Genomic DNA, 60,948 nt, shown 5'->3' with positions numbered 1-60,948 from the left:
TGAATAGATCGAAGGGACAAGAGAGAGAGAGAGAGAGAGAGAGAGAGAGAGAGAAAGAATAACTGCAAGATGGAAATGAAGCCAGAACGAGCAAATACAGTACTTATGTTCTTTATGAGAAGTCTTCTCATCACAACCCACCGAGTATTCTTAGCTTTCGTAGGCCTTAAATACGTCTTCTCCTAGTCTGGTTTGCGGACTGAAAAACCCGAGTTTCCGGGAGGCAAAAACTCTTCCACACTTAACAGAACAGTCGTAGGTTCTCGTCCCAGACAGGATTCGTACGCAGGTGTTCCAAATCAAAAGGCTTCGTCGAAACCGACTACCCTACGCAGGCTCTGTCTGAACTTTCATTTGGGACTCAAATTTTTGCTTCACCTCACTCTGTCTCAGCGTCACAGTTTAAGCTTTCTATTTCCCATTTACTTGGCATTTATTTTGCATACTATTTTAAAAGTATCTATGAATAAGAAGGTGCCTACACACAGGAAGCCTAGATTCTCCGTCTAAGCCAAAAGATGGGGGAGGGAAGGGAAATGCTGATGTTCATGATTTCAGTTTTCTTAATTTTATTCTGTGTTTATTTTTAAAAATTGAATCTGGGGTTCTACTTTAAGTTAGAATCCCCGTGTACTTCAAGATAATTAATACTGTTTGCAAAATGTTTTCCGCAGTTATAAGTATTCGACTGAAAGTTATGTCACTATTAAATCTCCCTACAGGTTTTAGTCCTCTGACTTTCGGGATAGGAATAATATTGTGAAGTGCGCAGTAGTCGCTTTGTCTCTTTTTTTTTTTTTTTGCGTCAAAATACGAAATATAAAACTCTCTTCGGTGTAATGTTTGCCTTCCTTAGAGTCATTGCGAAAGAGGACAAGAATAAAATATTTTAACGTATCTTTCGAAATACTCAAGGCGATTTTATAATAGATCTTTTGAACTATTCAGCTCTGAGTTCTTTGGATTTTACCATTTCCCGTAAGAAATTCCCTTGCTGTCATTGTTCCATTAGACTGCTCAGGAATGTACTACAAGAGGGAAGGAGGCGGAGAACTATGAATAACCGTGTGAAAGGTTCGCTCTCCCTCCCTCCGACTTCCTCCCCAACCTGCTTTCAACGGTCACGGTTGTCGAATATATGCCTATCAATCCCTCGGCGAAAGCAAGTATCATCACTGCTTAACGTGAAGCAGTACAAAACACCGCTTAACCGCTGCGGAGGGAATCTGCGCACTAGATGGCGCTGTCGACCGGCTTAACATCCAATCATCGACAAGGACGCTTTCCGATCGGAGGAGAAGCCAGACGAGACTGGCCTCCACTGGATGTGGCGGTCAGTGTGTCAGTTGTCCATTCATACGTTGGCCAGCCCCCATCTCTGGGAGGGTGCTGTACGCTTGAACTGTTTCCGTTGATCTAGAGGTTGCCGGCTTTTAGCGGCAATGGTGCTGACGGATGTGGGGATTGACAGGCAGACGAGGTTTCAGTATATCCTTAGGGAAAGGTGCTCGGACATGCTTGGACGTGCTGTGACGGGAGTCAAAGGCGCCGAGAGCAGTGCTATCTTCTCGGTTACATCCCAACCTCGTATGGAGACCATCAGGGAGAGGTTGTCGCTAAGCAACAGAGATCAGAGTGCTGCGGTAAAAAGAGAGTCATTTCCATCGGTTGCACATCATCATCCTCACGCGCCATTTCGCCATCCAGACATGGCAGTACATCACACAGCTGCCGAGAGAGGACTGCAACGAAGTAGCGCCGTTTTGCATCCCCCCGTTGTGACATGGACGGAAACAGAGATATCGAGAAACAGAGGGGCGGCAAGGATGAGAGAAAGTCATCCTCCTCCACCGGTGGTTGAACCTATGAGCCAACGATTGGAAAATATCAGAATCAACAGGCACGTATGTCGAAATTATCCTCCTGGTGTGTCTTTAGCCTCCGTGCACAGCGGTCTGGATAAACGTGGCGGAGAAAAAGTTCAGGTGGGAGCATCTGGTTTTCAGCATGAAAACGTGAGAAGGTTGGAAAGGTTAGGAAATGCTGGTGACGTGTGCATAACTCCCAGAAGGACCACGCGAGAAAACGTCGAAGAAAGAAGATCTTTGAATCCAGTATGTCGGCCGGAGACTTCTACAAGTGTAACTCGGACTCAGGGTCTTCCAGACATCCTCCACTCGCACATTCCTCCTCCGTACAATTCAGTTCCCAACAGACCAGTTTTTCCTGGTCTTTGCCCTCATCTGAATCGAAGACCGTCTTCCCGAAGTCCGAGAAGATCGAGTAAACAATGCTGTTGGATGATGACACCCCCGAATATTGGCATCAGAGGACTAGTGGCAACTCTTGCAGGTCTCGGACTAGGATCTGCTGCTGTAGGAGCCGTTTTAGGGGTACTGCAGATAACGGGTTCGGACTTACTTACGGTGTCATTGCTAATGATCGGTGAGTATTCTTGGTGAATTTATATGCTCTCATAAATTTACCTTAGAAGTAGGCCAGTACAAGTTTCATAATTCTTATATTTATTGAAGATTTTTCAAATTTTAATCTTGTGGAAATGAAATTTCATTGTAGTTAGCTGTCACCTAAAATATTGTAAAATTTTTTCAACTGAAAACGAGAATCTTTTCACTTGCTTACTTCTTATTTAATTTAGATATTAGAGAATACAGTATAATAAAATTTAAATGGACATTTTGAGTACAAATATCTATTAATTCTAATATCCCTTGATTCATAATTATAAGATGCTCCAGTGAAGGTATTTGATTTTATATGTGGTAACATATCGTTGCATTTATTTATTTTGAACTATCAGTATTTATTAATATATTAAGAAATTTGTTTTATATAATATTTCTCTGATTAGAAGCTGTTTTTGTTTGATATCACATGACTTACATAATTTCGGATTATTCTGTCATGAAAATTCGATATATATTTTATATTTAAATTTAATACATTAAATTAATATGCGTTGTGGAAATGAGAATTGTCAGCAAATAAATCTCGGAATAAAATGACAAATTAAAACATTTCTTTTTTTTTTTTTTAACAAAAAAAAAAAAAGAAAAAAAGTCAGCCACCTGGCCAATTAGCTTTATTTTCGCATGCCAGGTACTGCTTAGAGTAGAAGCCTGTTTATCCATTTTCCATTTCTAGTAATAGCAAAAGTAATTAATTATTTATGTACTGCTACTACTAATGCGAATAATAATAATAACAACTGTCATAAAATGAGTAGAGCTACTTATGCATTGACTGTTTTTATTCTCTTAAACTTATGCTAAAAATGCATAAAAACATATATCGAAAAATATAATTGTACATCATCATAATAATCTCTCTCGCTCTCAGGCAACTCCAAACTGCTTTGCAGGGTATGGAGTAAATTTGAGTTTATGCTTTTTTTAAAAAAACTCGAATTGGATTGCTACTACGGAAAATTTACTGCAAATTGCATGGTAGTTAACTATAAATGCATTTTGTAATGATAAAGTAGGACAACTATAATTTTAGCTTTACATATGATACCATCTGTCGTTACGAGCTTCCCAAGAAGCAATGCCCCCCCCCTCCCCTCTCTAAGGAAAATTCCTACATTAAACGAAACAAGGTATTTATGAGGCAACTTAAAATATAAAGCACTTACTCAGTGATACTTTGAATCATTTAAGCAGTTCTTAAAAACATCAACTGACTTCATATTAATCCGTGACCTTCAAGAGGTCCATTGTACACATAACATACAATGCACATCGTTTTTAGTGAATATTTTCTATTAAATTAATATTGATACATTTTCATTTGTATTAAATCCATATAATAATAATAATAAATTTTAAGTTTACCAAAGCTAATCACATGAAACGTTTGCTGAAAGTAAATAAATTTACTTGACGAACGATGTCAGTTCAGCAGAAGAAAACGTTTGCGCCATGTTTTGAATATTACATCATCACGAAGGTTATTTGAATACATAATTCAAATTACATAATCATTTGAAAATAATTTAATATTATCAGCTGATTGCTAACATATTTGATTTAATAAAATTTAACTGGGATGTACATACTACAAACAAGCGTAGTAACAATATTTTGTAATACGAAACTAGTTTTCGTACCTATTATGTCGTATTAATATATATTAATTTCGTCAGTATTATATCATTCGTTTTCATGTGTGACATATGGAGATGATGATTTCTAATACTGCATTTAATAAAATATATTTTATACAATAATATATCAAGATACCATTTTAGATAAAATATCGATTTTATCTAAAATGTTCGTATCAGATAAATTTGCATTTTATACATTTATCTAAAATCTTAACTTATATTATTCCCGCACACAAGAGGGAGCAGTAGGCAACTTAAAAATAGCCATTAATAAATAACACTAAACAATCTTTTCCACGAAAAAAATAAAATAAAATAAAATAAAAGTGCTGTTAACTGTATGATTTAAAAGTATCGAAATTTTTAAACTAATTTTGTCCATGGAATAGTACTTTAAAAAAGAAATAACATCGTTAGCCATTTTTAGTACCCTTTCGGACACTCAACACTACGATAAAGTACATACAACAGATCTTAATTAAGATTCATTAAATTATACAAGAGAAAATTAATTGCAGTGGATGGGTAATTTAGCCGTGTGTGGCATGCAATGCTCATCTAAAGCTGGCATTAATAATACGATATACGAAGTAGTGTTTATTTATTCGCTATGCACGTAATGCTTAGTTGGCGTAATATTTGTCCACTTCTCCCAATTGGTTTTCTGTTGTAATTCAAAGGCGCATAATAATTTTTAAGACCTCTGAAAAGATTCTAGGTGGGTATTACCGAATAGCAAAATGCGTAAGGATTGTGCAGCAAGGTTCACAGAGCAACTCGAAGGCCAAGATCGTGAGAGTGCTGCACACGCAAAACCATTCGTCACCTGAGGGTTAATAACGAATTCTTTTCTTTAATACTGAGTACGCAAACTGGAACGCTTCCTGTACTAAATCTCCCCATTCATCTTGTAGCTGAACATTCTCATAACAAGATCTGCTGATAGAAATAAAGCCAGGTGACGTATTTAATTGGATATTATTGCAAAAACTTATAAAGTAATAAACTTTAGGCACATTCTTATTATCGAAAGAAATAGAAATATAACAAGACATTTCGATTAAAGTCCTCATCAACAACCTTTCGAGATGGAAATTAATATTGGAGAAATAACGTGGCCTTTATTCATACTTTATTATTGAGTTTTGTAGCAATCCGCTCGCATTGATGTGCCTAGATAATAAAAGTTGATATGTGCTATCGATTACACGCCGAATTCTAGTTTCGCAAATAAATGCTGTGTACCGAGAAGCAAAACATGTCTAAAGGTGCTGGACAGCACATTTGTTTCCTCTTCCTCCTATCCAAAACCAAATTATCTTTCTTTTCACACCCATAGCATTAAAAACGCATATTTGCTGTTATTAATTAAGTCATCAAAATTCTTAACTGGTCGATGGACTGCTTGAGAAGATATTTATCAAATATTCATTATAAAAAGCAAACGCCATCGAGGAATTCTTATTACAACTCAAAAAAATATATATATATCTATGGTAATTCCCCCAGTAATTTTTTTTCTGTTGTAGATCTGTAGACTTGTTGTTGACAGAAATATCTAGAGGACATCCATCTGTTCACCATGATGGTGGGGGAGTATTTCTATTATATTTAATTAAATTTGCCAATTCCTGAAAGGTCAAATCCACCAAACATTACAGTAAATGTTAGGGGGTGGGTAATTTTCCTTTAACTGTTTCCGATTAAAAGCAACACACCCATGTCCCGAGAACCAGAGAATTTGACAATTCTAGTGATCACTTCAATTTGAGAAATGTCTTTGTTATTTCATTTGCAAATCAGTTACCCAGAGTCAGCTATCCTCATTGCAAGCACATTTATTTAAAATAAACAACGAAGAATTTTGTAATTCTAGACGAAGCAAAAACATTGACTTCTTTAACTATTCACAGTGATTAGCATTATGCGTGGAACTATATTTGTAATATTATACGAGGTATGTGGATATCACAGTTGTCTTCATTACTCGGCTCTATTATTTATTTGTTTTTATTCGTCTCAAAGGAACTCGTGGTAACTGATATTATCCGTCCCGCATGATTCAAAGGTTCTTGTCCTCTTCTAACAGTAAAGGGCGGCAGTCTTTTACTTTTTTTCTGTGCTAGACAGCAAAACTCTCCTTAGAAATGAGATTATATTTTCATTCCTCAGAATGAAACTGTCTTGCACAACCAATAGGCTGTTTAAAAATGTTCACGCATAAGTTGAGGTTTCTGGCAATGAAAGACCATACGGAAACATAAAAGAACAAGAGAGGGAGCGGGGGGAGTTTCACATAGGTTAATACCCACTAATATGTCGTGCAGAAAACAGTATCATACCTTAATGGTAAAAAAAAAAAAAAAAGTGACAGAGTGGTCGAGGAACAGGAAGTTTTTTTTTTTATTATTATTATTACTTCCTTCGTTTTGTGATTTTTTTCCGGTTTCTTGAACTTTTCAAACATTACTCCACCCATTTTAAATTTACAAAAATTACAAATACAGAGAAGAGTTTTGAAAGATTTCAGGAATTTAATATAATTAAAATATAACGATTCAAAGTCAAAGGTGATCTTGAGTGCGTTGTTGTAGGTTGATATATCACATGGTAATATTTCTTTGCACTTTTGTGTATGAACGATATCACCAAAACCTTCAACTAATCTATGTATATGAAATTTACTCTTCATACTTTTATTGTTTTGATGGGTTGGCCTGAGATGACCCCAATCGTCTTGTGCTTCGCAGTTATATTTTTATTCATTATAAGAATTAATTCTGTGCCTAAATGGAAACACATTTTTATCACCGAATTATAGTCCTGTTATGCCTTATTCGATCGTTTCTTGTTGATTAAATTATAGGCCGAACATCAGCAGTCAACTTTTTGAGCTGCCTTGAAACCAGAATTTGTCCCGTTGATGTTATATTGTTTGGAAAGGCAACATTTTGCATGTAAGATCACCATAACAACTCTTTTATGATTATTTTCATCAATAGTAAAAATCCATCTGCAATAAAAAGCAGTTATTTGATAATTATCTACCGCGTATGACCTTAATATTTAAATTCAAAATATTTTAAACTTAAATATCAGTAACTTCACTGTTGTCTTTTCTGCGATGAAATTTTTTTGCTTTTCAAAAGCATTTGTATGTTAACGAACCTTCTTCGAGTTCTTAGCAAATAAGTAAATAAATTAGCCTGGCGCAACCATATTAATTGATTACCTTTTCATCCATAATTCAGATTATCCGGTATCCAGGGGCGAGTCTAATGCGTGCATTCTTGCATAGTGGATATTATTGATTATTTTTGCATAGCACTGCGATATTGAATACTTGAAGGAAGATTACAACATCATTTCCATCCCTTAATGGTTATCGCCGACCTATTTCGTGAACTATTCAGAAGGATTCGTTTAAATGGATTCACCCAGAAATTCTTTTCATCACCTTCTAAGACGCATCAAGCTTATTTCGAAATTCATACTTGCAAAAAGAAAACATGCAGTTGAATATTGACATTAATGGTAAAGAAAGGTGCGTTTCTTGTAAAATCTGTAAAATATCTTCTGCCTCCCCACCCCCTTCATCTTTTGATAACGTCCCATTCGCTATCACCATGGTGTAGCCTGGCGTTCAAGGATTAGGTCTAAGTTAGGATGGTGCCGTAGCTTGTATGTATTATCGACCCGCGAAAGGCTATGTAGTGGAAAGAGATGTACCACTTTAGCAGCGGAGTGCAACCAGATGACTACACAAGATTTGCGGAAATTCTCTTATTAAGAGGTTTGTGCAACAGGCAACAAACATGGCTGTAATTAGAATAATAAATTTTTAAAAGATAGCTTAAAACTCAAATTTTAGTATTTGATGCTCCACAAATAACCAAGAAACAAAAGGAATGTAAGCGGGGTAAGATGCTTGCAGATATTTCATTAACAATCTGTACTTAGAGTTTATGAAGAACACAAATGTTTTAATGAAATATAGGAAATAAATAAAATTAATATTTTTTTCTTGTTTACAACTTGCATACATCTGGTTGAGTTTAATCCACAAATAATTAAAACGCTAGATCGTCTGCTAAAGCGAGTTACTTATAATACGATATACGAGGATATTTACCGTTTCTTTGCTGTTGTCTCTGATATTTTTAAAAAGTATGCTGACATTAGTAAAAAATCAAATTATAAATCGTTTTAGACTATATAGTAAGGAAAATAATCAACGATTTTTTTAATGCTTTCAAATCTTTGTTGTATTTAATGAAATATAGGAAATAAATAAAAATATTTTTTTCTTGTTTACGACTTGCATACATCTGGTGAGTTTAATCCACAAATAATTAAAACGCTAGATCGTCTGCTAAAGCGAGTTACTTATAATACGATATACGAGGATATTTACCGTTTCTTTGCTGTTGTCTCTGATATTTTTTAAAAGTATGCTGACATTAGCAAAAAATTAAATTATAAATCGTTTTAGACTATATAGTAAGGAAAATAATCAACGATTTTTTAATGCTTTCAAATCTTTGTTGTATTTAATGAAATATAGGAAATAAATAAAAATATTTTTTTTCTTGTTTACGACTTGCATACATCTGGTGAGTTTAATCCACAAATAATTAAAACGCTAGATCGTCTGCTAAAGCGAGTTACTTATAATATGATATACGAGGATATTTACCGTTTCTTTGCTGTTGTCTCTGATATTTTTTAAAAGTATGCTGACATTAGTTAAAAATGAAATTATAAATCGTTTCAGACTACATAATAAAGAAAATAATCTACGATTTTTTCCCCCTATTACTTTTTCCCTTTGTTGTATTGCAGAGATATGTGTCGCAATAACGACACTCGCAATGAATAATAATAAACAAGTTTTTTTATTATTATTTGACTGTTTCATTAATCACAAGAGAATATTATAACTGCATTTCAGAATTCAATACATAACTATATTTTTGTTGTTTCTTAAGGATAACATGAATTACTAAATTAACTTAAAGTAATTGAGGCTTGAATACTTTGCATCATAAAGTAGTTCATATAATTTCATTAATTCTACTTAACGTCACTATAATCATTTCCAAAGGAATGATTTTGGTGACTTCTCGTTTTATTGATTTAGGCTTGTCCAAAGAGCAACACTGTATAATAAACAATGTTTAAAATAAGCATTTCAGAATTTTTACTTCTTATTTATAGCGAAGTTTGTAGTTTCTTCTTTATTCTAAAAATTTAAATAAATCGCAAGGCTACTTGGTATTGTCGAACATATTACTTAAAGAATCAACACACGGTTTAATATTATTATTAGTAGTAGTAGCCGTAGTATTTAAACTCACTGAAGTGTGAGAATAGGTAACTCGAGATTTCAAATATATCATTTCACTTAAAAAAATATGAAATGTTATAGGACGTCCGGTGGAAAGGGTCGCGGGGGTCATGATTTTGTTTTAACCTCTGATATTCGGCAGGAAACACATAGCGTGTGAAAGACAGCCACAGTTTTTCCTCCGCCTTCCCCTTAGTGCCCTAGAGGAACGCAAGGTAGTCATCAGACGGAGAGGTAGCGGTCTGGAATGCGACCACTTTTCCCAGGCTTCATCCTCGTCGTGGGCTGGGGGATAAAGTCGGGGCTATAAGGAAGGAATGTTCGCGCTTTTCACCGGGCCGTAAGGCTCCATCTCGACCCGTAAGATTAATCTCTGTCTCGGAGCGAGAGGGACGTCTCAAATACCGCAGTTCGACCCTTGACCTTCGGCACGCAGGTTAGTGAATGAAGCGGAATTATCGCGGTCGTTTGTTCTTTGTGTCCTCGGGCAGCGCAGAACAACTCTCCCACAGACAGTTGAACCCCACCCCTCTACCACCGTCCCCTTACGCTGATCCCCCATCACGAATGACACAAACTCCAGAATGTTTACTTCTGTGAAGAAAAAGGATCGGGTCCAAGGAGGAAAAGGAGAAAGCTCTATTATAGCTTCGACTCGGTTTGTCTTCCTATCGGGGTTCTATCGCACACTGCAGGATTATCTGACTGCACGTGGTGCAGTGTGCCTACAGTTATTGTACAAGAACGCGATATCCACGCAGGGATTCGAAAACCATGTCACCGGATTTACTTCTATTGTAAGCGGTTTCCCATTGACCCCTAAGGAGACCCCCCAGTTGTTATTTCTTCATCGGCATTCATTGCCATTAACGGTTTTGTGTGACTTGGCCTCCCTCTTATCTTTAAAACGGTCACGACAGTTGTTTTCCTTTCAACTTTCGATCCACTGGACGTGTTTATTGATATCAGGCTGAGCTTTCTCTGAAACAATATCCATTGGCAGAAGCGCGGCCGAGGAGGCAGTGGGAGACCTTTTGAAACTCCCCTCTCCAAAATTCTACCGTACTAATTGTTCCCTAAACCCGTGTGAAAATGAATCATAACTGACCCTCTTTCAGGCTCCCTCGAGAACAAATTTTTTGACTATTCACGTCATTTCCTGGATTTTAATTGTCTGTTGGTACCACTAGTTGTTTCGTATTTGATATTTACGTCTCTTCACAGTGAAAACGTGCTATTGAGTATCCAATATCCGAAATAATGATTCGAGTGAACAAGGTTTGTGAAGGGCCCTGATACTTCACGTTTAGTATTGATACTCTGCTACAAAATAAACTAAATGAATACATATTTATATTTATACAACCTACATTCAATTAAGAAAAAATAGTCTGCGGCTCAAAAAGGCTGTAGAACCTACAGTAATGTGTAAAAGTCTCAGAAGCCCTTAATATGTTTGTGACGTCACTGAGCTAAAGTATGCCAGTGGCGTGTAACGGTTTCCATCACTTGCACGTGACGAAATGGCCTCAGATTGGCCATCCATTGTGGTCATACGACCGTTTCCGTTCTGTGCGAAATGCTAATTCATAATTTATTCAAATAACTTGAGTGATATAATCTTTTTTTCTTCAAAATTTGTGGATCTGTCGTATTCCCTGTCATAAAGTGACCACTATCACCCCAAATTTGGGTGAAAATCACCTTTAAAGTGCGCAGATAAATATGTATTTATTTACTTTAATTGCTATTCGTTACATTTAGGAGTAGAAAAAAGATGGCGTCTCGCATAGTAGTCTCGCATGACGGTTGTTGTTGTGAAGAATGTTTTTTGATATCAGTGGTGATTAGTGAGTTTTAGATATTGTGAATCTGCTTTGTTTACAGAATAAAAGGTAAGAATTTAACTTTTGATACAATTTTCTGGCCCTAGCCCGTTCTATACGCCATCATACCTTTCCGAAATATATCTTAATATTTCGTACACAAGAATGGAGAATGTAAACGATATCAAGGACGCCATTCAACAGCTAAACAAAGATATGTCACTTGACATTCTCAAATTCATCCTTAAGAAATTTGATACAGACTACCCTGGCTGCTTGAATCTCTTTACTCAAGTAAATGACACTGAAGATGATGATTTAGACATAGAAGAGGACATTACACCTGTTCTACCTACAAAGTCTCCCCGACAGCTCGATTGTTCTCATGAGGAACAATCTAATAAAAGACGAAGAACATCGGGAGGTGAACTGGAAGATAATGTATCAACTCAACAAAATCAGATCTCCCAAGACAGAAAAGAAAAGGTCCCTCCAGTTATCCTTCGAGACAAAAACAAATGGACCTCAGTCTCAAGATCCCTAGGAGATCATAATATCAATTTTTCCTGGGCAAGAAATACGGAAGAGGGTGTAAAGATCCACCCTACCACTGTCACCGATTATCGCTTGATGACCAAATTGTTTGACAACTCCAAACTGCCCTTCCACACCTTTGCGCTAGCAAGCGAGAAGAACTTAAAGGTAGTTCTAAGAGGAGTGGCTGAAGGCATCTCAACTGATGAGATTACAGCTGACCTCATCAATCAAGGACTGACTCCAACCAAAGTCACTAGAATGTTGAGATCAGATAAAACACCAATGCCACTGGTGTTGGTCGAAATCTCTAATACACAAAAAAGCATCTATGAATTAACGGACATCTGTAAGCTTAAAATCACAACCGAACCTCTAAGGAAGAAGGCATCGGCAGGGCAGTGCCACAGATGCCAGAGGTTCGGGCATGCCCAAAAACTGTGCAGAGCTGCATATAGATGCCTAAAATGCGGTGAGGGTCATCAAACCAACTCCTGCACCAAACCCAGGTCAACACCTGCCTGTTGTGCCAACTGTAGAGGACCACACCCCTCTAATTACAAGGGTTGCCTTTTCCATCCAAAAAACCGTGGATCATTAAGAAGTAACCACGCTCCTCCAAGAAATGACACAATGCACATCCAAGAAGTCCGCCCTCCAGAACATATTACCTCACATTCAACATCACAGGAAGGCACTAGACCATCAACCATGTCCAAATCATATGCAGAAGCGGTAAGAACCCAGACTTCTTCATCACAAGAGCGAACAAGCTCTAATCTCACTTCAGCTTTAACCTCGTCACTTGCAACAATGCTGCATGAATTCAGCAAAGCAAGCACCTCACCATCCTCCAGAAAAAGATTCTACCTAGAAACCCAATCCATACTAACAGCTCTCTATAATGTTTAAAAAATTTAAACCAAATTCTCTCATGATAACAGCATGGAATGCCAATGGCTTAACAAACAAAATTCTCGAGCTGCAAGAATTTGCAAAAAGATACAATCCAGACATAATCCTGATCAGTGAATCCCACCTCAGACCATCAAACAATCCAAAACTAAGAGGTTATATTTTATACAGGACAGACAGACTTAACTCTAGTGGAGGTGGAACAGCTATCTTTATCAAAAATTATTTAAGCCACAACTCGCTGACCAACCCCCAAACTCTAAACCTTGAGGTGACGGGTGTGGAGGTGCACACAAATAACGCTGGCAAACTCAAAATCTACGCAGCGTACAATCCTCCCAGTATTCCACTATTGACAGCAGACTTAGACTCCATCCTCGGCTCCACAGATTCCATAATCATAGCTGGAGACCTTAACTCTAAACATACGGCTTGGTTCAGTTCGTCAATCAACACCAAAGGACGTACCTTATACAACTACACATTACTCAACTCATCAATAGTAGCTGGACCCACTGACCCCACTCACTACAGCCCATCAGGAAGTTCTGATGTATTAGACATAGTTATCCTCAGAAACATCAAATATCAATACCAGCTGGAGACAGTAGAAGAGCTTAACTCAGATCATAATCCCATCCTACTCAGGTTAGGACTTCAAGACCAACTCTCTCCCCATCATTCTTTCATACCATGGGACAAGCTCTCTAAGGTTCTTCCAATCCACATCGGTCCTCCCCCTGTCATTCGTAAAAAAGAAGAAATAGATCAAGCTGTAAACAACTTAACTAGGCAAATCAACACAGCAATAGCATCAGTCACTCAAACCACTGTCTTCCACGCTTCCAAGATCCCAGAAGAGATAATGGACCTGATTAGAGCCAAAAACAAGGCCAGAAAGCGATATCACAACACCAGAGCCCCGCAGGACAAAGCAACCTTAAACACTTTGAACAGACAGGTTCGAGAAGCCCTCCAGGTCCACAGAAACTCCAAATGGGAAACCAAACTGAAAGAAATCAACCCAGAAGATAACTCCATGTGGAAGTTTGTAAAATCTCTTCGTACCAAAAGACAACCACTTCCCCCTTTAAAGACCAATCTTGGAGTTGCACACACAGATGAAGAAAAAGCAGAAGCCCTAATTGACAATCTGGAAAATCAATGCAGCCCATCTTATGCAAACTTAAATATCAATCTTATTTACAAAGTCCATCGTAAAGTTAGAAATGCACTAAGTCAGCTTAAGGATGATTCAGAAACCATCATCCCCACATCTCCAACAGAAATAATAAATATCATTTCCCATCTGAAGAATAAAAAGGCCCCCGGCCCTGACGGCATTACCAATAGAATAATAAAGCTACTCCCACGGAAAGCCATAATTCATCTAGTTAATATTACCAATTCCATCTTAAGATTCCAATACTTTCCCTCTGATTGGAAAGTCGCGGACATTATACCTCTGAAAAAACCTGGTAATAACCCACAACTTCCCCAAAGCTACAGGCCCATCAGTCTTCTTTCCTGTCTTGGCAAAGTGACAGAAAAGATCATCCTATCAAGACTGCAAACAGCAGTGGACCAACAGAAAATAATCCCAAATGAACAATTTGGGTTTCGCAAAGCTCACAACACGGTGCAACAAATTCACCGACTAACAGAACATATCACTCATGGTTTTAACTGGCACCTTCATACTGCTGCTGTATTTTTGGATGTTGCCAAGGCTTTTGATAAGGTCTGGCATCAAGGCCTTATCTTCAAACTAATTGAAAACAATATCCCAATTAAACTAGTGAAACTCATATATTCATATATCAATGAAAGATACATGCAAGTAAAACTCAACGGAATTGTTTCTTCAAGGCGCAGAATCCAGGCGGGAGTACCTCAAGGTTCTCTTCTGGCCCCAATACTTTTCACAACTTACATGGCAGATGTTCCTCTCAACCCAAAAACTACTACGGCTCTTTATGCCGACGATACCGCTATTCTGGCCAGATCGCTCAGCCCTCACCTAGCAATCACTAGACTCCAAGGAAGTATCAATGAGCTAGCAAACTGGTTCACCAACTGGAGAATTCAAGTAAACCCCCTCAAAAGCTCAGCCATGATGTTTTCAAGAAGAAAGATCTGCAACAAAGAAGACATCCTGCTCTCTGGTCAAAAGATCCCATGGCATTCAGAGACCAAATATCTTGGAGTATTGATGGATAAGAAACTCCTTTTCAACAAACACATCAATCTCGTTTGTTCCAAATCTTCCAAAGTCATAGCTCAGCTCTACCCATTGATCAACCGCAAGAGCAAATTGAACCTACATAATAAATTGCTTCTTTACCGGATGGTAATACGTCCAGTCATCACCTACGCCTCACCAGCATGGAGTCACACTTCAAGATCAAACATTTCAAAATTGCAGAGAATCCAAAATAAATGCCTTAGGATGATCCTGGATGCACCGTGGTTCGTCAGAAATTCACAGATTCACCGAGAAACCGGCATTCCATACATCTCCTCCCTTCTTCGTGATCTTGCAGAAAAATTCTTCGTGAAGTCAAGTTCACATTCAAACCCACTAATCGTGCAAGCTGTCAATTACAATGAGACTGATTACTACAAACACAAAAGACCGAAGGCTATTCTTCTCTCAACTGATCATAGCTAACACTACTGCCCTCAGAGGGCGAGCTTAATTGCTCACAAATCTCCCATTCCCAAATAACTCTCATTACAGATAAAGGGGAATATGAAAAGCACTTGTGCTTCACCCATCCTGTCAGTAACGTCAATGGTCAATGGTCGTTACATTTAGAGTCTTAAATATTTTTAATTGTAGGATTTTTGTAATACACGAAGTTGTGTGCGGAAAATTATATTTGTACAAGCCTGTTCCTTGAGTTCACAAGGCTTATATATATTATTCTAAATACTCTGATCATGTTCTGAAGAAATAAAGAAATCTAAAGAAATAGAAAAAGTCAGTGTAATAACTTACTTGGAATTAAAAATTTATAGTAATTTAAGCTGGAAACTGCATATTACCGATGTCGTAAATAATGTAAGGATTATGTTGAACAGACTTTACTACCTAAATAAATTATTAAATTTAAATATGCTAAAAATATTATATTCTGCCTGGATTCAAAGCACACTACAATAGGATAAATTAAGTTGGGGGAGGGATCTATTGTACTACGCTGAAACCTTTAGTTTCGACTCTGAATAAAGTAATTCAAATCTTAAATAGAAACAAATACAAGGATACTGCAATGCGTAATAAATACGCCATACTAAACATATTATCCCTTAGATATTTGTACGCTTATAGAGTACTATTATTCATAAAGGTTGGATTGCGAATTGTGAAAAAATCTCTAGTTTAGATCTCGCCATTTTAATCATCTTATGCTTATCCATAAAATAGTGATAATAACACGAATAATGTCTGTTGAGAGGATTACGGACCGAGTGAGCCAAAAAATTCAGAGTCCTGCATTAGTCATGGAAAAACAGCTAAATGAGACAATATTCGAGGAGGTATATAAAGAATTTATAAGACTAGGTGAACTACTTAACAACTGGCCCGGAAAAGTGAATCTTTACCACACGTTTCCCCCGGAAAGTGTCACAGACGTTGTCGCAGAGATCAGTTAGAATCGGTGCCTTCTACTCCTTCAGACTTTGTAGAAGTGCACGCACGCAAAAAGCGAAGAACAACAGAAGACCCGCACAAAGACAACGAAATGGAACAGGATGCTCAGGGTTCGGACGCAGCTGTTTCTCCCGAAGAAAATGTGCCTCCGATCATGCTTAGAGAAAAGCAGAAGTGGGCAGCTTTAAGATCCACAATGTCCAATCTGCACATTGGCTTCATTAAGGCCAAAAACATGGATGAAGGCATAAAGATACAGCCAGCAACAGTGACAGACTATAGAAGGTTGACCAAAGAACTGGACGATAGAGGCATCCAGTATCATACCTTTGCGCTCAGCTCGGAAAAAAATTAAAAAGTGATCCTTCGTGGTGTCTGTGAAGACATTGACACAGCAGAAATAGCTGCTGACCTTAATTTTCAGGATTTGCCTCCAGTCAAGGTCAGCAGAAGGTACAAAGCAGACAAGACTCCCATGCCATTAGTCCTAGAAGAGATTCATAAACTTTACAAAAATATCTACAACCTAAAAACAGTCTGTGGACTTATCGTCACACCAGAACCACTCCGGAGAAGATCATCTTCTGGGCAGTGCCACAGGTGCCAGAAGTTTGGCCATGCCCAGAATCTATGCAGAGCAGAATATAGATGTTTGAAATGTGGGGACAGCCACCCAACCAATACCTGCACAAAGCCGAGGACCACCTCGGCCAAATGTGCCAACTGCGATGGCCCTCATCCTGCGAACTACAAAGGATGTACTCAGCACCCAAAGAACAGACGGATGGAGGCAGTCAATCAGCCCTCCTCCTACAGTATAAGAACACCAGAGGCCCAGGCATCAAAACCGAAGACTCAGCAGCCACAGTCTGAGACCTCCAAAAATAGAGACACCCAAAAGCAAACAAGAAGTTATGCCGATGTGACCCGTACAAATAGACCAATACCAGAACAAAATCAACCAACAGCACCTAAAAATCTAACAGCTGTTATTACGGCCTCACTAGCAAACATGCTACAAGATTTCAGCCTACCAAACCTTACTGCAACCTCCACTAAAAGATTTCTTTGTGAAACACAGGTCATCCTCACAGCTCTCATAAACGAATGGTAACAAACTCATTCCAGCATCTCTTCAGATCATTGCATGGAATGCAAATGGCCTCAAAAACAAAATTCTGGAACTCCGAGATTTCACATATAGGTATGAACCAGATGTTATTTTAATCAGTGAAACTCATTTAAGACCCTCAGACAATCCTAAAATAAGAGGTTATCGCCTATACTAAAATGATAGATTACAGAGGCGGCGGTACTGCCATCTTCATTCAAAATTACATTAAGCACCACTCTGTGAGCAACCCTTCAACCACTAACCTTGAGATCACAGGCGTGGAAGTAGTCACTAGCTCTGCTGGCAGAAAATCTACTCAGACTGAAAATCTACTCAGCTTACAACCCTCCCCAAAAATCTCTACTACACTCTAACCTAAATGCCATCTTATGCGTCAGAGAGCCCACCATTGTAGCTGGGGATCTGAACTCTAAGCACCCTGCATGGAATTGCACAACCACCAACAAGAATGGTTGCATCCTTTCCGATTACTTAGGATCAAGCAACGCTGTTGTGGCAGGCCCCACCGAACCAACTCATCTCAGTACGTTTGGCACTGCTGACATCCTGGATACAGCTATCCTGCAGGATATTAAACTTCAATACAGCATCATATCTATGGATGAACTATCATCTGATCACAACCCAATTCTACGACAGCTGGGAAAACAAGAATACCTGTCTCCTCCTTCTCACTCCTACATAGCATGGGAAAGACTGTCAACAGCACTCAAGGATTATATTGGACCTGTTCCTCACATATGCACAAAAGAAGAAGTAGAGACTGCAGTTACAAATCTCACACAATAAATTAATTCTGCTATAACGGTAGCTACCTCCTACCTCCTAAAAATCTGCCCGCAAGCCGGATCGTTTGCCTAAAGACATCATGAACTTGATCAGAGACAAAAAAACAGAGCTAGGAAAAGATTCCGTAACACGTGTGCACTACAAGATAAAACAGCTCTAAACAGACTAAATGGGGTAGTAAGAGATGAAGTCAAAGCTCGTAGAGACCAAGTATGGGAAAAAAAGTTAGCCTCTATTTCACCTACTAATCACTCCATCTGGGGACTACTGAAAAATATCAGAAACAAAGACAGATCCCTCCCCCAATATTCTCTGACCAGGGCCTTGCTCACAGAGATATAAACAAAGCAGAAGTTACAGCAAACAATTTGGAGGAGCAATGCAGGCCTTCGTATGAAAACCTTGACTTTGATCACATATATAAAGATTCACAGCAGGGTCTGACACTCACTCAAACTTCCTGACACCAGCAATGACCATATTGAACCGACATCACCTGCTGAGATATATGACATTATTAAAAAATTAAAGAACAAAAAAGCTCCTGGGCCAGACGGCATTACTAATCGGGTGATCAAACTTCTGCCCCGAAAAGCAGTAGTGACCATAATTATAAATGCAATCCTAAGCCTTCGCTATTTTCCTCCACCTGGAAACTGGCCGATGTAATTCCTATACATAAGCCAGGCAAGGATCTTCACCTGCCTCAAAATTATCGCTCAATCAGTCTCATCTCCAACCTAGGCAAGATTACGGGGAGAAGGTCATCCTCGCACGTCTTCAAGCCTCAATAAATGAACTAGACATCCTTCCTAAAGAGCAGTTCGGTTTTCGGCAATACCACAGTACTACTCACCAAATCCACAGAATAGTGAAATACATTACTACCAGCTACAACTGGCGTCAATACACGGGAGCTGTTTTCCTTGACCTATCCAAAGCATTTGACAAAATATGGCATTTTGGATTGTTACATAAATTTATCTCAGCTGGTATCTCAATGAAATTGACACATTTAGTTAGCTGCAAAACAGGACCATGCAAGTCAAGATTAACGGCACTACCACCTCATCTCAACGACCCATCTTGGCCGGAGTGGCACAAGGATCACTACTGGCTCCATTGCTGTTCTCTGTATACATGTCTGATATCCCGCACAACCCAATGTCATCGATCATGACCCTGTATGCAGATGACACAGCATTATTAGTCAGATCTCTCCGACCACATTTCGTTACTAGAAAACTTCAAGAAAACCTTCTAAAATTAGAAAGATGGTTCTCCAAATGGAGACTGCAAGTAAATCCCCTAAAACGTTCAGCTGTTCTCTTCACAAAAAGGTCAATATCTCCTGTAGGAGGCATCTTATTATTCAACACCAAAATTCCCTGGCAGACGGAAACAAAATACTTAGGTGTTGTCCTGGACAAAAAATTAACTTTTAACCAACACATCAAGGCTACATGTATAAAGGCATCTAAAGTCATCGCTCAGATCTATCCCCTAATAAACAGAAGCAGCAAGCTAAACATCAGAATCAAACTGGTTTTATGCCAGCTGACGATTCGTCCTATAGTTACTTATGCTTCTCCAGCCTGGAGCCACACCTCCACTACAGATATTATCAAATTGCAACGGGTTCAGAACAAATGCTTGAGAATGATCCTAAACGCCCCGTGGTTCGTCAGAAATCACCAATTTCACCGAGATACGAATATTCCTTATGTATTCTCCTTTTTACAAACTTTAGCTGCAAATTATTCCTAAAGACGTCCACTCATCCCAATGATCTAGTTCAGCAAGTTGTAGCCTATGAGCCTACGGATACTTTCAAACACAAAAGACCAAAAGCCATTTTAACTTCCTTCAGTGATGTATAATCTCCATGCCCATTCTGGGCGAGCAAACATAATATTTTCTTTCCCTCACTGTGACCGTAACAGACAACGGGGAATATGAAAAGCTTTTCGCTTCACTCCTTAAGTCATATATGTCAACTGTCAATTATTCATAAAAAACGACAACGAATACGTAAATATCAAACATGATGCTTTCCTTAATAGACATAAGGGCCTAAAATATCTAGTTCCTAAAGCAAATAAAGAAGCAATACTCAAACATTATACTCATTTAGCGCCGAAAATATTCAACACATTACCTTTAATAATAAGAAATGAAACTAGCCCAAACAAATACAGAACTCGAATAAAAGAATATTTATTTTCCCACAGAAATGAGCAAGCTCTGTTCAAAATAATTGTATAAATTATTGGTTTTTAGCATATTTGTATTCAAAGATCCAGTCTCGTGTGAATTGTTCCTAATTAATGTTATGCAACTTTCTCTGTGCATATTAGCATATCTCCTGCGATTTTATTATGTTATTATATTATAATAATATATAATATGTATATTATATGAATGTACATGTGTGTGTATAATGATAATGCATTACATAACTTTTTGTAACTTTATGCATATCGTAACCTGGACGAGCTGTTGCTCTTAGGTCGCACATAGGTTGTCAAAATTTTAACTGGAATATGAAGCTTACAAAATAAAAAACAAAAAAAAATATAAAGTAAATAAAATTCCGATGAAGTTACATCCTGTTACATACACAAGAAGACTTACGTATTTATTATTATTATTATTATTATTTTTTTTTTTATTAGTAAAATTTAGGAATAAATTTCACTGATAGATATGGTAATATAACAAGATGAGCTGTGATTTCATGGAGGCCTTGGAAATAATACTATATCACAGTTTGTTCTATTTGCACGTGCACAAAATATTTATGGCGTCTTATTTCCGATACTGGATGTAAAAATTTGCCATTTACTTTTTATGTAAATATAAATATATATAACAAGACGTCCCACGCGTACCCCAGACTTTTCTAGGGAACCCTGGATACGAAATACGATGTGTGGTCGCTTCCTACGGCCAATCATCATTTCTGATTGCTATTTTACCATCGCTTATATGGTGTCATTTACTGCATAAGCTGTAAACATTGTATGACGTCATACAGATGTTAGCTCTTTTTATAGCGGATGTTATGGTCGGCACTGAGCAAAATGGTTCTAGCTGATAAATTAAGTTACCCAGTAGATTACATGTTACTGCCGAGTGTGTTTTTGTGTTATGCTTTGGATACAAACATATTGTTTTCATGAATGTATTTTAAAGATTTTTTTTAATTATCGTGGAAGTGAAAAAATATATATTAACACATGCTAACAAATTTTCTGGCCCCGATCGCTTTCCCAGTTGTGCTCAGATTTTGAGCTCCTGGACGAAGGTAATATAACATGGTAATATAACATGGCCTCTACTACTAATGACTCGCAAAAAGTTAAGCAAGTTTGAGCGCAGTTAGTAGTTGGAAGGAGAAATCGTTTGATGTTGTTGGCACACTCTTCCTCGATGAGTCTTTGGACTCCCTGGAGGTGTCACATAATAATAATAATAATAATAATAATAATAATAATAATAATATCGTCTTTAGAATTTTTCACCTTACAACATAGAAGCAAGCCTATAATCAGCCCATACAAAAAAAAAAAAAAAAAAAGAAAAAGTCAGTCATCAAAGTATCATTCCATTAATAATTAATGTCGACAACAGGAATCTTCATCAACCAAATCCAACCCAATGATCAGTGATGGATCTTCCACAACCGATCTACAGAGAATCTCAAGAGTTCGAATAGCCCATCCCTGGATATAAGCAAATGAACAGTTTGGAGAATCTGACGCCAACACCGCAGTATCCTCCTAGACGTATGTAGCGTACCCAATCTTTTTTTTTCTCCAATACAAAAATGACCTTCTTTCACTAATTCGGTCTTATTCACCATTTCACTGATGACAGTATGCTAACTAGCTTCCATCATTCCTCCACTTACTTCAAGCCCATTTACTCTTCGGTGCAATTGCAAGCATCTGTTAATATTCCAGATTCAATCCACAGAACCAATTTTTGATCGTCTTATTATCCCAGCTACTTCTATTGTCAAGAGAAGTCTTCCTTACAAGACTGCAACCTGCAGTTGGTCGAGAAAACATCAACAAATTCCATCTGCCATATTAACCTCTTGTCCATAGAACACACTTATACTTAGGTTTTTGCACCCCGTCGTGCGCAGAATTAATACATAACAGAGTAGCCAGTTTAATAAAAAAAAAAAAAAAAAAAAAGAAAGAAAGAAACAAATTTCACCAAATAGTTTATTTTTTGTTGATATTATTTTTATTTAAGCTAGTGAGAATAAATCATGGCAAGTTGTGAATGAATGTACGCTATTGCCTTAATAAATCTCGCTTAAGAGAATATAATAATTAAGTCTTCGTTTCATCTGCAGTTTAACCATATCAGTAAGTGTCCTGTCAAAGTAATTAACGACGCCATTCCACTGCCATGCTTAATTTACTGCTCCACTGCTTGATTTCCTGTGGATGCCTACGATTATTACAGCCGAGGATTATTTTTGGTGTTATGATTTGGATTAATGATTATTCTTCAATAAACGAATAATCATTTAAATTGCCAAGTCAAATTGCGAAGTATATTGGAAACTTTATGTTTATTATATAAGTGATTTAAGAATAAAAATACTGAAAATTATAAAAATAAAATAATTTTAAGTATTTATTGTAAATATTATATAATATTGTCTTGACAGTTGCCCCGATGCTCTTTCAATTCCTAGATAACATCTCCCTTCTATAAGTGCTAATATATATTCTCAAACATTATTTATTTTTACTAGTTTGTTGGGCCTTTTGTAGGCCAGTGTTTAATGAGAAAACACCGTGATGATGTAGCGGGGGAGGGGGATAAGAATCTATTTTACACAAGGCATCTGTAGTGGTAGAAAACAATGATCAACAAAAAACGATCAAATATTATGTAGGGAGAATTATATTTTTTATTATTCCTTTTTAGCACAATAAAAATGGCATAACGTATAAATCAATGGTTTAAAAGTCATTTGAAAAATAAAAAGTGGAAAGAAACTTATGATTAACATTATTATAACACTAATTACAGATACTTTTCTGCGTATTTTTCATTTTGTGTGCTGAACTCACAGAATTAAAAATAAATTAAAAAAAAAATACTGTCGTCATTTGAGGATTCCCAGAACAATCAGAATCTTTTTTTTCTTCTGATTACATCACGAAATTTCTTACTTGAATTCTTTCTAAGTACGACTTTGATTACTTTTTTCACTTTCATTTCCGCTAGCGAGCAGGGAGATCAACTTACTCGGGTACATTTTCTCCGTTAAGCAAATATCCTAGTAGAAGCGAGTTATATATTTCTCTGTTACATTTCCATGGGGGGGGGGGGGGGGTAAAAGTAAATCTTTGAATTCCCGTATTTTATGAGCTTGAAAAAATTTATCAGCCATTTCAACATAGTCAGGTGATTACTTCCTATTCTGGAATTTTCCTTTAATTTATTCAGTCTTTTTTTTTTTTTTTTTTTTTTGCTTTGTTAAATTTGCAAATGTGCTCCTCAGTAATTAATGAACAAGTTTAAAAATGGGATACACTACATTGCTTTTTTTTTCCTTTGTAAAAAAAAGAACTCTTATAACTAACTCTACTCTACTAAGATCTACTAGTTGACCTACTTACATTCGCTGATACTGAATCAATTAGCACAAAGATGTACTGACGTAGGTCCTACTAATGATTTTTATTAAAGTATCATTTTTGTTATTACTCGGGCCTTATTGCCCGAATATCACACAAATTCGCGAGTAAAATGAAAAAATCTTTTTCTTATGAACAAATCTAAAACTAGAAATATAATAACCAACTATCATCCTCTCTGTTTATTGCGAATTAGTATCCTCTGTGAAGACCCAATGTAAAAAAAAAAAAAAAAGAGTTAACTTTCGGTAGCTAAATTGGTAGCCCCTGGCATGGCGCCCATGGGGTAAACTGCTTCCTCCTTTCTACCTTCGTAACGTCAAAGTTTTATTTTGCTGAATAGGAATATCGTTTCAACTGTCATACTTTAGAGTTCTTTGGATTTCCGTTGTCCCTCAAAGATAAATTCAAAATGAGAAGTAAAATCTATCTTCCTTCCGTAAACGAGCTCAATAAAGATACTGCCTTTTGACATATAAAATAAAGAAAATTTTCTTGAATTCGTATTTCCTTACAATCCCACAAACAGTGAATTTTAGATTTGTATTTTACATTATTTATTTTACAATTCTATAAAGATAATCCCTTTGAATTATTCTGGCAAGGTCTTATATGTTCAAATACAGACCAATCGAAATTATAGTATGACCTTTAAATTTTGAAATGTAAAATCGTCAAGATTGCTATTTGATTGCTGTTTTTTTATTTTTTTTTTAAATTATTATTACTACTAAAAGACAATAATGATTGCTTTACGTGTAAATACTTGTACATTTCATCTTTTAATTAATTTAATTCACTTAATTAAACTTAATTTAATTACGCATAACACCTTTATTTTACCACACACAAGCTGTCGATTGGAGTTCTGGTGTAGCGTGAAAACGTATTCCCGTCAATTACTTAAAAAAACAATTAAAAAAAGGGTGGTAGATGATTTTCATTGGTAAATGTGACACTACCACCTTGATTAATGGACACCTTAGGGGGTTAAAAAATTTGCTTTACGGAGCAGTTTCCGGCTTACGTTTGGCCCACCCAAAGTACAGGTGTTCAGCATTTCGTGGGTGGGATTGACGTTAAAAAAAAATGTCGGCGATGAACACGTGTTACGTTTATTGTTAAGAGCAAACTCTCGAACTCTATTTTCTCCTTTTCAAATTAAAACCGGCAAAATATTTTCAATACGTCGCTTGCTTTACGCATTATGCCTTGATGCTCCTTGAAAATGAATTCAATGCTAAAATCGAATAAGTGTAAATTCTGGATAGCAGTGTATTGCATTCGTTTTCAGATGAAAACAAACAGAATTTGAATTCGAATATCGTAGTTTGAAATAATCTAAAGAAATTTTTCTTTGGAAACAACTTGACCATTATTTATAAGAAGGCTTCTTTACTTCGGAATTTTCTTAGGTTTTTTTTTTTTTTCAAATGAACAGTAATTTTCCTCAACAAATGTTAGATATTTCTTCATCTTGGAACTAAGCAAAGAATTAAATTCTTTTGACTTAGTTGATTTTGTATATTTACTGCTGAACATCCAAGTGAAGATTTTTAGTATCTAAATGTGTGATAGTGGGACCTCTCGTGATGGGTCTTTTGACTTCATGGAGATCTGATGATGATGATAATAAAACAATTTGTAATCGCATTCTTGTATAGTGATTTTATACCATTCATTATCGCAATACTTGAACATACAGCGACTTTTGGCGATATGTACTGTAGGCATAAGTTTCTTTCATATAATTTTGCCATTAAAATGACCTACTTATAGTGATTTTATATTTCCTATGCTAATACATATATGATAATAAAAATATGATCCAAAACATGACATTTAATTTGGCCAAAACAAGAGCGGAATTATTTAAAAAGAAAAAAGATTTATTAGAAAGCTTTCCACATGCCATCCTGAACTAGGAGTAGTTTAACAACAAACAATATTTTCCTATACCATATCCATTCCAAATTGATGGCTTTAGGGTTAACATATTTTAAAATTGTTTATATACAGAACATCATCATCATACTTATCAAGGATTTAGGCCTAGCATGGCCTGTTCCGGCCTTAGAAGTCATCGTTGAATCGTTTAAGAGGACGTCCTGGTTTTCTTTTCGCTAATGGCTTGTACTTTAAGGCTTGTTTTGGTAATCTTTCTGTTTTCATTCTTTGAACGTGTTCCATCCATCTATGTTTATATTTTTTAATTTTTTCAATTACTGGTTCTTGGTTTAATTCTTTCATAATTTCTTCGTTTCTTTTGTGATCAAATAGGGTATACTTTGCAGTTTTTCTCATAAACTTCATTTTTGCTGTTGTTAATCTTTGTTTGTCTTTTTGTTTTATTGTCCAGATTTCGCTTCCATACATTAAGACCGGTAAGGCTAATGTATTGTATACTTTTAGCCTGGTTTGTTTTTGAACTAGGTTTGGTTTAAATATATAGAGTTAATTACACCTGTTATTTTTAAATATTTTGCAATTTTTACGTTTATATCTTTTTCATATGTGATCATACATCCTAGGTAGTTAAATGATTCACCTGTTTTAAGATCTTGTTATCTATTACTATCTTAGTTCTTGCTGGATCTTGTCCTTTAAAGGCCATACTTTTTGATTTTTCTGGTGATATTATCATACCATAATGTTTGGCTATCTCATTTAGATCTAAAATAGCTTTCTGTATGTTATCTTCAGAATTTGTAATTTTATTTAGTCGTCGGCAAAAAGGAGAGTGTTTAAGTTCTTTAAGTTCACAGTAGGAGAAAGTTTAATACCTTGATGGAAATTTTTATTCCATTTTGTTATTATTTTATTTAGATAAATTTTAAAAAGAGTTGCTTAAAAGGGACATCTCTGTCGGACTCCTTGGTTTATCTCTTTCATATATGATAGCTCATGATTTAATGTTATTTGTATTTGATTATTTTTATATATACTTATGATAGCTTTTAGGATATTTGGTATTTGTCTTTCTTTTAATATCTTAAATTAAATGCCTCTTTTAACTCTTTATATACAAGACAATATTAAATTACTGATTACCACTGAATTTTGAACTTGAATTTTTGGTACTATAGATATATAATCTTGTTTTGCCTAATTGACCATAGCAAATTGTTTGATTTAAGCCATCCAGCTATCACAGTATATAATTTCGACAGATTTGTTTTATCGAAATTATACACTACATTATTTGCTCCGAAAATGGAACAAAAACTAGAATGGAATTCTTACGAAAATTTCAGTTTTTGTAATGATTCCAAATATATCAGATTTGAGTAAAATTCGACCTCACCAGAGTTCTGGGAATAATTTTCGTGCGTTTGGATGGACGATCTAGAACGACAAAGAAAGGTCAAATGAACAAAAAAGGAACTAAAATAACAACACACATTAATTATTTTGCCTATTAATCATGCGTTGCAAGTAAAAACACAAAATACGAACCAATAATATGAACTAGAAGAAAAATAAATTTCATGTTAACGTAATTAGGATAATATCCGTTCAGTAAACGACAAGATAAAATGTCATTTATTAGTCTGATAAACATAAATTAGCCAAACGAGCTGTCTGCAATTATTTGTTATTTATAGCTTTGCCACCTGCTGGAAAGCCAAGCCGATCTGGAAACATTTCTCACCCTTGTAATTGTATTTAAATTCTTATGCAAAGATTACAATGTTGTTATCTAGTGGTTGATTAACTGAATGTTAATTGGAACAAATTAGCTGAGGACACGTTCATTAATTGTCTTTTTTCTTCGAATAATTAAGTTGCTAACTTGTTCTTTTGTTGTTTGTGCTCCTATATACTTATAAACGCTTTTAAATGGCGTTTTATTCTGTGGAATTAAAACTGAGATGAGGCACATGTAGTTGTAATAATAATAGTTTATGATTTTCGCTAACTTTCTCTCTAGTAAATCGATTCTTCTAGTCATTTGGAAATAATAATTTTCAATGTCCAGCATCAGAGATGGGTAAAACCTATGAATGTATATGTTGTACAGCGTAACCTTCCTGTTTTATTTGTTTGTTTGTTGAAAAGTGTTCAATACAATTAATACAGAAATCAGAAAAGTTACCCTACTGATGAAGAGAAGCCGGAAGAACCTGATTAATTTCCTACTAACTTACCGGATATTGTACAAAACAAAAAAATATCTTTACTATTAACACTGTAGTAACATTATTAATATCTTTAACAGTGTGCCACAAAGTAGCGGTGCGAATCTTGATTTGCAAGCATTTTCTTTTTATCTAAAAAGACCTCGTATCCAGCACTCATATTTCAAAGACACCTTAGAATACAACCCCAGGTGACGTCTTATGTCTTCATGGCACTGACGTCACCTGGGGTATTGTATCCACAGAAACTTATATTATCTTATTCAGTGGCTTTAACAGGCCTTTAAATGCCCACACACCCTTCCAAGCATGCTTGGATTTCGTAACCGAAATACGAGGATAAGATGATCAGCATTATGCCTCTAAGTATTTATGACTGTAATCCATGTGCGTTCACGGGGTGGATTTGCCTGCTTGCGGGATGAAAAACCCCAGATAAACTGGCAGAAAAAACCCTGCTGTCAATGCCCAAGACCGGCTAACTTGGCTATGGCTGAAGAAGATCCTTAAGCTTCTTACGTCGTCGAAGGGAATCGAACCTAGGACACTCCTTCCCCAGGCATATGGTTGTGAAGCGCAAAGCCAGTAGGCTAACCGAGCGGACTGTATCCACAGAAACAGTACAAGAAAACTTGTCTTCCTGAAATTCGTGGAAGCGTCTTGCAATTTGCCCTGTCACCAATCCAGTGACGTACGATTAATATATTTTTCCTCATAGATCCTTGGATGGTTCCTCTTTCGTTCCTTCGCCATGTTAATTATCTTTTGGCTAACGGGCGCGCACGCACATACACACAACGCGTAAATCCACTCCTCTTGCTGAGCTGACCGACAATGTCAGGTACTTTATCCTGTGCGTTCACGATTGATGGATGAAAATTCCAATTTTCCGGGAGGAAAAAGCTCTGCCACGTCTGTATGAAACCAGCTGATTCACCGTGAGTTGGAAAGTCCCTGTAAGAGCTTTCTCTAGTATTATTGCGACGGGAAGCGAATCCAGGTCTTTCTAACCAAAATGCTACGAAGGCACTTTTTCATAGTAATTTCACGGGAAATGGTGTCTATAGTACACTATCTCTCAAAATCTACTAAAACATGAGTCGCAACTAGTGACTTGTTATTAGGAGAAACTTTTTTTTTTTTTCCCTTTCTGAATTTATGAAAAGGTACATTAATTTAACTCAGTAATAACCACACAGTACTAGATCAACCTGTCATATGCATTGTTACTATTAAAATTGGAAATGATACGCAAAACGATCGACAAAGCTGCTGCTAGTCAAACATAACTTCTTCAAAAAAAAAAAAAATCAATTCAAGTGAAATTTCTCCGTCTTTGTAGAAGGAAAAGGTGGTGCTTATTTCGTGACATACCTTCTGGAGATGGCATTTACCGTTTTATTACACAGTTGGAAGAAGCAGGAAGTGTCGGTGATAAACGGAAAGGTCATTTCGGACATCCATCACTGCGTTCGAATGACGCAATGAATGAAACGCTCTCTCTCTCTCTCTCTCTCTCTCTCACACACACACACACACACGGCAATATTGATAAATCCATATAAGAGTTCTAGAATGCATCAAATAAATATTCTCCATTTCTTTTCATCGTCGTACAAAATTCAGGTGAGTCAACCTTTATCGGCCACGGAAATTAAGCGGAAACATCATTGCCACCGAGGATTGAGTTTTTATAAGATTCGGTCTGGACAGGTATTCAATTAAACTCGCTTCGGTGGGTTTGAGTGATGAAGAACAAATAGAACTGAAGAGGGTTTATCAACTCATTGCACTAAATGAGGTTGACAAGTATAGTTCGTCCTTGGCTATCGAGCATCAGAATTCCGACCTGCTTTGTATTTTCATAATTCCTTTTTTCTTAATTCTTTTTTCATAATTTTTCATCCTAATATTAGGATGAAAAAGTTCCGACAGAAAAACTTCCCTTCCGTTTTCATAATAGTTTATCTTACTACGACGAAAATCGAACCAAGGTCCTTCCCACAAAGGAATATAGTTGCTACTAAGTAAGTGTGCTATGGAAATGTAATTAACTGTTTTCTGCCATCACCAAAAATCAGGCTTATCGTCATCAATGGTTTTAACAGGCCCATCCACAACCATCCAAGAATCCTTGGATTTCATAACCATAATTCTAGGTTAAGGTTAACTTTATGCCTTTGTACGTATGTAAATTGCGTGTGTTCTCCTGACTGATTTCGGAATTATAAACCTGTTTCCGGGAATGATAGACCTGAGTTCGAATCCCGCCTAGGGATTCGAAATCAGGTCTTTTTAACCAAAGAGAATTGTCGAAATCAATTGAGTTACGGAAGAGTAAAATAACGGTACAAATACATACGTCTCAGCAGATAGTAATATAACAGTACAAATGCATATAATATATTAACTGTTATATATATATAGTTATATATGTTTGTAAATTAACATCTAACTGTATTTTAAATATTCGTTAAATAAAATATGGTAATTTAAACATGTGTTAAATTATTTTAAATTAAATATTTAAAATAATATTTTTAAATATTTAAAACAATAATTTTAAACATTTAAAATAACATTTTAAATGTTCTAATATTTGTTGAACTTAACGATTTTAACTGTGAACAGTTCTATTAGTCAATCTGGCATTCTGTTGTCGATCAAATAACAGCACAAAAGTTATTTGTTACCAAACGAAGCATTTGGTGACATAAAAACAATGAAAAGCATAAATATTTTGAGAAATATCCATCGCTACGTGTGATGCGTAGTTTTAATTTTACTGTAGATGGCGGTGCAGTCAGAATTCGTCTTGAGTTTTGTCGTGAGGTCCGTATTACAATAATCATGAAAGCGATTCGCTTTCGAGTCATTCACTCCTTTTATATTTAGCGTTTTATAGTAAGGGTACTCGCATAGAACAGATGTACTAACGTCAGCCAGAAGGGATTAAAGAAATAAAGTCTGCAGCTTCGTTTGTCGTTTAGAGTGTAAAATTCCAGTCAGTGCTGATTGAACGCAACATTATATTGCTGGCAGTTAGTGAGAAAGCAGAGAGCCAGTCGCAGTGTGGGAAGAACGCAAGCACTAATAACGATCTGCCATAAAATTGTGGAGGCCATAAACAAGGCCGTAACCGTTGATCGTTGCGCAGTCAATTGCCGAGATCAGTAGAAAGCACCATAATGTTCCCATTTAGTTTACCAGCAAGCTAATTGGTCGTGGCTTTCTCTCTTCCCACCGGGGCGGTTTTCCAAAGAGGAACTCCTCGTCAGGTGTGTGCTGATAACGGTCTCCTTGTTGCAAACACCCTGGGGGGGAGACGTGCAGGGCTGTGGGGTGGGGAGAGAGAGAGATAAGTGGTTAAAAATCCATCCACGTACTTCAACTCTTACTAGTAATTAGGGTTCGGCGGAACAGGAGTGGTGGGAACTTACTGGAATCGTTTGTCTGATTTACATCTACCGTTTTTAAAAGGACAACGCAGAACAAAATCTTTTTATCTTCTCTGATGTCACATAACAAATCTGTTATGCGACATAATGGAGTATGCGTGTGTGTGCATACACGGCAAAGGAGATAGTGTGGCACGAAGGTGGAGACCGTGACAACTATTTTTAAAAGCGTCAAACAGCCTGTGTTTATTTTAAGGGTGCCGACGTTGTAGTGTCTCAGACTACTTATGTATTCAGAGTTGGCCGATTTCGATACACTATGCACTCTATTGATGTCTGCAAGAAGCCTGAGGTAATTTCTCAGGAACTCCGTCTATATTATTACAACTACCAAATTCTTCAATGACGAAAACAGTACTTTTAGCTTGTATACTTGGTTCTAGATACATAGCAGAGACGCAAGTTATGTTGATCATTATCGCTTCAAGCACAAGAGATGCGTTTAGTCAGATGGTGCATTCCCATCTTGAAAGTATACAATGGCTTCCGAAATATTTTACTCTTCAATTAGTGCAATATATGCCACGTGAACAATCCTGGGACGATTCTGCCCTTTCTCTGTCTAAACTTCAGTAGTACTGTAACGCCATTGTCGACACCAGTAATCTTTGTGTTACGATTCTGTCTGACATGACTGAACAACTTTTAGTCAGATATGTTTAGAGAAAACTGTGTGACTCATGTTTCTTAAAGTACTTTATTTGTATTGCTTCAATCAATAATTACGTTTAATTTTTTGAATGCACTACGAGTTTTTTTAAAGCTATCAAATTATTGTTACAATTTACAAAGAAATAAAGAAAAGCTTTAAATGATACGCTTGTGAAGGAAAACACATACACACGCGCGCGCGCGCGCGTCCGTGTCGTGCTAGCAAAGACCACACAATCAATATTTCACCCGACTGCGCTCTGTTTGTATAAAGAAAGGAGGTCGAAGCAAAAACCTCACTTTGTGGCATTCGCGATTTGATTACCCCTGAGGGGGCTCGAAGGCAATCGTTAATTTTCTTTTATTTCTTTTCTTTTGCAGGTGTCGGGATAGTCCTCGTTACAGCAAGTGGGATAGCTTGGCGGATGACCTCTCGCGATGCTCCGCCGTGTCCAACTTCCGGACAGAGAGAGACCACCCAGGATGGAAACCGTCCGTACGTACCCCGGGTTCCCCAATATCCACGTTTTCAGCATCCTTTCACAGGTACTAATTGAATTTCTAATATCTTTTGGGAGAGAGCAGCTTGTTAATAAAAGCGAACACACACAGATTGTAGTGACTTAATGAAATCATTTTACGTGTAAGCGTCAGTTTGCTTTATCAGTACTTTTTTGTGCACAAAAAGGTGTCTGCAAATGAAGCCCGTTTAGGATTAGTAAACATACGTTGGTATTTGATCACTATCCCCATCACACATTCCTGTCCCTTAGTTCGTAATTTATTGATGGAGTTGCGGTAATCCATGAAGATATATTTCAATTTTCTGTTTGAAGCACAATTTTCCATTCCGAAGACAATGCTTTTAAACTAAGGGATCCAATTATGGTATTGATGGATTAAAGTGAAGAGTACAAAAGTGAATATATTCAAATAACATCGCTTTAAGTGGAAGCCACTTCAAGCAATGGGTGATGTGTATTGAATATCAGTCTCAAAGTGAGTTTTTTTTCCCTTTCAGCTACTTGAAGGGAAAGATTTCCATGAAAATAACATTAACGATCAACATAGGACGAAATCTTTAAAATTAGGTCTATCCAACGAGCTTATCAAAATATGACATCATAATATCGATATTTTATTTAGATGTAATCAATTTCAGTGTGTTTGTATTTATTAATATATTCAAATACTTTAAAATACGATCCACTTTATTGTAATCTTTCTTTTAATAACATATTTGTTATGTTCCATCGAGTCGTTTTCGACTCTTGGTGATCCTATGAACATACATTCTCCATTCAGATCTGTCCCTGACCATGTCTTTCAGAATTTCCAAGCGCACTCCAGTTGCTTCTTTAATTCCATCCACCGATTTAATTGGTGGATGGAATGGTCTTCTGCTTCCATCAACTTTAGCAAGCATCATCATCTTCTCCAGACTGTCATTTGCTCGCATAATATGTCCGAAGTATGACAATTTTTGCTTGATGATCATAGCTTCGAGGGAGCAATCTGGCTTTATTCTGTTTATCACTGATTTATTGGTTTGCTTTGCAGTCCATGGTATTCTTAGTAAGCGTCTCCAAACCCATAATTCAAATGCATCTATCTTCCTTCTTTCACTCTTTCTCAGGGTCCAACTTTCACATCCATACAGTACTACAGGGAATACCATTGCTTTCACGATTCTGATTTTTGTTCCGAGGCTAATATCTTTATCTTTAAAGATCTTGCTTAAATTTGTCATTGCTCTCTTTCTTTCAAATTGATAAAGTTGGTTCTTCAGTACAATAACCAACTTTATCAATTCGGGAACCTAGGAGACAAAATTGTTAACTGCTTTCATTTTCTCCCCATCTACTTCAAAATCATTAAGTTCACAGGTTGCCATAACGTTTGTCTTTTTTAGGTTAAGTTTAAGACCATATTTAGCACTTTCTTCTTTATCTTTCATAACAAGTTCCTCCAAATCTTCTTTTCATTCTGCTAGCAAGGTGGTATCATCGGCATACCTCAAATTATTAATATTTCTTCCGCCAATTTTAATTCCAACTGAAGACTCCTCCAGCCCTGCCATTCTTAAAATGTATTCGCTGTACAAGTTAAACAGGTACGGCGATAAAATACATCTTTGTCGCACCCCTTTACCTAATGTGAAATACTCAGTTTCTCCAAGATCTGTTCGGACAGTAGCTTCTTGTTCAGAATAAAGATTCCTCAGAAGGATAATGAAATGCTCTGGTACTTCCATTGTTCTTAACATATTCCACAGTTTCACATGATCTACAGTCAAAAGCCTTGCTATAGTCAAGGAAACAAAGGTAGACATTCTTTTGATATTCCTATGCTCCTACTATTATCCATCTCACATTGGCGATTTGATCTCTTGTTCCTCTGCCTTTATGAAATCCTGCCTGTTCATCTGGCATTTCTCTCTTCATGAATGGTTCCAGTCTTTTCTGAATGATCTTAAATAAGACTTTACTTGCATGAGAAATCAGTGCTATTGTTCTGTAATTTTCGCACTCTCTTGCATCGCCTTTCTTCAATAAAGGAATATAAATATTTACAGAAAGTACTTACTGTATTGGATTGTACCTAAAGCGCTTTCTCTGCTCTTAAATTTAATTACTTCCGGATGAAATAAAGCGTTCGTATCGAGACATACTTCGAATCTTCTTTCGTCTCTGATGCATTAAATTATTTGGCATACTGTATACGATATCACATATCGTTTCCAGCAACTAAAACTTTTTTTATACATATCTGTAAGTGGAATATTGATACATGCAAGTTATTTGGTCTTTATGGCAAAAATTGCCGTTTTTATATGTACTGCGCTGAATAGCAATGCAATTTAATGGACCCGCTGTTCCATCAGTGAAACATTCGCCCTGTTTATATGTTATTTTTGATGTGTCGATATTCATGCGAAGCACTTCGAATATAAAATCTTCTCCTGAAAAAGAAAAAAAATCGATAAAGAATCTACTGTCCTTGTTTCATTTACTACCGCTGCAAAATGGCTCCTATAAAATTCTTGATAGCTTCATATCTCGATATTTATACTTTATTACCAATAATTTTCACTTCTTTTAAACTGCAAATACGTTAATAGTATAAAAAATGACGCTAGAAAAGTGATAACGCACTAAAACAGAACGATATGTTTTTTAAAAGAATAATTATAATAAAAGTATCAACTATCATTGTTTATTATAATTATTGTTTTAATTATATATTAATACTATTTAGACAAATAGTATTAATATATAATTAATATATAGATCATTTGAGTGGGAGAGAATAATGAGTGGCATTTTTGTTTTTAATTTTGCTTCGTATTTTTCACCGCTTTCGCATGACAATTTGTTTAATTCGGTCAACATTAGGAAAACTTTTGGCTTTCAATTTCCGATAGACACATCTGTCGAGTCATTTTAATTTTGGTTTAAACTGTACAATTTCCATTAATCTTTAAGCAAACTTTATATCTGCTTAAAATGTACTGGATGTTTAATTACTTTGGATTTCCCAAATGTGGAAATAACAAGTTCAGCATATCGATACGAAATGTATTTAATTTATTATATAAATCAAGTGGATATTAAATCTAGCATTATTTCATTTTGCATCGCCGAAATGAAGACGTTTGACTTTTTATTTTAGTTTAAAAAAAGTATTTAATTTATTTCAAACAGATGCTGTCGTCAATAATAACTAAACAAGAATTTTTCAGTTATTTATGAAATACAACCTTAGCTTTTAGACAGTGCATATTTTCTTCTCTCTTTTTTTTTTTTTTTCTGAGTGTAACTCATTAATAAAATTAATACTTTTCATCAAAATAAGACTTTTAACTTACGAATGAAAATTACGAATTTATCAATAGAACTGGTAATTTTGAAATTATATAGTATTTAAGCAAACATCCGCCATACCATGATCCAATTAATATTTTTTTAAAAAAACGCTCTTTTATAATTCTATAAAGTAGATTTTTTTTTTTTTTTTTACACACTCTTGAAAGACGTCTAGTTTTTTTTATTTCCCCCTTTTTATTGTATTTGTTTTTTCACGACTGTAAAACTAAATTCGTTCCCATAAGCTACTAGTAGAGATTCTACAACCACAATTTTACTTACTCTGTGCTCTAGTGCTCTGCTCGTAATTTGATAAAGTACTCTCTGCCTTTCAAGAAGATTAGTTTATTCGCGAGCACACAGCAGTTTAGGAACTTGATTTGTTGCATGGTGACAATGTCGCACAGGAAGCTTGAACGAAACGAATGGGATGCGAGTTACTTGAAATGTTCTAATGTTTGTTTGTTTCTTTCTTGTTCATATTACTAGCTAAATAAGTCACCAGATGGGTATGTTTTCGTGTTTGTATGTAAGTCAACAGCCTACAGTTCTTTCCTTAAAAACATTTAAATGTTGTCCAAAATTAAATTCTATTTAATTAGTAAATTTGCTTCGGTCTCTTTGAAGCTTTCTGCACGCGTAGCTCACTGTTAATTATAACTAATCAGCGAGGCCTTCTCGCTTTGTTTAAAAGAGTTTAAAACAATTTCTTTAAGAGTTGCTGGAAAATTTAGGAAATTAAAACTTTATTTTCTAACCCTTACTTCGACACAAACCTTGATGAAATCTATTTTCGTAATTCCTCCTTAAATTAAACATACTTTGATATTTTTCATCAACGCTGTATATTGAAAATGAAAATAATCTTTCCAATAATTTTACGTTAAGAAATTCTAAAAAAAAATACAACTATATATGGGTATAAATTATTATTATTAATATTAATAAAACATTTTACAAACTTGAAGGCGAGCCCATAGCAATGCTTGTTTCGAACATTTCCACTAAATTCGTTCTCTTTTCTTCTTTCCAAAGATTCTTAAACTATGTAAGAAATTACTATATTCTAAATTTGATAAAATCCATTAAAAGCGACCTCTAGCGGTACTTGCAAAGGGCGTATCTTTCCCTTTCAATTTTGTTCGACTGGACAGACATTTCCCAACAACTATATCAAAAAGCTATAATAGTTATTATTATAACAGGTGTAATTAACTCTATATTTAAACCAAACCTAGTTCAAAAGCAAACCAGACTAAAGGTATACAATACATTAGCCCTACCAGTCTTAATGTATGGAAGCGAAATCTGGACAATAAAACAAAAAGACAAACAAAGATTAACAACAGCAGAAATGAAGTTTATGAGAAAAACTGCAAAGTATACCCTATTCGGTCACAAAAGAAACGAAGAAATTATGAAAGAATTAAACCAAGAACCAGTAATTGAAAAAATTAAAAAATATAAACATAAATGGATGGAACACGTTCAAAGAATGAAAACAGAAAGATTACCAAAACAAGCCTTAAAGTACAAGCCATTAGCGAAAAGAAAACCAGGACGTCCTCTTAAATGATTCAACGATGACTTCTAAGGCCGGAACAGGCCATGCTAGGCCTAAATCCTTGATACGCATGATGATGATGACTATTATTATTGTTATTATTGTTGTTGCGTAACACCTCAAAGGAGTCCAAGGACTCAACGCTGGAAGGCACTTTATCCACACAACTTAAACCACTTAATTCTCCATCTACACAGAACACCATCTCACTCCCATTTAATAGTGCTTTTTTTGTCCGTAAATTGTGTTCTCTGGACGATTAGCCTGTATGCGGGATGAAATTTTAAATTTTCTGGAGGATGGGGGATGCTACTTTCGTAATAAGATAAGATCGGCTAATTCATCTTCAGTTGAAAAAGCCTATATAAAGATTCCTCTCATCACGATGAGAATCGAACTCGGAGTCGTTTAAAATCGAAGGGCGTAATGTTTCATTGCTGTAAATAAACAGGCTCATCAACTAAAGAAACTAGAACAGCCAAAGAGCAAGCATGGTACAAAGAAATTTTCAAATAAGATGACAAGAAAAATGAACAAACTAAGACAAAAAAAAAATTATTTTATTCTAATTACATATTTATTTGTATACGTTTGTATAAAATATACTTTAAGTGTTTAATTAAATATTTCTGTGTTTAACTGCACAACTTTTCCCCGCTGCACATCTTGCGAACAGCTGCACGTTAAAATAAAGGCAGTAAACATCCATACTACACTACAGTTGGGAATTCAGACCCACAACTTCTGGGGAGGGAGGAAAATGGAAACACTATCCGCTCGGCCGCCCAAGCCTACCAATATATCCGTAGTTTTAAAAACACTGAGCTAATTTCGTACTTTCTGGTTGTGTTTCTTCATGGATATCATATGTCGTTCTTGCTGTCACTTCCTAGGTCAGGTCGCATGTTTCTTTTTATGACATACCCGTCAAAAGAAGAGAAGCTTACGAATTTTTAAAATCTGGTTCAGTGTACACTGGTAAATGAGCCCATCATTATCACATTCATAGCCTTAAACCTCTAGGGCAATAACTTAAATACAACAGTAAGTTGATACCAAGAGCTCCATTTATTGCCTTCTGGTGTCTTATTTTAATGATTAATTCTATTTGTCGACAACGTTGAAAAGAAGAATAAATATGATTTTCTGTCCCCCAGAGTCTGCCATTTCATCATATGATACTTACGGATACATACACAATAAGCTGACAATTTTTTTTCTTTGGAATTTCGGAGATATTTTTTCACGAACGTTTTATTGGCACGTTTATTTAATTTACAAAAGACTAATTTTTACACCACTTAGCTAGGTGGTTAATTAACAGGAATGGGAATATTTTTTCGAAGAATGTTAACTTCAATAAATATACATAGCAGAATGTCTTCTGTTCTGACGAAGCTATGGATTTATATTTGCCGCTCAAACAATTATCGACTCGTAGGACTGCGCAATTCTGACAAGAATTTTAAACTAATTATAATAATGTTATAATTTTTTTACTGATTTATTTTATTTTCATTCTCTCACGATGCATATATCATCCTCATGTATTGTAAGTCTGTGATCCTTAAGATATTAAATTCTGTTGACAATTAAAAGTAAACGTTTATTTCTCGACTTACCGAAACTTTTATGTGGGGAATAATAACGTTCGTTTTTATTTTGAAGAGAGGAATCATTGCACTGTACATTTTTGTTAGCTGTCATTGTTTGCCTCCAGCAACTAACGTTCCTGTGAACTGGAAACGTATCATCTGTTATGTAACCTTGATAGCACTTTTTCTTTCTTTCCTTTCTGCTGTAAAGCACGACAACTTGTTATGAGATAGTGTTTCTCATCGCTCAGGGAACTAGTCTTTTTTAACATTGCTGCATGAGTGGCATCTATTGGGAAGATATGAATTTCCGCTTGATAGTTTTTGTTGCAAATTTTTTAATTTTTTTTTTTTTTTTAACTGCTATTGCATTTATCATGTGTATTGTTCTGTCGAAAACAAGAAGTAGTTGCTCCCAGCTTATGTAAAACAATATAAATAAAAATCTGCAGAAAAATAATCTCACCAGCATTAAACATCAATAAATTGATTATTGATTTATTTATTGTGTTTTCATTTCCCCAAGATGCAGATATTGTTTTCTCTTGTTGTGATTTCTTATTTGTGAAAGTCCAAAGTACATCCAGTATTACTTATGTATAATATATATTCGCTTCAACATAGGTAATACTATGCCCTCTATAAAAAATCATGTGTTTACTGATGACGTTTTTGAAATTACAAAAAAGAAAATGATAACAAATGTTTTATTATTATTATTAGTAGTAGTAGTAGTACTAGTATATAAAAGCATTTGTGTTTAAATTTTTTTTTTCTTTATGTTACTAAGTATTTATTCTTTGTATTTACTTATTGCCGCTTCTCAGAAATGCGAATGCCTTTCTCATCATTATGCGGCGTTTATTTAAAAAAATGCGGTGTAATAGCATTATAATTCCAGATAACTTCGTTAACGTAACATGTAATAATACAAATTTTTCAGTATAAAAACCAACAAACCATAAAATAAGCAGACAAACTAATTTATTTCAAGAAATTTAATTCCTATGTATTCTTTCTCAGTGTAAAAATCTTTGTTTGGTTAACATTGTTGCTAAGAATTGCCTTTTATTATTCGATCTGTACTATATTGAAAATTTAATTTTCTTGTATGTAAAATTTATTAATTGAGATTCATTTTCTTTATTCTGTTGAATTATGCTTTAATTACTGTTTTGTAATTAAAATAACTTGTTTGGTATTTTATCAAAGTCAAATAACTTGTGATGACTATTTTAGTACTGATTATTTTTGAGATGGCAGAGCCTGTAGTATAAAATATGCATATTAGCAGTTTGTTTTGTTTGCCATGAAATTTTGATTGTTTTTATTGCATTTATTTAAGTGGTAATTGAGATATAATAAAGACAATGGGGTGGATTAGAAAGATTAAAAGATAACTTATCCTATAATTATAAGTGGCTATTACTTAGATAACTTTCACTTTCGTCTAGTTAGATATGTGAGCAAGATTCCAGGAATGATATGTGAAGCATGCCATTATGTAGGCTAGCTGCAGGAGTATTTCAGTAATAGTAATGACTGGGGTTGTGCTTTATTACACATTATAGCTGATAGAATGTGCATGCTTGGAAAATTTTCCAAGTTCCCACTGAGATGGAAGTTTATCTGCCTCTAAGCAGTTGCACTTTTTTGTTGTTGTTGTTTCTATTTTGTCTATATAGTCAAACAGGTTTCATTTCAGTTTTAGTTAGGTCCCTCTCCTCCCCTTCTGTGGAATGCCCCACTGGCTAACAGTATGCACATAAAGATTACTTAGAACCCCAAGCAGTTAATTGTATTTTAAACAGAGCATAAATGATCTCATTAGAATTAAATTCATTTACTAAGTTTGTGTAATATACAGTGATGTTAAGTGTGTGTGTGTGTGTGTGTTGCTCAATTTAATAAGCATTTTCATGAGATTTTAATGCATTTTAATGAGAGTTTAAAATCCTCTTTTATATGATAATTAAATAAAATCTGATGATGAAACGAATAAACGAAAATGAATAAAGAAAGCCGTTTTTCACATCATTTACATTTAATTTTTAAGTATATATCAACCTATAAAGTACAATTTTCAGAAATAACACGTTTTGAATTTGAAATTTTTCAAGTACCATTATGCGTTTCATCATCACTGCATACCATTCAATCTTCCAATATCTTTATACTTACTAGAATATAAATTGCAAGTGATGCAATCTTATTCAAAGTGATATTGAGGGTAATACAAGTAGAAAGACTAAGCATATTAACTTAGTGTCACAGTAATGGCTAGAGCTATTTTTACGACAACAGTAAAATGGTATTACTATTAAAATGATTAAATAATGTACTCGATTGCAGAAAATGTGACTATTTAAGAAACCATCTTCAAGTCTGTTAGAATGCATCTTATATTTCCTCCCTTGATGAGCCATGACTCTGGGAGGTGTTTGTATGATAATAATAATATGCTGTTTCGTTAACTCTATTTTATGCATGCTTAGTATAAAAATAAAAATTTCTATGCATTTATTGTATAGAAAATAATTATCAGGAATAAAAATGGTAATGATTATTTCTAGTAACAGTTACGTCATACACAGGATTATAACTGGATGTTATTCTGAGGAAGTGTTTTAGTTAACTTATCCAATTCCTTTCCAGTTATTATCCAATATCTCTCTGGAATTAAATTTTTTTTTAAACAAGTTACTTGTTTGAAATAGACAATGGATTTTAATGTGCATGAATCATTGCATCACTAAATCCAGCATATTATGGTACAGAAAGACATTGCAGATTATCTCAATGTATAAGAAATTTAATAATTTTCCTGTATGGGTATAATCAATAAGTTTAACAGAATGCTAATAAAATCATAATCATGTTAATTTATTGGAATGTAAAGCTCACAAGTAGTACCTAAATCAGTCTGGATGGTTCAATTGAGTGGTAACTCTGTTATTTTGCTGCCATCGCACTCACACTGTGGGTTCATCTATCACTGTGGCATGAAAAAGTTTTTTCAATACATGGCAGGAAGTGAGAAAACAAGGAGATCACTTCTGTAAATTGTATAAGAATGTGGTTAGCAAGATATGTGAAAACTAAATGGTTTGCTTGGAGGATAGTGAATAGGTGGAATAGGTTGCAGTTGTGGGTGCTTTATCTGTGAACGAGTTCAAGGCAGGGGCACACCAGTAGTGTCTGGCAGCTGTGTGCAAAACTTTAGTTGGTGCCCCTATACCCAGTAGCACACCAGTAGTGTCCGACGACTGTGTGCAAAACTTTAGTTGGCATCCCTATCCCCCCTCCCCTCCAATAAAAAAATTACTTTAAAAAACATTTTTTTTTAAAGTATTTCCTCCTCTTTGGCGCCTTTACTATCCTTGTGGCAGTGTGCGTCGCACACATTGCACATATGGCCGGCATGCCCCGGTTCAAGGAGAAGTATGATAGGTGTTGTGTGAATAATAATAGTGGTTATAGGGCCTCCCATGATGAGTCTTTGACTTCATGGAGATACCTAACAAAATAATAATAGTAGCTATAAAATGTTGAGAATAATGTACTGCTTTAATATTTTGACTTTGTTTATTCCGTGTCAAGTAAAATACTATAAAATGTAAAATTTTAATTTATCAAGATTTACGGTTTCTAAATTTGTAAAATATTTTCATATGTATGTATTTAAATTGTAATCATACTGTTATCTGGGAAATTGCTGGTTATTTTCATTATGCTTACTTTTTGAATTTTGTATTCTGCAGCCCTCTTGTATCCAGATATTCCCCTCCGTCCTCCACCACCATCTTATCAAGCTTCCATGCAGGAGTATCGTCTTCGGCATATGCTAATGGAAAGAGTACTACAAGGAAACCCTCCTCTTGCACCACCTGCTTATAGGCCACTTGGAAATTTTCATCCCAGGTAACAGCCTTGTCTCATATGGTTCATTATAGAATTACCTGAGTTAATTCTTTACATAAGTATTAATGACTATACTAGGCATTATGAATAACTGATTACTAAAAACACTATTTAAATAATAGATTACAAGCCACACCTCTAAAACTCAAGTTTAAAAAGGTGCAATTAAGGCTGCCTCTCACTACACTTGCCTCCATACTCCCTCTTCTTTCCATATGCAGCGTGTGAATTATTATTATTATTATCCCAAGACCCCCATGGAGTCAAAGACTCAACCAAGAATCTCTGTGGACTTCACTGCTTTGCAGATTTTCAGCATAAATGTTTTATGTATGTATTTCACTGTATGGAAAGTATTATTATGTTGGAGGTTTAACAGATTGTATACAGTACAGCACTCAGAAAGGATTAAAACAGAATTTAATATTGTACTTCCTATATTTCGTCTCAGTCACTGAGACATCTTCATGGATTACACAAAAAAACTAATGTAACATATACACAATTACCACACAACACTAAGCCAACCATGTGGGTGACTCTTAGGTCCTAGCTAGGTGGAGTGCCCTCTATGGGCTGTTGTAGGTGGTCTGGAATGTAAGGTGGGATCTCTGATGATAAGTGTTTCCCAAATCGTAGGAAGCTTAATGCAACCGTATTTATTTAGATTTGGTTGATTTCTGACAGCTGCTGCATATTCTAGAAATAGTCTCTCTTTTTTGAATTTGCTGTGGTGGAGCATGGTGATTTTTTTCAAGAGATCCTGTGGGTTGTATCCAAGACATTGTTGTGGTTGCAGATGTATGACTTATGTTCCTCTAGGTGGATGTTTGCTGATCTGCCTGTTTGTAAAAAGTACGCCAGCTTACAGGAACAGCGTACTTTATAAACTCCAGGCACTGAGAGAGGAGGGAGCTGATCTTTTGTAGAATAGATAAGGGTAGCAAGTTTGCAGTGGATTTTAAATGCTGCGTGTAGGTTGTACTTTTTTAAAATCTTGGATAAAATGGCTATTTTATCCAAGATTATAATATACTTAGACAAAGTGGTTATTAGATAATTCAACTGATTCTTCTGCTATTGCCTTCACTAAAGCAGGGTCTTCAATGAAAACATGAATCTTCAGTTAAAAATATTTGTTATAATTTATTATGATAATAAATATTTTAATATATGTTATGTTACATAAATTATATGGAGTCCGCACGATTAGCTGAGTGGCTATGCGCTTCACAACCATATGCCTGGGAAAGGAGTGTCCTGGGTTCGATTCCCGTTGCCGACTCGAGGAGCTTAAGAATCTTTCTCAGACATAGCCAGGTTAGCCAATCTTGGGCATGGACAGTAGGGTTTTTCTCCCACAAGCAGGCAAACTGCTCCTATGAACACATGCAGTGCTACAGACATAGGACATACTGGGAGGCATATGGCTAGCCACCTTATCCTCGGGATGGGTATGGCTTAGAAGGGCAAAAGATAGCTCCGTAACAGGCCACCAGACCTAATACCTGAAGGGAAGAAAAAGAAGAAGCAATTATGTGAAATTATATGAATATCTGGGTGTTTGACAAAAACTTTACTTACCTGCTGGCCCACCTTTTGGTTGCAATTACAGATACCACTCAGAGAGTGGCATCTGTATTTGCAACCAAAAGGTGGGACAACAGGTGTCTCTTTCAAGTAGACACTTTCCATTAAATATTTTGATAACCAGACATAGGTATTTTAGTACATCTTCCATCAAAATAGGTGTAATCGGATAGTGAGGTGCTGTGATTAAACATCTAGATCTCATCCTCAGCCAGCATTCTAACTTGTCCCAGAGGTGCTCTATAGCATTCAGACTGGACTGGCCCTGTACTGGCTAACTCTGGACTAAGCTGTGCTCTGTAGCCACTCTTTTCACTTTTCCACTCTCTCATTTCCTCAAAACACATCATGCAGCTCTCGTAACATTTTTTTAATATCAGTGTGACATGCTTATGCCAGGGAAGACGAGAGGTGTAAGTCAGTCAAAGAAGAGAGATCTTACCATTGATAATAAAATCTTGATACTAATTTAAGATAAAAATATCACATCAAATCCATAACATTCTCAAATTGCTGCTTTGCTGGATGTTCTTTACATAATGAGTGGGCCTAGAGTTGGAATAAAATTTAAAATTGTATTTCTGTTTTTGTTGTTGGTGTTGTTGCCATGAAGAACAAATGAACGATATTGCCTGAAAACTAGCCTGGTTTTAATAACTAGAAGAACAATAAATTAAATAAAAGAATGAAGCTCAACTGAATCAGATCAGGTACTTCTCACATTAGTGCTCTTCCTCTAAGAAAAAACATAGCTATTTGTTCTTTATAATAAATAATTTGTTTGTAAATTGACTCCTTTTTTTAATTTGATAAATGAAGTATTTATATGGAATTACAAGCTTTTTAATTGAGCTTTTAATTCTGATACAGAAATTCCAAATAACTGATTTTGTTAATTTTTATAGACCACCGCCACCGCCACCACCACCACAAAACCATGGTGAACCAGAATATAGCCGACCTCCCAGTTATACATCACGTGCCAATTCACTGGAGATTATACATCAGCCATCCACTGGACCAGACGATAACAGATCTCCAGTTACCATAAGCCGAAGAGATGTGCGGGATAACCAAAGCTCTTTTAAGACTACAAATATGGACAAGAAAAGTGCAAGATCTAGTGCCAATCTAGTCACTCCTCAGTCTTTCCAGACCACCAGCACTATCACTGCTGATATCTGTAGGCTACAGCTACCAACATCCAGAGATAGTCAAATTGAAATTGTAGCTCATGTATGAACAATGTCTAATTTATGTGTCATGAGGAACAAAATTGTAAGTTGGTGTAAAATTAATGACCTGTATAGAAATACCAAAATGATGCTGCTCTCACAAAGCATAAAAAAATATTTACAGAAGTCAGATGGTCTTTTAAAAGACTTTTTAAAACTTGGTACTGTAATCTGTATTTTGGCTGCCAGAAATTTGCATGTTAGATGTATATAGTGAAATTTTTGAAATTTTGAGTGGAAAATTGTTTCTATATTTTGAATCTGAGTGTAGTATTTTTCTCCTGCAGTTGGTACAGGTATTGGTCAGAGGTTGTAACTATGGATCACTGTGTATGTATGTATTTATGTATGTATATTTGTTCCAATTTTAGAGCAGCAATTTTAAAAGTGTAAATATTTTTCCTGTACAGATAGCAAGTGCCTATGTTGTGTAAATAATGTGTAAGGTGAATAAAGTCATATAGTAGAATTTCCATAATTTTTAATGAATTTTTTCACTATATATATTTCACATACAGCATCACTAAAAAATAACAATATGAATTAGATTATGAAAAGCAGGATGCATATAATACATTTAGTCATCTGTTAATAATACCCTCGGTTTTATTTATCATTGTTAGTTTGATACAAATCTTCAGTATTATTAATGAGTATCCAAATTCAGTTCCAAACTCATTCCCTACTCTGTAAAATCCTCTTTTACTTCTTAGTAAAAGAGGAGTTCTATACTCATCTTTTTCAAAAACATAAATATAATACACAAGAAATTATGCTATGTTATTATCCACAAGTGTATGCAAACAGTTTGGATTTTTTATTAATTTTTTTATGTAGCTCCCACCAAAAAAGGTTATGAACCAATAGTATATTCATATATTGGGTGGGTTGAGATTTTTTTTCCATTTTTATTGATTAATATATATATATATATATATATATATATATTGTTTTTTTAATGGGGGGGGGTTTGTCATTCCATTGTGTAGGACTCTTGCCAGACCACACTTAGACTGTTGTTCTCAAATTTGGTCCCCAGGATTTGAAGGGGATAAATTAACTTTGGAAAGGATACATAGGCAGATAACAAAGATGATTTCATGACTGTACAATGTTAGTTAAGAGGATCGGCTGATGAAATGTGGACTGCAGAGTTTGGTGGATAGAAGAAGGAGAGATGATATGATCAAGACTTTTAAACTGTTGAGAGGCAGTTACAGGGTTGACACGATGGAGTTCTTTCACTTGGTGGAACAGCAGGAAGGAACGATGAAAAGGGGCCATCTCTGGAAGTTATGAAAGGAAACTGTGAGAAAGAGAATGAGGAGTGGTTTCTTTGTATGGAGGGTAGTTAAAACCATGGAATGCATTGCCTGATAAAGTGGTGAGAGCAAGAATGGTCAATGAGTTCAAGGAAACACAACTTTGTGTTTCCTAGGAAGGACCTCCCATGATCAGTCTCTTGACTCCATGGAGACCTGAATAATAATAATAATAATAGTATATTTTTTACCTGGTCTGGAAACCTTATCTAGAAATAAACATGGATCTATTTCAAGCCATTTGAGGCCTTGAATAAGTGGGGAGGTAGTCTCACACTGGGTGTTCAAATCAATTTCTGACCTTTAGGTGGGACATGCACAAACATCCATGCCACTGTGGGATTCAAACCCACAGCCTGTTGGTTGGAGAGCAGATACATTAACCACTCAGCCAACCAGATTGGCAAATGCTACAGAATATTACTCAATATGTCTAACTTCTGCTTTGAGCATGGAAGTGGTATGGCTGTAATCACAAAGCATTTATGACCTTTGGTATGAGTTACCTTAGTGTCATGCTAAGATATGATATCTTAAGGAGTCCAAATAACTGCCTTTTTGTTAAAATGGCAAACATGGACTCCACAAAGCTTTTTTTATTTTTGATGTGAATCCTGCCCAATAAAGTTGTAAACCTATAGTATATTAGTATCAAGGATGGGATGTGGGTTAGGATAATCTGGAAATGCTGCTAGAGACCATATAAAACTTTTATTATTATTATTATTACATGACACCTCCAGGGAGTCCAAGGGACTCATTCAAGGTGGGCACCTACTTTACAACTCTGTCTCCACCAACTACAATGAGCCGCAACTATCATCATCATCATCATCATCTATGCCAATGCCATCTACTGCTCACCACCACTGGTATTTTCACAGACAATTACAAACATCCATGCCCATAGCAGGATTCGAACCCGTAGCCTTTTGGCTGGAAAGCGGATATGCTAACCACTCAGCCAACCAGGCCTTTTTCAAGACACTTCCAACAAACAGGTCAATGGCTTCATGCTGGATGATGAAATTTATCTATTTCCTATAGACATTCAAAAAGCACACATGCCTGCAGTAGAGTTCAAATGCATAGTCTATCAGATGGAGAGCATAAACACTATCCACTCAACTCCAACCAGGCTAGCATAAATTTTATAAATCATTTGTAGATTACTACAACATTATAGGGTGCCACATGATAAGCTGATATTCAAGTTGCAGCACATGGATCTGGATGTCAGATTGGTCAACTGGATTCAGGATTGGCTGTCTGATAGGTATCAGAGAGTTGTGTATGGTGGAGCAATATCAAAGAGGCAGAAGGTTACAAGTGGGGTTCCACAGGGCTCAGTACAGGGACCTATATTGTTTAATCTTTATATCAATGACATTGTCCATGGATTGCAAGGGAACATTCAGTTGTTTGCGGATGATGCAAAGCTGGGAAGGGTTATTAGTAATAGTGCAGATGTGGTAGCCCTGCAAGAGTATTTGAATAAGCTAGATAGATAGGCAAATGAATGGGGGTATCAGTTTAATGCAGCAAAATATAAGGTCTTGAGGTTTGGGGTCGATGGGATGCTGCATACTCTATGGGAGGAGTGAAACTGAAGGAAGTAAGAGAGACAAGAGATCTGGGTTTGATGATTGATATTAACCTGAAATTTAGGGAACATATTGCAAAGGTAGTGAAGGTAATGCAGCAATTAATAGAGGATTGCTGCAATAATGAGAAGGACGCTGACCTGCAGAGAGAAAATGGTTATCATTCCGTTGTATAAAACTCTGATCAGACCACACTTAGACCATTTTTTATTTTCAAACAAAAAGATAGATATAGTCAGAGAACATTGTGGGATCTCAAATATTATACTTATTCTATCATGAAGCTTGTTTCATTATTATTATATTAAAATTATATTCATAACTACTGTAGACTGATAGTAGCCGATGAAAGTAAGCATTTCTTTTCTCCTGTAACATAGTGATATTTAAGTTTCAACATATGCGTTTAGACAAGGCTTTTTTTTTTTTTTTTTTTTTTTTGGCGGGGGAGAATAAATGCTGGTATGCATTTTTTGCTAGCAGAAAAAGTTTAATAAAATGATACTACATCCATATGTCATGGTACTGTTCATAAAGGTGTCTGTATGCCATACTGTTTGGCTCTCTAATAGATATCAGAGAATTGTATAGTGGGAGAGCAATAGAAGGGAGAACAAAGGTTACAAGTGAGCTTCCGCACTACTCAGTACTGGATCCTTTACTGTTCATTGGATTGCAGTTAGATGTTCAGTTGTTTATAACATGGAAACAAAATATTTTCATTCTTCCACTATACAGTGGAAGAACAATAGGACATTTGATTTGAAAAGACTTTAGTCTTATTCTCAGAGCGACAAGAGGAATATTTATATGGACTTTTTTTTAATTTTCAATTAAAATTGAGTGCTACCAAGAAATTTTATACTTGGTTCTGATCCTTATCCCAGGGAAACAAAACAATATTTTGCACATGAAATATATTCATGTCTAAGCTTGTATATAGAGGCTAATGACTTCGTGTCACTTGCCTTAGTATGTATCCCATAATGCAAAACACATCCCCTTTTGGGCATGTATAATGCAATGCATAATGGGAATGATCACTACTCAGACTGGTTTTGACCTTTATTGAAGTCTCATCAGTGGGAGCCAGACCCGAGAGAGATACCAAGGTTAAAGTAATGCAGAAGTCATATGAATATATTTCACGTGCAAAACATTGTTTTGCTTCCTTGGGATAAGGATTAAAACCAAGCGTAACATATAATAAACCCAAGGTAAAAAACTTTCTACATCTTTCTCTCATCCAGATATTTTTATTAATAAGGTCAAGCAACTTTTGTCTACTTGTATATGATATATATATGACTTCTGCATTACTTCAACCATGGTATCTCTTCCTGGTCGGGCTCCCACTGATGAGACCTCAATAAAGATCGAAACGAGTCTGAGTAGTAGACCTTCCCATTATGCATTGCATTATACATGCCTGAAAGTGGGTGTGCTCTGCATTATGGGATATATACTAAGGCAAGCGATAGGAAGTCATTAGCCTCTATATACAAGTAGCTCAGACGTGAATATATTTCACAAGCGAAACTTTGTTTTGGTTCCTTTCTCCCGGGTATGGCTTCCACTGATGAGAACTCAATAAAGATCAAAACTGGTCTGGGTAGTGGCCCTTCTCATTATACATTGCATTATACATGCCTGAAAGTGGGTGTACTCTGCATTAGTATCTTTAACGTATAATAAACCAAAGGTAAAAAACTTTCTACATAACATTGTGTGAGATAATCTCATGGAAGCTGCAGGGTTTTTTTTTCTCCCAAAGACTGGTGTTTCATCCCATATACATTCAAACTGGTCAGAGAACATTATTATTATTATTATTATTTGACACCTCCAGGGAGTCCAAAGACTCATCGAGGGAGAGTGTGCCAACAGCATCGAACGATTGGTCCCCTTCCAACTACTAACCGCGCTCAAACTTACTTAACTGAGCCATTAGTAGCAGAGACTACCAATCAACCAACATTTGTCAGAAATGTTCCATTAACAGACAGAAATACTATTAGTGGGCAGCAGAATACATGGTGTGTAGGTGGAGGATTAAGCTGCAATACATGATGGGTTTTGGCATATAAAATGTCCTCCTTTAAGTGAGTTCTGGGAGATGTTGCATAATAATAGAAAAAAAAAAAGTTAACTTCCAAATTGACAAGCGTTATATTACAATATCATTATTTACAATCTTTCTGAAATTCGCTACACATTTCAGAAGACACATTCTATATATTATTATCTTAAAAGAATTTAATCTTTTAGCTGTATGAAGAACCTAGTTATGCAAACCAGACAGCTGCTTGGGACTGAAAGCTGATGTGTAACATGCAGATGACTTAAGTGTTGCCTGAAGTGTGCAAAAAAGACTTAAACTGTAGAACAGAATTTTAATGAAGTTTGGACTATATTATACCAGGTTTAACATTGTTTGACTTGCAGGATTGTGATGAATATTGCACTGAAATATTATTATTATTATTATTTACACCTCCAAGCAGTCAAAAGACTTGGTGGGAGGTCCCTCCTAGGAAACACAAAGTCTATCATACCACTCCTTAAACTCAGTGACCATTCTCACTCTCACCACTCTATTAGGCAATGCATTCCACGGTTCAACCATCCTCCATGCAAAGAAACCACTCCTCACCCTCTTGCTCACAGTTTCCTTTCATAACTTCCAGGGATGGCCCCTTGTCATCACTCTTTCCCACTGTTCAACCAAGCGAAAGAACTCCCCAGTGTCAACCCTGTAACCACCTCTCAACAGTTTAAAAGTCTCAATCATATCACCTCTTCTTCTATCCACCAAACTCTGTAGTCCACATTCCCTCAGCTGATCCTCATAACTAACATTGTACAGTCCTGAAGCTGTCTTTGTTATCCACCTCTGTACCCATTCCACAGTTAATTTATCCCCTTCAATCCTGGAGACCAAATCTGAGAACTATAGTCTAAGTGTGGTCTGATCAGGGTCTTATACAATGGAATGATAACTCTTTTATCTCTGCAGGTCAGCGCCTCCTCAGTATTGCAGCAATCCTCGGTGTTACCTTCACCACCTTTGCAATATGTCCTTTGAATTTCAGGTTTCTATCAATCATCAACCCCAGATCTCTTGTCTCCCCTACTCCATTGGAGAAGTATCTCTCCTCTAATAGAGTATGCAGCATCCCATCGATGTGTACCAAACCTCAAGACCTTACATTTTGCTGCATTAAACCAACATCCCCATTCATTTGCCCATCTTCTAGCTTATTCAAATACTCTTGCATGACTATCACATCTGCACTATTACTAATAACCCTTCCCAGCTTCACATCATCTGCAAACAACTGAATATCTCCCTGCAATGCACTGACAATGTCATTGATATAAAGGTTAAACAATATAGGTCCTAGTACTGAGCCCTGTGGGACTCCACTTGTAACCCTCTGCCTCCTTGAAACTGCCCCACCATACACAACTCTCTGATACCTATCGGACAGCCAATCCTGAATCCAGTTGACCAACCTGACATCCAAACCCATGTGCTGCAACTTAAATATCAGCTTATCATGTGGCACCCTGTCAAATGCCTTCTCTAAATCCAAGAAAATGGCAGTATATGCCTTTCTCTCATCTACTGCTTGTCACTTTATTATAAAAGGCTAGCATATTACTAAAACAAAAGTGCCCTCTCACAAATCCATGTTGACTCTCACTGATAACATTACCCTCATCTGCCCAATGTTGTATACGAGCCCAACTAATTTCTCCAAGATCTTAACAACTACTGACACACAAACTGGCCTATAATTAGACACCTCCAGTCTGCTACCGCCCTTATAAAATGGCACTATCTTACCTTCCTTCCATTCCCTGGGGACCTTTCCTGTAGCCAGACTTTCATTGAAAAGCCAGGTCAAAGGAGCTGTCAGTTCTTTAGCACATTCTCTCAAAACTCATGGTGAAATACCATCCAGCCCCACTGCTTTACTGACATCCAGAGTAACTGGAAAACACTCTCCTCCTGCACTTCTAAACCTTGAACCTACCCTATCCCTCTAGTATTAAAATTTACTCCTCCAGGGTGAAATACTCCAATAAAGTATTCATTGAACAATTCCGCTATGTCCTCTGCATCAGTCACTCTATTCCCATTTTTATCCCACAATGTCATTCTTTCACAATCATTTCTCCTCCTACTGGCCACATAGCTAAAAAATTCCCTAGGATTTTCCTTGGATCTAAGGGTCAATCTTTTCTCATTTTCCAGTTTTGCCTTCCTTGCCATACTAGTCAGTCTCCAGCCCGTGTCTTATATTCTTCATGCATCTGTTCTTCACCTATCTCCTTATATCTCTTCTATAGCCTCTTTTTCACATGCAGTCATGTTTAATATTGTTTGTCATCCACTTTGCTTATTTTTCATTATACGTCTTTGAAAATCAAACCAGCAGCAATGTAGGGAAAGCTGCCAGTCACTGAATCCTCTTGTAAGCCACTATATGTCATTGTCTTATTTTAACTGAACTCTTAACATTTCACTCAGACCTCGCTGACTTAATTGCTAGAAATGTTCTTTTTTAAAAATCATTATTTTATTTATATATGGTATAAGATAAGTCAGTGACATATGTTGTAGATTAAAGGAGAATTCAGTGAATGAAAGCTTTGTCTCATATGTTACATTTCTAATGATAGCATGCTGCAATGCTTAATTTATTGTCTTAGAAATTCATCAAGTAGTAGCTTCTGATTTAGCACCCTGCTATCAAATTATGTTTGATTGTTGTGTTCCACAGATAGAAAATATGATACTTCGATTAAAATAGATTGCAGGACTTGCACTATTTCAGACAATAATATATGATGTTAGAGTTAGGGAGTACTATGTGCTATATAGGGTGCAGATGAGGATTGAGAAAGAAGTTGGTTGACATTTTTCTTGAAGAGTTATAGGTTGCAGTTGATTGGAAATACTTCATGAGAAAGGCTATTACAGGGGACAAGTAGAGTGGTGTGTTTTCAGCTGCACTGAAAAAGTTAAAGTTTTTAATGGCATTTGTGACATAGTAACGGTTATTAGAAACATGTTCACAAGAATTAAAGGATAATAATTTTATTGTTGCAAATATTTCAGTTCTGAAATTAGCAGCCCATCATCAGTGTATCAGCATAATTCCCAGTGAAACACAAACAAAGGAATGTTATTCTTTTTTTTGTTTTTGTTTTTTTTTAGAAAGTTTAGCTGTGTGACCGAGTATGCCAGAGCGTCATAGGTCCAACATTATAAAAGTTATATATTTATAGTATATAATAGCTTAAAGAGTATGTAATTAAGTTTTATTTACAATGATTTGTTTCTTATTAATGCTCAACATGACTGCCATCTTGTGCAATGCATGTACTAGGTGACACGCTGGGAATAACGACTGACCGACCTATTCCATGGGATTTCCGGTTTAAAATCATAACAGGTCCCTAGGCCTAATATGTGAAAGAAGAAGAAGATTATTATTATTATACCAGGGAGTCCAAGGATTCATTGCAGGAGGGCACTGTACTCTACTTTGCTACATACATCTCCACTACTACTTAATTCTCCTACTATGATATTCTCCTCTACTGCTATCAGTGTCATCTAAGATTGGCTGACTCACCTTCAGTTGAAAAACCCATATAAAGATTCCTCTCCTCACGACGAGAATCAAACCCAGGTGTTTTCTAATTGAAGGGCACAATGTTCTTCCAACTGTGCTGTAGAGGCTCCATACTTTTGAAGACTAAGTGACCAAATTTGTGCACAGTAATCCATCCATCCATATGTGGTTTGATCAGAACCTTATACAGTGGAATTATAGCATCCTTACTTCTACATGTCAGTGTCATCCATATTGTTGGCATAATCCACTGGTCTGTCCTCACAATTTTAGTAAAATGTGCTCAAAATTTTAGTTCCCTATCCACAAACACCCCCAGATCTCCTCTACCTCATAAATTAAAGATTCCAAGAAATTTACAGACAAAAATACTAGTTGTGGTGGTGGTGAAGGTGGGCGGTAGATGGCGTTGATTCGTAGTAGGGATTTGGTGTAATGGTTGAGACAGTTGTAGGTGTCCTCCCGCAATGAGTCTTCAGACTCCTTGGAGGTATCAGGAATAATAATAATAATAATAATAATAATAATCCTTTTTCCAAGTGTAAGCAAATAAAGTTTGGGTATGAAGTAACTTCACAACTGGGCAACTTGTATATAGAAGCTAATGACTTCACATTACTTAAATGTGTATCCCATAATGTAAAACACATATCCTTATGGAGATGTATAATGCTATGCATTATGGAAAGGGTGTCACTACCCAGACTTTTTTTACCTTTATTGAGATCTCATCAGTGGGAACCAGACCAAGAAGTTATACCAAGCTGAAGTCATGCAGAAGTCATATTTCCATATACAAGCAGCCAAAAGGTGTCACACCTTATTATTAAAATACTTTAGATCAGAGACAGATGGTGAAAGTTTACTTTCAACATCTATTCAACATCTACTTTCAACTTTTCGACAGTTTACTTTCATGAAAACTTTCAACATCTTTCTCTGATCCAGAGTATTTTAGGAATAAGGTGTGACACCTTTTGGCTACTTGTATATGGAATTATAGCAATAAAAATTATATAAATACAAATTATACAAATTATAGAAATATGATTTCTGTATTACTTCAACCTTAGTATCACTTCTGGGTCTGGCTCCCACTGATGAAACCTCAATAAAGGTTGAAACCGGTCTCAGTAGTGACTCTTCCCATAATGCATAGCATTATACATGTCCATAAGGATATGTGCTTTGCATTATGGGATACTAAGGCAAGTGATGTGACGTTGCTAGCCTCTATATACGAATTGCTCAGACGTGAAGTTACTTCATGTGCAAACTTTGTTTGCTTACATTTGGATAAAGGATTAAACCAATAGAATATAATTTCTTGGCATCTTTAATTTATAATATAACCAAGTGGAAAAACTTTCAACATCTCTTCTAAGGCAGAGCAGATGTACTTCCTCAAAACTATGCATTTTGCTGCATTAAACTGGTAGCTCATTCATTTTCCCATTCACAAAGTCTATTCAAGTCCACTTACAAGGCTACAACATCCATTCTACTCTTCATATTTTCCCAAACTTCACATCATCTGAAAACGAACAAACCACTTTGTATCACCATTCAAGCCCTTCCCAATATCATTTATGTACAGATTAAACAGCAATGGCCCCAAAACAGATCACTGAAGTACACCATTAGTGATTATCCTCTTCTGGGATAGCACTCCCCCCTCCACCATACACAACTTGCTGATACCTTTCAGACAGCCAATCCAGTGCACTAAACTTCCATTCAACCTCAATCTTTTCCAGTTAATTACCAGCTTGTCATGAGGCTATCTATCAATGGTTTTAGCAAAATCCTACTATACTCTACCACTGTGCATGCATCCCATTTGTAAAATGGATCTGTTACCTGATTATAGCAAGTAGATTGCTAAAACATGATCTTCCTTAAGCAAACCCATGTTGTTCATCAAAGAGAATATTTGTTGTTGCCAACCTAATTCTGAATCTTGGTTCTCCCTAACACCTTGACCAAAATTCCAGATCAACAGATTGGCCTGTAATTTGAATCCTTAGTCACATCACCCCCTTTATGAAGTGGAACAATTTTTCTCTCTTTTCAATCCTTTGGAACTTGAACAAATCTAAGACTTTATCTAAGACACAGAAACAATTTGAAAATTGTTTCTGTGAAATCTCTTTTGGCTGACTATCAGTGGTTAACTTTTCTGCATATTCTTTGGGATCTTCCCACTGTGCGTCTAAATTTAGCAGGTCGGAATCACCCAGTTCTTCAGAATGAGATTTAATTAACTCTTGGACATTATCATTGAAGGGGAGAAAGAAATGAAGGAAGTAAGAATTGGTCGCCAACACGCGAAATTACGCGCTTTATAGATAAAATTTCCCAACAGTTATACAAGCAAAATTGTTACCACTCATCCCAGAAGGCGGATTGATTACCCTATTATCGGAATGGATTCTCCTTTTTTTGTGACATGCGCAGAAGTGTCGAAGGGTCTCGAATCTGTGGGCGTACTATAGCAGACGACATAAATTTTGGCACTAAAAATTTGGAACATAGTATACATAGGGTACATGGAAGCAGTGTAGTATGCCATTAAAAATAACTTTGTGTAATGTTTTAAATCAGTAACTAAATTATTTCATCCTGGTGAGTGATTTTTTAAAATAGTTAGCCATAAAAATGTATAGACAGAAAATTTTTAAAATCTGTAACATTTATTTTTAAGATGTATATAGGCGCACTAATCGAATTTGGGTATCGAAAAAAAAATGACGTACTAATCGGCATTAATCGAGGGATTACTGTACACGGGATGAAACATCCGAGTTTCCAGGTGAAAAAACCCTGCTATCTCAGTAGAAGATCGACTAACTCACATTCAAACGAAGAAATCATACAAAAATTCCTCTCATAACGGCGAGAATCAAACTTAGACTTTTTCCAATTGAAGGACGCAACATATAAATACAATAAAGTAATTTTAAAAAAATGTATATATATATATATATATATATATATATATATATATATATAATTGATAAAAGTGGAAAATAAAAAACCTTAGCCCACTAATAACTAATAATTTTCGTGGGTAGGAACCACATTAAGATAAAATGAAGTCACTATGGGATTTGGGAGAGGTCTCCCACAATGCGTTCTCAACTATCTGGAGGGGTTTGTATAATAATAATTATTATTATTAAACTATTATCATTATTATTATTATATTATGTAATAATATAATAATAAATAAAATAAAAAATAAATTAAAAAATAAATAATAAATAAATAATTTAAAAAAAATAATAATTAATTAAAAAAATAATAATAATAACGCAGTGTACTTTAAATTTAAATCCCATAACAATTATAAAAATCATAAAATCTTTATATGAACTTTTTGAGTTGAAGAAGGTGAGTTAGTATGTTAGTCTCATACGGGACTAACATAGATCCCCCCTCCCACATTTCACTCCCCCTTCCTCATACAGACAAATTGGCTAGAAAATACTCTTAGTTTGCGGTAGATGGCGCAGTGTGTGTGTGTGTGATGGTAGATTATATTGTGTAGTTTTTCTTAAAATGTGTTTTGCATATACAGTATATGGTTGCCAACCCCCTTCGAGGGGATGACACTTGAAGAAGAAGAAGTGTTTTGCAGAATCCTAGGGTTCCGCAAAACTTGGTACGGATTCTCAGAGCATACAGACATTTATAACTTGTATTAGATATAGTATTTGAAAATAAGCTTTCAGTAACTGGGGAAATATAATTTTTATTTTTAGTTGACTTATTTATAGAACAGTTATGTTCTTTATTGTTTATAATATTAAGTTGCATGTATTTTCTTGATTAAAATTTTTTGAAGCTAACAAGCGGTCCTTACACTCCATGGAGATGCCATTTAATAATTATACACACTTTTAAGAGTGATTTTTATCACTCTTAAAAGTGTGTATAATGATTTTATCAACAATACAAACAGAATTATTGATTTATTATGTGATATTAAAAGCATGATGTACAGATAACCCCCGATTTACGCGGATTCACTTTTATGCTGTTTTCTCCCACCCCACTGTATATGTTTAATTTGTTACAGTGTGTGTGCGTGTGCGTGTGCGTGTGCGCGCGCGCTCGCGTTACGCCACTGTCTGCACGTTGCTACGCACTTGCGCGCATGTGCCGTGTGTGTGGGCAGCATATCACCGCATATTAGCGATTCAAAAGTCGTTGCAGATGTGAAGACGAACTTTAAAAGCGGAGGTAAATAAACGTCGGTTCTATAGACTTTCGATTCGATTGTTTCCACACATATTCTATACATTACATTACATTAGCTAGGCGGTATCAGCCCGGGGGAGGACTTTTGGCCTCAAGCACCACATGTCACCACTGGGCACGGTCCTCTGCAAATGTCCGCCACATTCAGGTCTCCAGCCCGACAGCCTGCAGGTCTTCCTTCTCCTGATCCGCCCATCTCTTTCTCGGTCTCCCTGATCGGGGTCGGGCCTCCCACCCTTATCTCACAGTCCTTTCGGGGCTCATACGGTACAGGTGCCCCAACCACTGAAGACGCCGGGCTCGCAGCTCCATCAAGACGCCTGCCGAGTTGTATGAAGCGTGCATGGCAGCATTGGACCGCCTTCTCCAGACTCCGTCTGCCATGACCCCTCCATAGATACGTCGTAGCATCTTGTTCTCGAATACTCTCAGATGATCGGCTTGTCTCGCCGCGAGAGTCCACGCTTCAGCACCGTAGAGGAGAACAGGCCTGATCAAAGTTTTGTATAGTCCCACCCAAAGACAGCAAGCGCGAGGCGAAAAGGGGACGCACCTGATAACAGGCCACATTCGCAGCATTTACCCGACTCTGGACATCAGCCTTAACTTTGTTGTCTTCAGTCACGAAAGAACCCAAGTACCTAAATACCTTCACCCTCTCAAAGTGTGCAGCTCCCTCTGGATCTTGAGCAGCATGGCGACTCATAAAAAGGTATTTTGTCTTCTCGGCATTTATTTTCAGGCCAACTTCTTCTGCAGCTTCTTCAATAGCAGTAACCAATGCCACCGCGTCGTCCCGTTGATGCGCCACAACGTTCAGGTCGTCAGCGTAGCCAAGAATCCTAACTTGCACCCCCATGTGGACTCCATCTGCCACTTGCTGGGTGTTTCTAATTACTTTTTCCAACACTAGATTGAAGAGAATCGGAGAAAGCCCATCACCCTCCTTCACACCGGTCTCGACTTGAAACGGGTCCGAAAGGTCACCTTCTGTTTTCACTCTTGCTCTCGAATCAGTTACGCACACCTGCGCCATTTTCGGGGTTTTCGAGGAATTCCCAGCTCTTCTAACACCTGCCATATTTTTGGGCGTATCATTGAGTCATAGGCTTTAGAAAAGTCTATAAAAATATTATGAACTTTCCGGTTATATTCCCAGCACTTTTCAAAAACTTGGCACAACGTGAAGAGTTGGTCTATTGTAGAACGGTTCCTCATGAAGCCCGTCTGGTAGTGACCAAGGCACTCCTCTGCATATGGTGTGAGGCGCATTAGTATGATGTTAGACAGCACCTTGTAGCCAGTCGACAGTAGTGAGATGCCCCTATAGTTGCCGCATTTAGTCATCTCCTTTCTTATATAGTGGGGTGATCAGCGACTCCTTCCACTCGTCCGGCAGCCGTTCTTCTCGCCAGATCATCAAGATGAGCCGGTGCAGCTGCTCCAGCAGGACGTCCCCACCATTCTTCAAGAGCTCCGCCGGTATGCAGTCCACTCCTGGAGCCTTATTATTTTTCAGCATGCGGATAGCACGAGTAATCTCACTAAACGTTGGTTCTTCAATAAATGGTTCAGCAGTTTGATAAGGAGTATAATCCTCCGATATTGACGTTCCAGCATTGACATTCAGCAAGTTCGCAAAATATCTAGCCACAGAGCGAGAGCATCTTTTGAGTTTGTTAATAGATTTCCACTCTCATCTCTTATGGTTGCCGCTCGTGTCTGGGCACCTCGCATGGCTTTGATCGTCCCGTACATCTTCCGCCCATTATTCCTCACCCTATTTCTCTCTATACTAGCCACTTTCTCATTAAGATACTTCCGCTTTTCCCTGCGTAGACATGTATTCACCACTCTTCTCATCCTCTCATATGCAACTTTCTTCCTACTATCCACTAGGTAGTTCAATAGTGCTTCCCTTCGTTTCGCTACAGCTTCTTCACGCTGTCTATTAAACCATGCTTTTCTCCTCCTCTTTCTCTTTCCCACAGTTCTCTAGGCAGCTAACGCGACCGTATTTTTGATGGTGTCCCACATCCCATCCTGATCATCCTCTTCCTCCTGTAACTCCCCAAAACGATTCTGCAACT

General features: G+C 36.3%; 1 protein-coding gene across 1 annotated transcript; it reads left to right on the top strand.

The window, feature by feature from the left end:
- The first annotated feature begins 1,336 nt into the window (after positions 1 to 1,336).
- LOC150097139 (uncharacterized) lies at positions 1,337 to 46,493 on the top strand. The gene is made up of 4 exons (XM_090407321.1): positions 1,337 to 2,445; positions 32,632 to 32,796; positions 43,037 to 43,196; positions 45,692 to 46,493. Exons 1-4 carry the CDS (start codon positions 1,443 to 1,445, stop codon positions 46,026 to 46,028), a joined length of 1,665 nt encoding a protein of 554 aa, XP_090263447.1. The 5' UTR covers positions 1,337 to 1,442; the 3' UTR covers positions 46,029 to 46,493.
- The last annotated feature ends 14,455 nt before the right edge of the window (positions 46,494 to 60,948 follow it).

Source organism: Typopeltis vanoorti, chromosome 17, assembly GCF_054136105.1.
Source record: "Typopeltis vanoorti isolate ZY-2024b chromosome 17, IOZ_Tvanoo_1.0, whole genome shotgun sequence".
Taxonomy (NCBI): Eukaryota; Metazoa; Arthropoda; class Arachnida; order Uropygi; family Thelyphonidae; genus Typopeltis; species Typopeltis vanoorti.
The sequence above is the reverse complement of the archived record's forward strand: the minus strand, read 5'-3'. Positions and strand labels throughout refer to the sequence as shown.

Bases quoted from the DNA above. Each gene is read 5' to 3' on its own strand.
- LOC150097139 (XM_090407321.1), top strand. From the start codon at position 1,443: ATGGTGCTGACGGATGTGGGGATTGACAGGCAGACGAGGTTTCAGTAT. The intron at 2,446-32,631 runs GTGAGTATTCTT...TTTCTTTTGCAG, and splicing joins GGTGTCATTGCTAATGATCG to GTGTCGGGATAGTCCTCGTT. The intron at 43,197-45,691 runs GTAACAGCCTTG...TAATTTTTATAG, and splicing joins CTTGGAAATTTTCATCCCAG to ACCACCGCCACCGCCACCAC.